Source organism: Schistocerca americana, chromosome 11, assembly GCF_021461395.2.
Source record: "Schistocerca americana isolate TAMUIC-IGC-003095 chromosome 11, iqSchAmer2.1, whole genome shotgun sequence".
NCBI lineage: Eukaryota > Metazoa > Arthropoda > Insecta > Orthoptera > Acrididae > Schistocerca > Schistocerca americana.
In genome coordinates, this window is record NC_060129.1 from 138,054,806 (window position 1) to 138,126,894 (window position 72,089).

Below are 72,089 nucleotides of genomic sequence, written 5' to 3' on the forward strand. Positions count from 1 at the left end.
GCAGCATGTTACAGGTGTGGATCGCTTCCCACAAAGAACTCTTTCTTTGGCTCGAGTTCCATTGTTGACATTCGAATCTCCGACATTTCTGTGCTGTTCTCTCGTGTTCTGGCGTGCGCCGAGGCGCACTTGTATGGAAATCGGTGCCTTAAACTCATCGCTGTGATCCTACAGCGTACTGTACGATGCTCTTCAACTCCTTCCACTGACACCCACGCTGTTTGTGCTGCAGAGGAAATTTTGGTGCTGACTGCTCAGGTAGTCTGAAGCCTGTTTCTTATCGCTCTTGCTAGGCAGAACGACCTTCCCACCTTTCTTTGTATTCCTGTTTATGGTCGTATTCAGTGACTCTCTAACGGTCTTGGGGTCACTGATTTCCTGTTCTACCCTAACACATTCGAGAAGTTCGGGTCTCTTTGTTACCGGCAGGTGTAAGATGTTATCTTCACCAGTCGGTTCTCATATTAATGGCTCGAGGTAGTTTTTGGGTAAAGCACTTTGATCAATTTATTATGATTCTCTGGGCCTACCACCATTCTTAGCCACGTCAGTCTCCCTGTATAGATGGCAGGATAAAGTTTCCACCTAAAACTGTAACATGGACAGCAAATTCACGCGAAATATTCTCCAGGTTTCCCTCAAACTGTTCCCCCATTGTTGCTGCTGAGTCTATAGAAGCGTCCGATCACCATGTTTGATCCAGCTTTAACGCTTGTCTTCACACAAATTATTTTACATTCGGGATCTCCTCTGATCTCTCTAACGTAATCCTACTTTTCACTGCTTTAAACACCAGCGGTCGACCTCTCTTTACGACCTACGTTTCGACCGGAATTAAGAATCTCGTTGCTACTGACTTCGCGTTTCACCCAGCTTTCCGTCCCTACTGCTGTGTGACCATTGTTACTGCTTTTAAGCGAGATTAGTTCTGAGAACTTTCCGTAGACGCTCCTGCAGTTAACTAATACCATGTTGAGACAGTGAGAACAATTCAAGGCCAAGTTCTCCAGATTATAGCGTGCTGCATGCGTCACGGCGCTGGATCGGTTGTAATAAACACGTCACGAGTTGAGTGGATTCTGGGAGCAGTGGCCGCCCAACGTCGGTCTGTCGCCAAAGGACGAAAAACCAGACAGAGCTCTTAACAGACGAGTAGTCCAAAGATATTTCTCGCACCGTCCCTGAGGACTAACCTGCCACAGCCTTTTACTTAACGAATATTCTAGAGTCCTCCGTTCCGAATCATTCACACCTGGAAAGCATGTCAACAGAAACGGCAGAATTTCAGCTCCGTTCTCGATTGCTTCCTCAGTTACAGTAAGCCTAGCGTGAGAATGAACCTTGTGCACTACAGTTGTGAAGCAGCTTTTTGGAAGAGGAGGACAATGCAATTTCATAATCTCAATACAGTTCAACAGAACTGTACAAAAATTAAATTTTGATCTGAAGTACGTGAAGGATGCGCTCGGCACTTCTGCTAATCGTAATTGGAACTGATACTTTGAGATCAAACATATCAAAGCTGTTTACTCTTGTGGACGTGAAGTTTTTCAGTCGATTTCCAACATTTTGATGAGACTACAACACATTCGCGACTGGAACAGGACAGGGCTGAAAGAGCTGTCGTACGTAGAGTATCCTCCGTCATACACCAGAATGAATCTGTGAAGGTATCACATTTCAGACGTTTCAGATTGGTAAATTGTTTCAGAAAGATGTTACCTTGTGAATTTTCAAGCAGTTTTGACACAAAGTCAGATGCGTTAAATTTTAAGTTGATTTGCCCTATAAATACAGGAGCAGTTCTGGTACAGGCATTGCTTGCAAGTGTAAAGATAAAGATCGACAGTATTCAGGGCCAACATTTTAATCTGAGTAATTTGTTTTGTAGTCAAGTGGGATATACAAATTACATTGAAAACGGATTGCTCTCTCGCAGGCGAATTGTTTCACGTACTGGCTGGCCTGGGTTTCGCATCGTGTAGCGTGTCCTTTACATACTTCCGTTCAAAATATAATTTTTATACAGTTCTACTGCACTGTACTGAGATTTACGTATTTCGATATCAAAATAAATTTCAACAATTTCTCAGATACCAGCAACACACTTAAAACGACGAGTTTAAATAAATACGAACTCGTTTCAAAAGATATGACGTTACTTTCGTCACCAGATGTATGCGGTGAATGCCGTTGTGTTTGGTGGTGGGAAGAACGCAGATGGAGTTCTGGGCTGTTTCCCCTCTGCTGAAGCGTGCCGTACCGTTGCAGTGCGCCGTAATACCAGAGAACAACAGACGAAGACCGTTAAAGGAGCGTTCCGAATTTTCGGCAGTCGCCGTTCTTCTGCGCGCTCTATCGCCGTCACCGCTCGTCACAAAATCGCACCTGATTGGTGCGTTTTGTAGAAGAGTTTGGCTACTGTAATTTTGTGCTGGGTTTTCAACTCCGAGAAACATGTAATCTTGAAACGGACGAAAATCTGAGAAAGTGAAAATTTTGAGGCTTTCTGGATCTTTCGTTGTGAAGCCGTTGTGAAACAAGGCAGCAACCACGAAATTATTATTTAGTAGGCCAAAACACGTCATTAAAAGATCTTCCGCAGTTTCGTTATGGGACAACAACCAGTTGACTGGGCTACATTCAGTTGCAGAGGTGAAAACAGATATACAGACACATACAACGCTGTATTTTAAGAATCTGCCAAAGGAAAGACGTCTAAAACTAAACTCTGTAATATTTGTAGTTATTTAGCTCCATTACTTTGTAGATTTTTTCATTTTCTTCTATAGCAGTTCGCTCAACACCGATTATGTTAATTATTTTTCCACTTCAGCTCTAAGACATTTTTTTGCACGATTAGATATCCGTTGCGTCATTTGAATTACATTTTCGAAATTACTGTTGAACCTTTCTTGACCTGATTGTTCTGTAGTCTTTTAGAGATTGTCGCCACCTGTAAGAACTGTTCTATAACTGGAGATGCGAGAAAAACAAAATATTTTTCCTAATATCAGCCTTTACTGTGCAGCTGTAAGTAAACATATACAGGGCTGATAATATTTCGTAATTATTTTCTTATGTAGGGTGTGGGTCGTCCAGCACTGCATTCAGACTCGGTTCTGGAGACATATTGTGCTGGAACAGCTGGAGGCTGTCAACCATAGACGTTTCAGTAAAAATACGAAACGCAGAAATTACCCCAAAACTAATAACCTACCAGCAAACATTTCAAATATGGAACGATATAAACAACCATCATGCCATGGTGGACCACGTATTTTGCGTAATAGCACATCACTGTAGTTATCAACGCAACATGCAAAATCAAAACACATTCTCCGGTTGGCGGATGGTGAGTCGTTTTATGTATTTTATTATGTAAACGTGTCGCACCAGTGAGTGTGCTAACATGTGTGGTTGTGAGAAATTTATGAAAGGGTGTATTGTTGATGTGGCCTAATGAAGCATACTTATACTTGGAATCTTTTTTCTCATTTGTCAGTCGTTAACTTTAGTTTTTCTTTTTTCATTCTTTAGCTTTATGAATGTGTTTGCTTACTTGTGTTGCACATCACGAGTTGTGTGCTGCAGAAACACAAATATGAAACGTGATAAGATACCGCCTTGCATTGCATATAGCTAGCAGGTACGGTAAATGGAATTTGGTTTTTGACAGTTCTATCATTATCTTAATAGTAAATAGGTTGCACGGGTAAGCCAGCGAATTTAATTACCATCAAAGTTCATTCCCACTGTCAGCTAGAGTAATTGTCAGGATATATCTGAGAAAGTACATCATTTCAGAGGTTTCAAATCGGTAAATGATTTGCGACAGGTGTTACCTAGTGAGTTTTTAAACGGTTTTAACACAAAGTTGGATGCGTAAAATTGTGTGTTCATTTGCTCTGTAATTACCATAAAACTGCTGGTTCAGTGATTTTTGCACGGCTAAAGATAAACATTAACAACATTCAGTGGCAACATTTTAACCTGAGTCATTTGTTTTGCAGTCACATAGCACTTGGAAGTTTCATTGAAAACGCCATGCTCTCTGGCAGGCGAATTGTTTGACGTGCTGGTCAGCCTGGATTTCGCATCGTGTAGCGTGTGCTTCACATACTTCTGCTCAAAATTTAATTTTAAAACAGTTCTGCTGCCCTGCTCTGAGATTAACCTATTTACATATCAAAATAAATTTTACCAATTTCTCAGATACCAACCAGACATTTACATACACGAGTTTAAACAGAGCACTTTTCAGACTATTTGGCGTCCGGTTATTGAGCGATATGAGCAGTGAATACTGGCGTGTTTGACGATGCGAGGAAATGGGACGGAGTTCTGGGCTGTTTCCCCTCTGCTGTAGCGTGCTGTACCGTTCCAGTGAGCCGCAGTAGCCGGCAACACCAGGTGGAGGGCGTCAGGCGCGTCCCGAACTTTCGGCGAGATGCGTAACATGGCTCTCTGTTACCTCCATAAAGAGCGTTTAATATCGCGGCGGTGTGTAAGATTGTGTCTGATATGGAAGTCATAGTTGCACACACAGCAACGAAACGTCAGCTTGCATGTGCCACATGAGGGGAAGACGCGGCAAAAGGAAGCACTCGAGTTAACCGATACTTCCCCATGACGTTTCTCCTCTGTCTCCAGTACAAGTGGTGTTTCTAAGAAACTCATTTAAAATGAAAGTGGCAGCTATGGAAAGTTTTAAAAAGAAAATATCGGCAACGAGAGGGTCTGCGTGGGTAGCTGCCATGCATCCATTTGCCGAGAATTGGCCAGTATTGCAATGGGCGGTTGAAATTGCTAATAACTTGGACTGCGGGAGCAACACATTGAACTAAGGAGCATTCATAAGTATTTGAAATTATTACGTGCAATAAACATACGTATAGTTGTACTTCAAACCGGAGAAACGTATGTTTCAAGTAGTATTAATAAGAGTCTCGCGGAAGAATTAAATCAGCTGAGAAATGTTGGGATACTATTTACGCAGGAAGTTGCCAAGTAGCAGAAAATATTGGAATATCACATGAACTGAATGTAATGATTGATGACGGAGAGAAACGGCAAGGCAGAAGAAAACGCTTTGTTGATGAAGCAGCAGGGGAAGATTTAAACCAAAGCTCGAGGAACAGTTTTCAGCTAAATGTTTGCCACGTTATTACACAGCTGTAGGGGACTTGACTGTACCGTGTGCAGCCACATGCAACACGGAGACATTCCGTTTCCCGTGGAACTACGTAAGCGAAATCGATTCTCCGGTCCAAGAGCTTGTAGGAAACTACGAATCTTCCTACAGTGTAGACGTGAACAACGAAGGTCTCAGAGAAATTTTACTGTTCAAAAGATTCGTGAAGGCAATGTTGTGTCCGAGCATTTCTTCTGCGCCTTGTCAGTACTCTTTGTGAGTGAAGTTTGAGTGACGGCCTCACGGACTGTTCTGCCGTTTGCCTGCTGGCGCCTCACAAGCAGAGAGGCCGCTGACAGTTGTGGCAGGAGCCACGGACTGGCGGGCAGCGGCGAGCTGCGTCAGCTGCGGCCGCAGGGAGTGAAGTGAGGTGACAGCAGCTGAGTTGACAGGCGTACACTCTCCACTACACTTATCTACTCGATGTACGAGTCAAAGTAAGTGTAATTTTATTACCTGTAGCTCCTCGACTTGCGTCACCGTCTCAGCTGTGCCGTTGTAACCGATGAGTGTGGAGACTCGTGTGCGTCGTTGCGAAATTGCTTTCGTGTGCTGAAACTCGGGCTCAGTGTTCTGTCTCGAATACAACTAGAATTACTTTGCTTGTTGCAATCTTTTACCTCAAGTAGAGACAACAGTACCAGATAGAGAGGATTTGCTTCACATTTTGTGTGCATGTCATGTTGTGGTCTGATTGTGTTTAGCTAAATGTAGACTGACTGTATGGTTCCAGATGATCGTCGCATTATGTAGTGTGAATACTGTTACTAATATCTCATTGTTATTAAACACAACAGGTACGGTAGAGTAGAATGTTTGCTGAATATGGAGAAGTAAATTGAGTCTGATATCAGGAGCGAAAATTCTGGTGATAGAACTGATATAGCTTTAATCTCGGTGTGTTGCAAATTAGAATAGTCTGATGTAGCACCTTGTAGACTGGTGTGAAATACTTTTCAGCGATCAGATATTATAGAGCAGTCAACTTTTGACTTTTGCCATGTTTAGTCTGGAAGTGTACTCGAGACATTTTTATTGAGAGAAGGATTGTCCGTTGTTACCTGAATTATTTTGCTGTTATGTGGTGTTGTCTGGGTTTTGCTACAACGTTCCTTAGAGTATGTGTGTGCTGTATGTTACTTGAGGATGGCTGAAATTAGTTAATCACAATAGGATTGAGTTTTTTCGATCTTTATTTAAAAAATTATGAATATTGCTCTCGTACAAATTCTTTCAGTTCCTGTTTTTTTGCACACAAATCGCTGGACTGTCTGCCTCATGACAGCATGTCCATCAGATGCCTGTAGCCCGGCTGCGTGGCGAGGTCCAGCGGTGTCTCCCCACCACTACCTGTGGCCCCCCTGTCGGCCCCCGCGTCGAGCAACGCAGCAACCACTTCTGCCTGGCGATAGGCTGCCGCACAGTGCAGCGGCGTCCACCCATCCTTATCCCTGGCGTCCACCGCCGCCCCCGCCTCCAGCAGCAGCCTCACCACCTCGACGTCTCCCCTGGACGCTGCCCAGTGCAGGGCGGTCCACCCCCACTGCCCGCCCCTCGCCCCCACGTCGGCCCCTGCGGCGATCAGCGCCCTCAGCTCCCCCACTGCCCCCTGCTCAGCCGCCTGGACCAGCCTTCTGTCCCTCTCCTCTGCAGAGAGGCTCCTGCACAAAACACACAAACTGCCACTCTCTGCTGCAAACACACAGCACACAGAAAGGGGAAAACAGCCACACGAGGAAACAAGTGTTGAGAATACCAATCTGTCCTGAGACAAACCTACCTTATTCTCCCTCCCACAGTACAAAACAGTGCGCAATTGTGTGTATGTACTAAATTACAGTACATCTGTTCTATCCCCCTCATAAGAAATAGCATTATACAACCTCTGAAAGAATTTCATTACCACATTTTGTTACACTCATTCCTGCAAGTCAGCTCCTTTGCTCTCGGGACGCTACACCTAACCAGTCGCTCACCTCCACTACAGAAGAGGCTTCTTGCAGCTGATACTGGTCTCTGTCTGCAGCTTCAATGCCAGACGTCACACACAAGAAGAATTCCGTCTCCTCGTTTTCAAACAGACACTTACCTGGTACGCAGGCAAAAAAATTTCACTGCAGTTACCGGCAGTTTTCTTCATTCAGCCTCACCAGACACAAACTTTGACACACAGACAACAATTCATTTAAAACATGTGGGAGATAACAAACACTAAATCGGCAACAACACCCCCATAAAAAAACTGTGTGTGTGTGTGTGTGTGTGTGTGTGTGTGTGTGTGTGTGTGTGTGTGTGTGACATTTTATGGCCTCATAGCATACGCACATGTATTTAACATGTGCTATCATGCTCATAATCATCTGAACGATCTCAGTTGTCGTCCATCTTGATGTTTTTGCAGCGTAAGGACTGTTCCATAAAGTTCCTGGCGTGCAGCCGCATAAATTCAGTGGTTCGGTCCTCGGGTTTAAAAGGACGGACCCAGTGCGGCAGCGTCAGTCACCTCGGCTCACTCTGGAGATGGCGGGACGGTGTTCGGCCGAAATATTAGGAGAAGAGGCTGAATTTATGCGGCTGCACGCCAGAAACTTGATGGAAAGATCTGAATTGTGTTTCGCCTGATTTGTAATCAGTCCTCATAACATTGTTCCTCTGCTCTGTTTTCGGTACAGTCTTTGCCTGTACAAAATGTTCAGTGCATGAGGCCACAAGAGAGAACTGCTCTGTGCGACCATCAGTTTAGATGCAAATTAATAATTCCATAATGCAAATACCAGAAAACGTGTTATTCGAGATTACACAACCATTACGCTTGCATATTCAAATTTATTGTAATAAATGAAACCTCAGAAAGCATCCTCCTCCTTTAAATGACACGACGAAAGTTTTCTCACTGCGCTACTATCTGGGAATGCAATCTAGCAAGTAAAGATGAAATATCTCAAGTTTGGTTTCAGTCACAAGTAACAAAGAGTGTCCAAGTTGAAACTTGAAATGATCTGCCATAAAGTTTTGTGTTTCCCGGAGATTCGAACGCAGCACTTAATAGGATGGTTCACTAAGCACAATGAAACGCCAGAAATCGTCATTTTTAACCAGCAATGAGATGACAAAGTAAAACCAGGAGACGAAAGTGTTGTGTTATGCGCGTTATGCGCACTCAAACCCAGTACCTATCGACACTGACCTCTAGTCACGCGTAGACGTTCTACACTGATTTACTTCATTAGCAGTGAAATGTGCGCATTTTTATATTGTAAATACAATTATGAAAATTTTCTGCTGACTAGCAGTCGAACCCTGGACACACAGTTGTTCACTACATACAAAGATACCTCGACTGTACTATTCTCTTTCACCAGTAGCTAGGAGTGGCATGTTTGAAAGTGACACGAAAGGGACGAAAAGCTGCCCGTCTGACTTGGGACTCGAAACCAGTACCACCATTATTGTTAACAAAGCCCAGAATAATTTCTCACATGTATTTTGCTGTGCTCATGTTGCAACTTAAAGTGACATGCCAGGATTCGAACCCAGAGATGTGTCTTTTGTGAGCGTCTTTACGACTTTGCAGACAACCAGAGACAATGAAGCAGTGGAAATGCACCTTCTGAAAGTCATCAAACGTGGCGAAAAGGGAGATCTGAGTTCGAATTCCAGTCCATCGTCAATATTTTCACATCTCAGACTCGAATACAGTAAGAGTCAAGTGCGCTGCGGCCTTGTACAGCAATTGGCTCATTGATTTAAAAAGATATCGCTTAAGAAAGGTGACTGGTGACAGAGTTTCGACCCGGCGTGACTTCCGCCTCTGTCAGGGCCCAACCTGTAGCGACTCTCCTCCAGGCTACCAGAGGTGGGAGAGATGCTGCTTATGCTTGTTAAAAATGATTGCCGGATGTGAGAAACGAACCCAGACCTTCAGCATATGTAGCAAGAATCATTTCAACTTTTTCTTAACTAGCAACTATGACCACGAATTAAAATTCATGCGAGTTGCGGTATTCGAATCCAGTACATGCAGACTAGAAACTCGCGCCCTTAACCCCTTTTCTTTCATTTAATTTTTTAACCATTCCGAGGTCTGGCCACGAGGCCTCCCCCATACCTGTCACCGAGTCGCTGCGCTATTTTCGCGCATACTTTTTTTTTTTCTATTTTTAATTTTTTTTATTTTTAGCGCTTCATCTAAAAGACCATGTTTGCACACAAACTAACTCAGCTGAGAGCGACGCCTTCCAAGCTGTGTGTTAACGATGGTCTGCTTTCCGATTTATTTGTCAACATCTTGTAACTCGCTCGTTTGGAAAGTTGGTCTTCTGCCATCCCTGAGCACTGCACGCGCTGGAAGCTCCGTGCTGCGATTCCTGATACAGCGGGTGACGATGAATGTAACGCAGAACAGCAGAAATCAGTGCAGTGGCTTCTGGTTAAAAGGAGTTTCAACATACGGAACGAAGTGAAATAAAGTGTACTAAAAAGTAGCATGTGTTCTGTCGTGAGGACCAGCTTTTCCTCCGAGATTCCTTTCACAAAATAGAGTGCTTCTGACCTATGTATTTCAAATTAGATTTCTGTTTCCTTAAAAATAAATAAGGCAGTAAGAAACACCGTTTAACACAAAAGAGCTTAAGGACGATACATTATGATGTTCTTGCGTTCACGCCTTTTTCTATTCACTTTGCACACTGTACCACGTAACTGTATGCACTGAAACATGTTGCGAAGTTCCTCTCGCAGTTTTCCGCCTCAGCGACGCACACGCCGCCCCGTGGCCCGCTTGTGCCCGGCGTGCGTGCGGCGACCCACCCAGCGCCCGCCCGTCTCGTTTCCCTCTGCTGGCAGGTGGTACGTTGTTTGTCCTCTTAGCCAGTTTACAGCATTCCTTTATTCACACGGCACGTCGCTACGATTCAAAAAAATTGGAAGGCGAGGTATTGTGGCTAACAATTATGTAATAACTCACCAGATGTCCTTCACTTGAGCGCGTACAAACCTCGCCTGCTATCAGGTCGTAATTCTCACGTGCTGCCGACCACCCAGGTGGACTGCCTTAAGTTTCACTTTGGTTGCTACTTCCCTGTATACTGCCATCTACCGAGTACTTTTCACACTTGTTGGTAGGTGAGGGGTGCCGATGTTTGTCGAAAAGGCCGTCCAGCTGTAGTGCGGCTACTTTTGTACAGTCACGTTTCCGCTTTTGCTTCTCATTAATTCGACGCACATGTTCTTGACTTTTACCATATTGGACGGCCAACTCTGGTTTGAGTATAACTGAGTTGGAATCAAAATTGTTCAAAATGATGAAAGCCATAGGCGACGTGCCGTACATCTGTGGGTGGATTCGAAACAGTGGGAGTAATTTCGTCTGGTAAGTGCGCTGTGAGGGTCGTGTGTGTCTTCTTCCGCATGTCTTGTGTGGAACACACGAATATAGTTTCTCACTTTCTCCCAAACTCGGCGATATTTAATCTTCTCCTCCTCCCCCCCCCCCCCCCCCCCCCCCGTTTCCGCCTGAGATGGTCAACGTATCAAACTTTATCTTAAAAATATTACCACGAGTTACAAAATGACCCTAAGCTGACAGAAATCTTGCTGCTGTTTCACCTGGTATGGGTAAAACATGTGCCACACAGTTGACTTTAGAGACCATCTACATATGTGCAAAGTGTGGCCTTTGGATGTCGTCAACTCTTCTCGCCCTATGTTCTTTGACTGCAACTGGCACGCTGGCAAGCACTTAGACTAGCTGCAGTACGATTTACGTTAGACCTGTAGTCCAGAGCCAGAACTTGGACTGAGGTCTCCCGTGTTTTGCAGAGATATTCCACGTGTGATTTAATGTTGCTCGGCTTCGCAGCTGATGCAAGTTGGTATTTGCTGGTGACCTGCAATGCCTTCTGCGACTCGCTCTGGCCGGAGATCACGAGACCCACGTCACCTGTGTACGGCCTACACACGATATTCTGGCTACATCTGTGTGTCTGCATGCGTGCAGCCCTCGTTGCTGTTTCCGCAGAGCATCTAGCAGGGCCTCGGCGGCAGTGGCGAACGAGGCCGTCCACACAGGACCACCTCTCGTCGCACACAACTCTTGAGTGCAAGCTGCCTTGTTAGCTGACCACTCATGATTTGCAAACTGCTGTTCTTCAACATTATACCAATGACCTTGACAAAATATTGCAGAAAATACAGTACGATCATTGTTTCAAGAAGGCACTGGTGACTCACCCTATCAAAAGCATTCCCGAAATCGAGCGACATTACGGCGCATTCGAGCATGTGAGGATGTGCCGCAGCTACGATGTTGCTATATTCACGGACAGTTTGAATACTTTATCTGCCTCTACCCACCGTAGTTCGATACGGGCCAGTCACCTCATGCATTATCACTTTCACTCTCCAGGCAAGAACGCGCACCATTAATTTTGTAATCACCATTCAGGGCAGTAACTGATCTCAAGAGTCCCTTTAGTCAGCCATAGTGCCAGCAGTGCTAGTGTTTTGAATGCAGTCCTTAGACAGGTAGTGCTTTTTTCATTGTTTTCTACAAGAAGTGTCTAGTAACCACAGTTCAGTCAACAGACAGCCGCCTTTACTGAATTAGCAGTCTAGTTAAAAGTTGATTAACTCTCTACAGCAAATTGATTTCTTAGGACGGATAGGATGTGTGACTGCTGTGTACGGACGCAGGGGGAGCTGGCCACTGTTCGCGAACAGCTGAGCGTGTTGATGGCCGCGGTGAGCCGTCTTCAGGCTGCTGCCTCGGAGTGTAGCGGCAGTGAGGAGTCTGGTGCGTCGCACGGTACACCCCAGGTGTTACACATGCGTCACCCACTGTCCCTGCTGTCGAGACATCCTCGCGGGTATCGGGCGCGGCTGGGCCACCCTCTCCCCAAGGGGAGCGGTGGGTTCAGCGGCGTTTGCGGCGCACGAGGCGGAGGGTCAATGTGGAGGCTGGCCGTGTGGCATCACCCGCTCTGCCTGTGAGTGGACATGTGGCTGCTCCTTCAGCAAGATCCGAGCAGGCACACGGGGGGAGGGGTTTATTAGTTATTGGGAGCTCCAACGTTAGGCGGGTGATGGAGCCCCTTAGGGAAATAGCGGAAAGGTCGGGGAAGAAGGCCAGTGTTCACTCTGTCTGCTTGCCGGGGGGTCTCATCCGAGATGTGGAGGAGGCCCTGCCGGCGGCGATAGAGAGCACTGGGTGCACCCGACTGCAAATTGTAGCTCGTGTCAGCACCAATGACTCCTGACGTCTGGGTTCAGAGGTCATCCTCAGTTCGTACAAGCGGTTTCATGATAGTAAGTGAAAAAGAAATCACAAGTTTTATTTATACAGGTAATAAATAAATTCCCTTCTGAATGTGAAATGTAACTAATGGACTAAAAAATATCTATGACTTAACTTTTACACTCTTAAAATAATTAAGTAGTTCCTATGTTACTAGCCAAACAGAAAGGTCTTTACCATAAAATTAAGATGAGACCCTACGTGTAAAAATTGAACTGAAAAAACACTATTGTTCCCAGAGTGAGATTTCCACTCTGCAGCAGAGTGTGCGCTGATATGAAACTTCCTGGCAGATCAAAACTGTGTGCCAGACCAAGACTCAAACTCAGGGCCTTTGCCTTTCGTGGGCAAGTGTTCTTTATGTTATAATAATCAGGACATGATACACTCATCATAGAGATGACAGATTTGTTCTTTTCCGTAAGCCCATAGTGTCTTAACTGAGAAACATATTTCATGAGTAGACGCTGCAAACTGAATATTTATTTATTAAACCACAAACAATTAAAAGGGACCTGTTATTATAAATGTTAACACATTTGCTGCAATCTGACCGAAAAACGTTTTACATGTACAATACATCTTGCAGGAAAAGCTATAAACGCATTTGGCATTGAGAGAGAATTATTACAAAAATAAACATGCACTTATATTAAAATCAGCTTCACAGTGAAGTCTACCATTTCAGTCAAAGTCGCACTTATAACAATCATCCATCTTTGGCGAATATTTTACAAAAATGTCAAAGCTTCTTGAGTTCCATTACAGCTCTGTTAAAATTACCTTTTCATTTCCAATAACATACGGTGTATATAAAAAAATTGGTTTGTACATTAAACCATTATTTAAACAATTTTACTTCAGCGGGCTGCACGAAGATGTTACACTGTTTCAAGCAGCAGTTCATAACTTCAAGAATCCTACATCTCAGTAGATTTTTAGCTCTATTTGCCGTTCAACAATTAAACCGCTAATGACCAATAAACTGAATCGGTCGGATTGAGTATTGATCTGTTAACTCATTTATGATAAAATTACAAATGATTCCAAATCAAGAATATCACATTAATAATAAATTGTACTGAGCATTAATTTTGAGATTACAGTTTTGTAGTTTGAAATATGAATTTCATTTCCCTTCCCTCATAAAATAAGTCCTGTCAACATGCAGTATATATCTTTGACCTAAGGGTATACAACTTTGTTTAAATATTTCCCTTTAAATTTTATTACACTTTCAACATAGCGTATTAACTTAAAATAACAAACATCTGTTATCCTGACAAAAGTCAGTGGCATATGACCAGTCAGTTTATACAGAATATACATTGTGTATTTATTGTTAAAAAGTACTTTTTTAGGACGCATCATTAACTGAACTCATAATTTAAACTAAGTTCATACTCAGTGGCTCAAGTAAATGAAGAAAAAGTAAGCATTGTGAAATTATTTCAAACACAATCAATGGAGATGGATTAAGGAAAACATTTCCATAATACAGAATTATCCTCATTATACACTTTATCACTTTGTGCTTTTGACTGTGTAGCAAGTGCAGAATGATATCCCTTCGCCATCCAAGACACCCATTTTCATATCTGGTTACAGGTGGTCCCAGAAGTCTGATGCGTAATGAACTACAAACAGTGCTGATGTAGAGTGAAGATCTCAGTGGTGTCATAATTAAGTTCATTGCAGAAATGCCACGTTCACACTCTGCAATCGACACTGCAATGCTGTTTATTATTGATACAAAATTTTTTAACATTGGTGGCTGTACAAGAACAGTTGGCATTTCCTCGCTTAGTACTGGTTTCAGACCCCGTTTGTACTCCCTGAAGTCCTTCATTATTTCAGAGGGCTATTAATCTTAAATCTTTCACACATTCGAAAAATCTCATTTTCTCCGTAAGTGATCGATATGTTTTTAGGCCAGAATTTCAGGTGAATGGCCTTCATGTAATTCATAACATCATCGTAGCTTTATTTGCCAAGCTGCAATAAAACTGTTTATCAGGAATCTTAGAAATATTTGTTCTTTGAGAAAGTTTAACACATTGAAAGTTCATATTTTCCAGTGCAATGTTAGCTACATTTGCATGTTGTCCCATTGCATCAACCAGACTTTCAAACAGTTTTAATAAAAGTGTAATGTCGTTGTGAGCTTGAACAAGGTTAACACTTGATCTTTGAAGCTGTAGGGATAGATCGGCCAACTCTTCTAAGGCATCAGACATTACAGCTAGGTTGGAGACGAAAGATGTAAATGACAATGTATTACAAAGCCCTTTGTAAGAAGACCATTGTTTTGAGTCTCGTTTCGTGTCCTCTGATACTTCAAAAAAATTTCTGTACAGAGCCCTGCAATCTTCCCACACAGCTTTTACTGCCAATAAACTGGAGGCTACCCAACGAGTGTCAAACACATGACCAATTTTTAAATTTCTTGCTCCAAACCTTTAGCAGCAACTGCCAACTCACTGCTGTTTTTTGGAGAGCAGCTGAAGATATTTGTAACTTTATCCATGAATATTTTAAAATGATTAATTCCCAGCACTTCTTCTATCGTGTTGTGCACGGTGAGTTCTGAACGATGATTCAAACAATGCCAGATGAATAAGTTTGGAAACATCAGCTTTGCAAGGGCAGACTTTTTCCTAACACGACAGAAGCTCTATCGCAAGTCAAAGCGATTAAATGGTCTTTCAAAAACTCACAGCCTAGTCCTAGTGATTCTAACTGCTTTAAAAGTTCTTTCAAGATATCAGATGCTGTTGTGTCATTTAGCTCAAAAAATGCCAAAGAAATTGTCATGGCGTTTTCCCTTTTAACAATGTTCTGAACTACACAATCGAAGCTTTTTTGTGTGAAAGGGAAGTGGCTTTATCCAAAAGAAGTGAAAATTTGGAGTCACTTTTTATTAAATTATTTATTAGATCTGATGTCATCTGGTCAGAAATATGAATCACTATATTAGATCAAGCAACATTTGAATATAGTATTTGGCCCATATCCAAACCATTTTTAATTTGGAGATCAATTTCTGTCTCAAACTCATAAAACGGTCTATTTAACTTTGCTTGCTTATAAGGTGTCCACAAACACGCTCAGTAACAACTTTTTGTTCCTTTACGTAGTGTAGATACACTTCTACAAACTAGGCCTTTTTTTAATAATTAACCACGGGTTTTTAGCTTTATAATCTGTACATTGTTCGACAGACCGACAATCTGGCTTTTCATCATCATTACAATTATCAATACTGTCTATAGATGTTTTGTCTGTATCCATATCCACCAACTTATAGAAATTTTCATTTTGCTATGATGACATAGGAGAAGGATCGTCTGATTTTTTGTTTGCATCTTCTTCTCCAGCCACAGCCGATGTCATGGATTCTACATCTAATCTGTAGTTTTCATTGCTCTCACAAACTTTTTGTCTTTTAGATTTAAAGAAGTCACTAATTTTTGTAGATATATACGTAACTATTAAACTCTCGTGTCCAATCACAGTCTCGCTGTGTAAATAAACACTACCAACAAACGGAAACAATGCTGTCGGTTCTGAGCAGAACAACAACTCAACTGCAAGCGATTGACCTACATAGAGTGACTGAGTAATATCGTTGAACTTTAATTCCTAAAGTGCCTGTTGGATTGTCTGTTGGCTTCTCTGTGAGGCAGCGATGGCTAACAAGGTAAACTGATTCAAATTGAAAAAGCCGTACACACGACCTGTCTGAATCGTGGACTACAAAGACTGAATTCACAAACAGACATACAGATAGGCGATTGTAACGTGAGAACCACTTATGGGATTTACATGTTTCTTTCTTTAACTCACAGACATATTCATTTACTATTAGTATATATTTCGCTACTTTAGGTAGCACAAGAAATAATCTGTGGCTATAGTTGTAAGTCAAGTCGCAAAAAAGTGGGCTGCCTTCGTGCTCTTACAGTACGCTACATAAACTATTAGAGCAAAATCATTTGATTTTTTAATGAATTGTAGACCTTAAAAAGAACCACGAAAAGTCAGCAAGAGCATATGTTTGTCTTTCACAGTTGAGTCATACTCACACTTTTTCTGCTTTGTGGGTGCTGAAACAGGTAATTTCAGAAGACAAAAATCGTCATTATTCTTCAACCTTAATCTTTTATTTAGGTACATCTTTTTGAGCTCTACAGTTTGGCACTACGTAAGATGATGTAATTCTTATGGACTACGTAATGTATTTCAAGAGAGCATGCTGGCGGAAAACATTTTTACTTCATATAGCTCATGACATTTAAATGGCTGAACAGACTTTCAGAAATATATGTAAGAACCGTCCTGATTAAACCAGCTGTCAAGTAAAAAAACGGCTTTAAAATTGGAACTTTCGTTTGAGAACTATGTTGGGGCAGATAGACAGACGGACAGCCTTATGGGTCATACATATACATGTCCGTTCTGCATTGGGAGTTCAAATTTGCCCCCTGTGGGAGCTCCTCTCTACTGTATAGTGTCAACCATGTTCTAACAAGGGTGCGGGCAGATAAAGACAAAGGTCAAGAGTGCCGTGGACAAAGGGACGTATCGGCTCGAAAGACTGCCAACTTTTAGTCATGTTTGTTCCATACGCACATTTGATTTTTAGCTGTGACATAAATTGCAACATGGAATGAAATGATTTCATGAAAGCAAATTATAAAGACATTTACATTCAAACACAGCTTACATTACTTATTTCTCATTGACACACATGAGACGTTGCCTTGCTACTTCATCGCTGAGGTTGTTGGCAGTTGTAAACAAAAGGCGATATGTACCAATCACAACTTTGGAATGATACTCCACTTATCTTACACACACACACACACACACACACACACACACACACACTCACACACAGTACCTCCTGCCTATCACACATCACATTGGCGACCCATTGTCACGTTCACTTGTTCTGGTGCAGCGGAAAATTATAGTTACGTTTTGATTTAATACTATTTCAAATCTCCAGTGCTGTACTGTAAAAAAGGGAAAAAAGAGAGAATTAGAAGAAAGGGAGTTTGTGGGAGGTGCAAGAACGTGTTTTGACCGAAATTAAGCCCGGATTCAAGGTACGTGTTGTTGTGAGGCATATGCTACTGTTTGCTATCTCATTGGCCATTTGTTTGACTTTCAAATTAGTACTACATTTATCTGCAAGGCTACGTTACTCTGTTGTAATGTGAACAGATATAAAGAAAGAGTTTTGTGTGTGTGTGTGTGTGTGTGTGTGTGTGTGTGTGTGTGTGTGTCAAGGAAAGTTAGGTTAGCCTTAGCACTGCCTTCTGCTTCATTACATTGTTTGACAAGAATTCCTAATTAGCCTGGTGACTAATTTTAATACATAACTAATATTTAATTAATAAGACTTCCTTTTGTGCTGGAGAACATCTGTTCCTCACTCAAATGTTTAGTGTTGGTTATACTCCGCTGGGGTGTTTCGGAAACGAATCCCAGTCTGTTTGTTCTGTTCCCATTGGGTTATCTCACAGTCACAACTTTCTCAAAAATTCCTCTGAGAGGTTTAATGTAATCACTGACTGCCATTTATGTTGGTCAGTGTTACCGTTACAAGCACTCCCTTTGGAGGAGCCCTCCTGCACCATTCCACCACATGTGGATGGCTGACTTGTTGCAAGGCTATGCCCTGTTTTCTGTGACATTTGTGCGGTTGCTTCGGTATCTCAGCATTTTCAGCTCTTAAGGAGGGAGGCAGAGCTTTAGCTGGTAAAGACATTTCCAGCTGGAGTACATCACAACCAGATACACACTCTGGAATCAGGTATTGAATTGTAAGGTGTATCCGGGAACAGATGTGCACTCAGAGCACAATTGAGTTATGATAATGACTGAGCCAGATCACTGGTCGATCATCAGCAATCGGCTTATCTTTGGTGCGTCCCCGGGCATGAGCATCTTTGCATTTTCGGTTGGGGCGCACGGGACGGCAAGAGGCAGTCGGTTTGGGGCAGCCGGTGAGACTGGCGGAGTTGTGGCTCGGGCGTAAGCACATGTGTGATGTCTGTTACGCTGGGGCTGTTTGTGAATAGTGAAACTCCTGCAGCGGTTACTGGTCGCCTGGAAGGCAGTTCGTATAAATTGTGCCAAGCCTCACAGTGAGGGAGGAGTCCGGAGTTGGTGTTGGCCTATATGTTTGTACAAATTGAGGTGCCTGTGTGAGAAGCACGGTGTGGGGCTGTTGGTTGCTTCGTCCTTCTGGGAGCCACCGCAAGCAGATGTTCGGTCGGAATGTGTACAGTTTGTGGTGAGCAAGTGTGAACAAGTTCTCGTGGGATGTGCTCCTGGCCTGACTCTTGGCCTATGTTATTTGTGGGCGCCGACCCCTTGTCTGTTACTGCTTTCGGGTGTCCTGTAAGATTTCACAGCAAAACTGTGATTTTGGGGCATTCTGTGTTTCTGGCTCAGCCTCTGCCTAGAAAGGGGAAAGATTTGGAATTCCTTAATGCTGTAGTTTAAACATATAAAAAAATTGTATGTTATTCCTGTTTAGTGCCAGACACATTCAAATTTAGTTTACCTGGTTATTGGCTTAACTCTCACTTCACGCACTGAATCAGCTGATTTTGAAATTGTTTTTTTTTTTTATTCCTGTTTAATGTTAGACAGACTCAAATGTAACTTCATTTATGTATTTGAAATAAAGGTGTTGGATTGACCTTAATGAATTATGTGCAATTGAAGTAAGGGATCCAGTCCTTCATTAGTGCTTAACAGTGGCGTGTGGTACGGGTTGTGACCCCCGTGCTCTGACCAGTTCGTGAACTACATTTTAAGAGAATTGTTATGAGAATTCAGTGTGTAAATAATAGGATACTGACGTACACAGGAATGGAATGGGAATTTTAACTTCTTTGAGGCTCTAGACAATGCAATAATAAATGGCAATCATGTGAGTATTCACATTTGTCTGCGCAATCCACGAGACAGGAGTCATAACAACAGACTGCCAGAGAAACACCATCCAGGCACTACAGAAGCAACCAAGCGCCTATACGTGCAATAGCTGAACAGCTCATGAATAGAACTTATTGAAAAAATAACAACAACATGCAGAAGAATGGAAGACAAAGGTGACAATCTGTTTGAGAAAACTGAATTTGGAGTAAAGGATCGAGGGATAGTGGAAGGGATGTTCAAGAAACATCAAGAGATCTTTATTGGATTTGCAGATCTTTACATGACATTTGACAGCATGAAACAGTGAAAGTGCATGATATTTTTTTGAAAGGTACATATAAGATATATTGAACAGCAGGTAACATAGAATATGTACAATAATCAACAAGAATTGGTATTCTGAATTAAAGATGGTTAAAGATAAGGATGCAGGAAATCTCCACAAATGTTCAGATGAACACTGAAGAATCATTGGTGGTACTGAAGAAACTTATAGCAATTTAATTAAAACTGAAGGTGAAAAGGATTTCATTGATAAAATTCACTGGTGATATTTCTGTGTTCACTGAAAGTGAGACAATCACCAGAGTTGGTGAATGTAATAAACAGTTGAATGAGTGCCAAATCAGGATTAATGAATGGAAGAAAGAGGAAAGTATTGGGGTGTGGCAGAAGTAACATTGGTGGAAAAGTTTACAGAATTAAGGACCACACAGTAGACCACTTGTAGGGACTAGTAGACCACTTGTAGGGACTCTGGTACACGTGATGCTAATTTACACTGAGGGTCAAAGCAAGGTTGTTATAAGGAGTAATGTAGCATGGAAAAACAGGAGATTCCTCGCAAAACAAAGTGACTAATATCAAAGATAGGCCTTAATTTGTGTTAGACATACCAGAATGTGTGCTTGGAGCACAGTACTGCATAAAAATTAATCATGGATTATGGAAAAAACAAGAGGGGAATCTGAGCATTCTAAATGCGGTGCTATTGAAGGGTGTTTAAACTAGGTGAACTCATAACAGAAGAACTATGGAACATCTCTACAGAATAGGCGAGGATAGTGTGATATGTGGAAAACTGTGTTAAGTACAAGGGTCAGCAGAGTAAGTTATATTTGAAGGCATCAGGGAATAACCGCTGTGGAACTAGAGGTGGTTGCTGAGGTTAAAAACTGTAGGGAAAGACAGAGATAGGAATGCTTGTAATTGTGGACTCTGGGAGCTCATGGCACTGAAAATCTGCTGCTCAGACAGACAGACACACTGTCAACAGAAGGCAGAGTTTCCCCTTTGCATGTCTGTGGTTACCGAGACTGGCTGTTACAGCAGAGTACAGTTGGGCAACCAAGGTGGTCCACACCCTGGCAAGCTCAGGCTCTGCTGACGTTTGCTTCTGTTTGGTGATTTCCGGGTATATTTCTTGTTACTGACAGAAACTTTATAGCAAATTATTGGGTTCTTTCTCCTCTCTCATTCCTGACAAGCACCAAAAATGGTCTCATAAATGTCTGTGTATGAGTCTGACCTCTACTAGACCATTACAATACATCTAAAGTAATAGACATTTATCTCACCTGACAGTGTTAGACATTCAGTGCACTCATACTCTCCCCATCACTAAATTTTCTGGGCATGACATTGTCTGAATTATTGAAACTTCCTGGCAGACTAAAACTGTGTGCCGGACTGAGACTCGAACTCGGGGCCTTTGCCTTTTGCGGGCAAGTGCTCTACCAACTGAGCTACCCAAGCACGACTCTCATTCTGGAAACATCCCCCAGGCTGTGGCTAAGCTGTGTCTCTGCAATATCCTTTCTTTCAGGAGTGCTAGTTCTGCATGGTTTGCAGGAGAGCTTCTGTAAAGTTTGGAGGGTAGGAGCCGAGGTACTGGCAAAAGTAAAGCTGTGAGGATGGGGCTTGACTCGTGCTCGGGTAGCTCAGTTGGTAGAGCACTTGCCCACGAAAGGCAAAGGTCCCGAGTTCGAGTCTCGGTCCAGCAGACAGTTTTAATTTGCCAGGAAGTTTCATATCAGCGCACACTCCGCTGCAGAGTGAAAATCTCAGTCTGAATTATTGTTGGCATTGGTTTGCTGGTCTTGATGAATAAGACACTGAACTGTTGACAATAACTATTTTTCCTACCAACCTATTCTTAACTAACCTCTCTCCCATGATACTATGATCTAGTCGTGGGGATACCACATCTGATTGTATGTTTTGATTTTATTCCCAGTTCACTTTGCTGACCCTCATTAAATCTAGACTGAGCATTTACACTTTGCTTTTCAGTATTTATATCTTATCTACCATATAATGGTGTGTGTGTGTTTGTGTGTGTGCGTGTGCGTGTGCGTGTGCGAGTGTGGGTGGAGGGAACTCACCGCATTTGAGAAACAGTGGCCTCATCAGGTGGAGGAGTCGTGGGCCGCGCAGCAGCAGGTGTCTGGCGAGGTGCGCTGGCAGTGGCGGTGGTGGCAGCGGTGGTGGTGGTTCTGGTTGTGGTTGTGGTGCTGGTCCTCAGCTCTGTAACAACTGGTGCACTGCACATACAGAGAGGCAGGGTGTGAGCTGGCTGGGCGTGTCCTCGTAGGGATGTGGAGGTGGCTCACTATGGCCAGCACTGCTGAGGGACCAACCACACAGGGGATAGGGCTCCAGTTAATACAAATGAATTACCAGTAAGCTAATAACAATCAGTCGTACCATCCGAGCTTTCCACAGCAGTCGCTCAACCCCATACAACAGGTAGTTCAAATCTAAGTGCAGCCAGAAGGTACGTACAACGCCCAATACTTGCACAAAACATAATTACAGAATTACTGGACAGGTTACCTCAGGTGCTATCACCATCAAAACTATCTAAACGGCCTGAATTCCACTCCACCTAAATTGTATGATGATGATGAAGTCCCATATTCCTTGATAGAGTGTAGGGGAACAACACATGCACACACATAATGTTACTGTCTTGCAGTTCCTCTGATCTCTTTTCGATATGGACATTTCACTCTACAAAATGATTACTACAAGACCCCACTTGAAGCAACTGATTTGTAACACTGAGTCCACAATCAGACTAATATCACGATAATGTGAATATCGAAACCTGTTATAATTAGATGGCAGCTTGTAAACTCAAGTTTATTGCAATAAATGACTTTTTGGAAACTAAGTTTCAACTTGAAATTGAGTGACAAAAACATTTGTATTAAGACTACCATCCAGGATTCCAATTGAGCACCTATTGTCTCTGTTAACTAAGTACGAAAGATCTTAAATATCATTTCAGCCGCAGGTAAGGATGTGTGTGTGGGTGCATGTTGAAATGACTTGGCATTGTGTTCGATGATTCAAACCTAGCAACTAATGGGATTGTTAACTAAGTGCAATAATACATTACATATCCAAATAGAGCAAAATGAGAATCTGAACTGTCGAGAAAAAGTATTTTGTTCCTTTACTGGGATCTGAATCCACCACCTCTCATTGTTTTCTAACCACAAATACATGTTAAACATCTGCTTAGTTTAGCTGTAGCAGGATGTGCCCATATATGAACTGGAAATAACCTAACGGAACATTCTGTGTGGGGTGGGAATCTATCCCTGCATGCTGCATGCACCATCATTGTTGACTGTACACAAGATGATGATGATTATCGAATTCTTTTTTGCCACTTGCTATGAGGTACATGTTTTAACTTTTCAAGCAATCATTTAAAGTTTTGTGTGACAGACTTGAAATCGACACCAGCTGTCATAGTTGACAAGACATGCAGAGGCGATAAAAATCAAGATTGCTTTTCTCCTCTGGTTTTATGTACATGACACAATGAAAATCTTTGCAGACAACCATGAATACAATGGATGCTAATAACTATGGACATATCTGTGGGAAGAATTTCTTAACACAAAAGAGCTTCATTACACCAGATGTGTACTGTTACATTCTGAGGACTCACATTAGCCTTGGATTTTACGTTTTTTTGTCAGGGCCAAACATTTTTGTTTTATGAAGGTAAAGCCAAATAGTTCAAATGTCCACCCAACCATCCTGTTTTAAGTTTTCCTTTATTTTCTTAAACTAAGCAATGCAAATACTGTGATCTTTCCTTTGAAATGGCACTATCTCCTTTCTAACGTTTGAGAGCTGTAGATTCTACTTTGTTTCTAATAGTCTTGCAGTCGATGGGATGTTTGACACTTAATTACTTCTTTCTTTCTTCTTCAACATTTCCTATTGAATTAAAGTGCCGCATGATGGCTAATTGGTCACATTTCATGACATTTGGCATCAAAACAAACCAACTGAAAATGAGAAAATTATTTCCTGACGTAATTTCTTTGACACACTTACCACATACACGCACAAAATAATACAACAAAACAAACATCTCCAGAATACAAAAGGACTCACAAGCTGAAAACTTACAAACACACTCAACAAACACACACTGACAACACCACACAGAAAAGAACCAGATGGTACACCATGACCTACACACATAAACTAACACACATAAGCAGAGACAAAATAAAAAAATACCACACACACACAGACAGACAGACAGACAGACAGACAGACACACAGACACACACAGACACAGACACACACAGACACACACACACAGACACACACACACACACACACACACACACACACACACACACACACAGACACAGACACACACAGACACACACACACACACACACACACACACACACACACACAGATGACAGATACTTCAATAATTACACTCGAAAGTTTGGCAATAACATTCGATCTTTGGTAAAAATATTTGACAGTCGGCAACAGAAACCGAAACATTGCATTGAAACAATCTTTCAGTTCATAGTGCTGTGGAGTGTGGGAAAAAACTGCAAATTGGAATTCATAAGAAGAACAACACCAAAAATGCAATGGGAGTGTAATATGTAAGAAATTGTCCACACAACCTTTAAGTACAGTTCAAAACATTACTACTTAATAGGAAATACCAACCACCAGAACTGTTTATAACCTATAGGCACAGTGACAAAAATGAAAATTAAATAGCTAACATATGTACATATTCCAGGCCACTGATAACGCCTTGCACAAAATAAACTCGAAACGCGTATGGCACTAAAATTGTGTTTTATTCAGTTGCTGTCAGATGGTCCATAAGTAAAAATTATCAATATACTGTGACGCACAAAATACTTCATGCACCATTTTCGAAGGTTTGAACAACAATCCTCATGACCTTCAAGTGTACAATATTCAATAAGTCACTCCAAGAATACTTTATAGCTACAAATAAAAAATTATGATTGATAAATATACTTATTCCAACCTGCATGACAACACGTCAGACAAAAGTCTATGATATTATGCGTGAATCTACCTGTTTCAGTTAAATTATGGGTGGTCCTTTTAGGCTACATGCATCAATGTAGTATGCTACATGAGGAAAAATTATGGACTTTCTTACGCACTTGCACGGTACATTTTTCGGCCTCCTTTCTCCACATGGAATTTATATGGAGGGATTATCTGTGCTACATAAGCTACATTTACTGAAGACAAGCCTCATCTTTACCAAGATTGATGGTGTTAATAATAACAGAAGAAATTATAATAATGAATGATCTCTTCAAAAAACTATTATATTGGATAAACAAGGCTGCTTAGTAGCTTAATACCACTTCAAAGTAAAAAATAAATTCCTTCTGAAATTATAATAATGGGAAGCCACTTCAAGAATAACAATGGATGCATTCTCAAACAACAGTCACTGCCTATGATTGACTTCCTTATATATCAAATGCATCTCTTCTTTTAGTAAAATTATAAGCCTCTATCACAATAATAAAGAACTAGAAAATAATTAGCGTTCCTTGAAACAATGCCACACTACTGCAGTTATAAATGTGAAAATGATCCCTGGAGAACATTCTGGAAGTTTGATTGATACTTGTCGCTGAGTTTATTTTGTACGATCTAGTGTTGGTGTAACAAACTCTTACAAGATCACAGCAGCTCAGGTGGGAGAAAACACTTCCTGCACAAATTTCTGTAGCCTACAATAATGCCAGTAGTGCAGCTGACAATTATGTGATTTTATTTCAGTGATTACAAAAACAACTCTAAAGTACACATTAGGTAGCTGAGGCAACTAGTGACTATTGATATGGATTAACAAGGAAAAGAATGTTTTGTAAAGGCTGTAATGAACCTCCAGGGAAACGCAACGCTCATCCAGTGAGGAACAAAACAGTGGCACTGCATTGAAAGTAGTTTGGTGGTCTGTTAAAATTGTTCTAGCTTCATTTGCTTAAGCTCTGTCTTCGAGTCACTGATCAGCCAAACACTTAACTAGTATTAACAGATCCTCTTTGCCTCAGGTGACTTCTGTTGAACAACATAAGGTTCCACTTTCCTTCCTAATCTACAATAAAGCTGACACTCCTTCACTACCTGCTGGAGGAGAGTCGGTGTATGTTGGGCCATGACAGAGGCAGACGTCAGGCTAGTGGAAGCTCACCATTAATCTTTCTCGCACCAGAAATTTTATTTCATTCCTGAAAAAATTGTCATGTAAAGTCATGGCAAACTTATTTGAACTTGCAATGTTGAAAATGTTGGTGCTGAACTGGGAATATAACTCGGATATCTCTTTCTGCCATTTTGAACACTTTTCGGACAATACAGTTCCATCGTTTTGTTGGGTTCCCAACATTCCATAGTTATCCAGGTTTCAATGAAAGGGGAAGGTCTGGTTTTAAATACTGGCTGGGTACAAAAATTTTCACTGTGTGATTTCAAGTTGTAGCATTCGCACTGCAAGTAATATGTGGAAAGCAATTATGATTTTTAGCATTTGTGCATGCAACGTCAACAATAACAATTGGTGCCAATTTTGACTCTGCAACAGGCAGAGAACATTTTATCCTATCATTTCAGATTTATAAATTCCACTCCCATTATTTGACAGGTGTGTAGCCAGTGGTGATAGCATATACAGGGTTGAGACTCCCAGTCAGCACAGAACTTTTCCTCGCATAATTTCTAGTTCAGACATGAGCATATCTCACTGGTGGTGAAATAAACCGACATTGTGTATCTATATGTGGCTAGAAAACAACATGATATATGCTGGGTTTGAAACGCAGCAGGGGAATACTTTGTTGTATAATCATTTCAGTTTCATCATCCCTCTAGCGGTGAAAAATTTGGATACATAAAATTATAACATTTTATTGTGCTTCATTCACAATCCCTGCCCAAAACAAAACTTTATGCCCCATCATATCAAGTTTGAAAAAGTGCATATGATGTTACATGTGGTTAAAGTGATAGTTAAGATCTGTAGTGACCGGATTGGAGTCCTGGATCCCAGTCCATTACAAAAGCATGTAGTTTGAAGCTGAATCTTGCTTTTTGAAATGTCATTTATTGTAATTAACTTGAGTTTACAAGCACTGAGGACCACCATCTCTGGTAACGGGCTTTCTGATATTTACATTACTGTGGTATTGGTTTTCATATGGATGATAATAGACAAAGTGCAAGAAAGATATGTGGCTGCATACAAACCAGGTGGAATGCAGTTCAGGAAATTTGGCTGCTTCCGAGCATGGTAACACACGCATATAAATTTGACAGGCACGACACTCGTCTAATTGTGAAACATTTCGTATTGTAATTAATATGATACTTTGATCATCAGACATTGTTCAAAGACTGTTTTAAAAACTGGTCTTTTAAAGGTACAAGTAACGAAATGGTTGACAGCGTGTTTTGAATTGAGCTGGAGAAGGAAATCAGTACAGCGGGCAGTAAGGCACGGTGAAACTCGTGATTTGACAACAGAAAGAGGCTGTGGTTGTGCAACAGTTATGTGTCATAACAGTATTACCACATTCATCTAAATTTCATTCATTAAATACGGTTGACAGGAATTTAAGTATTTTTCAGGTGAGCATCCTCACTTTGCAAGCACACATGAAACCATGGGGTAGTTAAAGTAAGCTGTGTCATTCCCCAGTGACAGAAAAACACACACTAATATGTATGTACATGTGTGTGTGTGTGTGTGTGTGTGTGTGTGTGTGTGTGTGTGTGTGTGTGTGTGTGTGAGTGAGTGGGGTGGGGGTGGGGGGTGATGAGCAATGTTTGTGATTGATGATGTAAGTTGTGCTGTGAACTTGCTACTGAAATAAAATTAAGTTTGTCCTCCACATACAGTAGGTATGAATGGTAAATTCCGTGAGAATCTGATGTCTATCTAGAAGGGCTGGCATGGATACAAGGGGGAGTAGGATGAACATGGGATAGTGAGACATCCTCCCCAAAAAATGGGAAAACACTGTATCACTTCACAGTGTGAAGTGGACACTGTATGAAGTAAATAATTCTGCTTACATGTGGGATTATACATCTTATTTTAATTATTATTAAAATCATAGGCACCTGTGGTGTATAAAATTTGAGTGTGACACTATAATTTTGAGAGGTTGGGGTGGGGGGGGGGGGGTCGAGTGGAATCAGTGAAAGACAGAGGCAGTTCCAGAACCAAACATTGTATATCTGTCTGTAACTGACACCCAATAATGTGGGAAGTATGAGGCAGTGAACTAGGTGAAGATCACGACAAGAATCTATTATACATCATCAAGAGAATTTTTAAAATGTACACAAAGATTACTGTTAGTAAAAAGATGACCGTTAACAAAAAAATTTTCAAACATAAGAGCTTGAGTCATTTCCCACAGCGTGCATAACGAGTTTGGATTAATGTAATTTTTTAAATTTTCAAGAATGTATATAACAATTGTAATATGTTTATTGCTTAAACAATGAATTTTGATGTTAATCATTATAGAATAAAAGAGAAAGACACTGAATGATTTACAACACTGGCTCTATGTTCATTACAATTGGTTCAGGGAATGCACAGTGTCATCTCGAACACAAGATTTCCAATATGTCAAATAGCACATAAAATACTACATAAGTATTAAAATCTAAATGAAAAATAAATGATCATTTATCAGTGTTAGTGGCTATTAGACTTGTATGAACATATGTAACTGTAAGATGGTGCAGAAAAATGGTAACTCTGGTCGCAGAGACACTTTAATGGTCACAGACTATCAGAGGTGGAACAGCAACAACATAGGATGGGACAGATAATGTCATAAGGTGTGCCACAGGAGAATGGAAGCCTGTAGTGTTCACTGGGTGGCTATAGTAAAGCCATAGATCCACTGAAACACACACACACACACACACACACACACACACACACACAGGGGTGGACACCTGTTCATCGAATACACAGTAAAGCACTGTATTCTGTGTGTCACAGAAGGGAACGTATCCAAGCACTGCGTGAGCTTTATGTAATGCTGAGTACAGAGGCGAACAAAATGAGGTGGGAAGACTCAATTTTATGGGACCAGCTGGAACTGCTGGTAGGTCTGGCCTGTGATCCTGCGAGGTGGTCTCAGGCTGCAAGAGGTGTGAGCAGTCAGCCACTGGGGTACCGATGCTTACTTCACCTGGTTTTCTGAACATCTTCCACACAAGCCCTCACAGCAGAGCATTCTTTTATATTATGTGCCTTTAGAGCAATTAACATCTTCCATGTACTGTCTGGATTTGGAGAGAACTAAGAATTATCTTGGAACAGTTACTGGCATATGGCTTGCACGTGGAAAGAAAGTGACAGACAACTACGTAAGAGCCAAAGCTGTAATACTAAGGTGTGGATAGTGATTACTCCGATAGTCTCCTTTACTACACGAAGAAAATTCCACAGGTCAACATCAGCAGTATAAAATTGTAGATAAGTTGCCGCCCTCCTCTAATCATTCTGCAGTACACTACCTTTCTCGAGGTGTCGGCTGTAAGTGACTTACTCGGTCATCATCTTTATGCAGTGTGGCACTATTCAAAGGTGTCTCATTGTCATCAGCCACAGAAGCAATGGACAACTTTAGAGACTACTTTATTGGAACAGGCCTATAGCAACCAGTACAGGCTGCCAGTTGCAAACTACACCCATCACTGCGTCTGAGCCTGTGCTGGGCAATACAGCTTTGTGTCCACAGCAGTCTGGGTCATGCTCTATTCACACAGTGAGTGTACCCTCTGTCATGACAGTTGATGCTAAAACCTAAACAACCACTTTCTGTATATATGTAGTTTAATATAATGCCTACAAACTGACTCTTTGATGACTTTTGCTAGCTAACATACCTGGTAATGAACTCTGTTCAGTTTAGGGGTTCACTGAACTGCTACACGAGGGTAATGATAGCATTGTGAGCTATCGTGAAATGACAGTCTATGATGGTGTATTTTACAGCAGACACACATCTACGAAAATTCAGTGGGAAAAATTACACAGTTAGAAATACACACACCTAGAACCGAGAAACACACTTACCTGGTTTGTGGTGGTGGATTGTACAGCAACCGGCTCACTTCGATCAAGTCTTCCGGCTGCTTCCGCACGGCATCTGCCCACCCCTGAGTGGCCATCACCTCGAAGGGACAGGTCTTAATAAATTCGATGGCGGCTCGCCTGAGGTCACTGCAGGAGTGGCGGACTGCGAGGACGGCTGCGGCCGCCGCGGTCTCCACGGTCAGCTGTGCGGCCACCTGCCGCTCGCACTCCGCCTTCAGCCCCGACGCCCCGTACTTATCTGCTGCGGCCAGCAGCTGGGGGGCCACGCCGGGCAGCTGGGGGGCCCGCTGGGTGTACAGGTAGGAGACCAGCTGCCTCAGCACCGGGCCACTGATGTCGGCAATCCTCACGACGCCAGTGCAGGCCTCGAGGGTGTCGTGGGCGAACATGGCCGCGAACACAGGGCTCCTGTCCGCGAGGACGGCCCTGTGCACCACCAGCCGAGTGTCACCTGCCACGAGTATCACCATGGCGTCGTCCCCGGCGTCCAGGAGTGCACCCAGGTCCACAGCCACCGTCTCTGTGATGTCCTTAACTGCTTCCATTGCGGACGATTCTGAAACATGGCAACACTGAGCAGCCCTTTCAGCATACAGGTGACTGACGATACTACTACGAGTGACAGCCACACCTGTCTCCAGCGACAGTTGATAAATACAGGGTGAGTCACCTAACATTACCGCTGGATATATTTCGTAAACCACATCAAGTACTGACGAATCGATTCCACAGACCGAACGTGAGGAGAGGGGCTAGTGTAATTGGTTACTACAAACCATAAAAAAATGCACGGAAGTATGTTTTGTAACATAAACCTACATTTTTTAAAAATGGAACCCCGTTAGTTTTGTTAGCACATCTGAACATATAAACAAATACGTAATCAGTGCCGTTTGTTGCATTCTAAAATGTTAATTACATTCGGAGATATTGTAACCTAAACTTGACGCTTGAGTACCACTCCTCCGCTGTTCGATCGTGTGTATCGCAGAGCACCGAATTACGTAGGGATCCAAAGGTAACGGTGATGGACCTTAGGTACTGAAGAGACTGGAACAGCACATTACGTCCACATGCTAACACCTTTTTATTGGTCTTTTTCACTGACGCACATGTACATTACCACGAGGGGTGAGGTACACGTATACACGTGGTTTCCGTTTTCAATTGCGGAGTGGAATAGAGTGTGTTCCGACATGTCAGGCCAATAGATGTTCAATGTGTTGGCCATCTTTTGCTGCACACAATTGCAATCTCTGGCGTAATGAATGTCGTAATCGCCACAGTACATCTGTGTGATTTTGCCGCAGGCTGCCACAATACATTGTTTCATATCCTCTGGGGTTGTAGGCACATCACGGTACACATTCTCCTTTAATGTACCCCACAGAAAGAAGTCCAGAGGTTTTTTTTTTTGTTTTTTTTTGTTTGTTTTGGTTTTAGGGCGCAAAACTGCTATGGTCATTAGCAACCGGTCTGTGACTTAGTAAAAAACCGAAATTGAAAACCAGCAGCAATGGGAACGAAAGTCATAAAATTGGAGAAACTAAAAGCAAAAGGAAGGCTTAAAAATCCACTACAGAACGGGGTTGGTTGTCCCCAAAAAAAAGCTTCAAATGACTGACGTCATTTCACTGGCACTAATAAACTTGAGAACGCGGTCGGCTGAGCGCGTGTCATCTGCTAAAATCGACGATATATCAGGCGATAGCTGTAGACGGGAGCGTAGCAGATTAAAATAGGGGCACTCAATTAAAAGGTGTCTTACCGTCCACAGCTGAGAGCAGTGGGGACAGAGTGGGGGAGGATCGCCGCTTAAAAGATGCCGATGGCTAAAAAGACAGTGCCCTATCCGGAGTCTAGTTAAAATTACCTCCTCCCGACGACGCGTTCGGGAGGAAGAGGTCCGAGCACAAGGAAGAGCTTTCACGTCCCGCAATTTATTATGGGTAAGTGTCGACCAATGCGTGTGCCATAAATGAACAACACGACGACATAAAACGCTCCGTAGATCGGCGAAGGGAATCGATTGAATAGCTGGCCGAAGAAGAGAGACTGCAGCCTTGGCTGCAATATCGGCTGCCTCATTTCCGCTGATACCAACGTGTCCCGGGAGCCAGAGGAACGCCACCGAGACGCCCCCCAGGTGGAGCAAGCGCAGACAGTCCTGAATCCGGTGGACCAGAGGGTGCACAGGATAAAGAGCTTGGAGACTGACGAGAGAGCTGAGAGAATCTGAGCAGATAACGTATTGTATCCGCTGATGGCGGCGGATGTAGTGGACAGCCTGAAGAACAGCGTAAAGCTCCGCAGTATAAACCGAACACTGGTCAGGAAGCCGAAAGTGATTTGGGGTGTCGCCAACAATATAGGCACTCCCTACACCTAACGATGTTTTCGAGCCGTCGGTGTAAATAAATGTGGCGTCCGTCATTTGTGCACATAGAGCAGCAAATGCCCGACGATACACAAGTGAAGGGGTACCATCCTTGGGAAATCGACACGGAGCAGGCAGATCCGGGGATGGAGCCAAGGCGGTGCTGTACCCCAAGTTGTCAAGAAGGTTTTAGGAAAGCGGAAGGAAAGAGAATGAAGCATTTTTGTTTTTTTGTTTGTGGTTTTAGGGCGCAAAACTTCTATGGTCATTAGCTCCCAGCCCGTGACGTAGAAAACAGCAAAAAAACGAAATTTAAAATCAGCAGCAATGGAAACAAGGTCAGAAAATTTGAGAAACTAAAGGCAGAAGGAATGCTTAAAAGTCCACTATAGAAAGGGGTTGGTTGTCCCCCAAAAAAAAACTTCAAATGACTGACGTCATTTCACTGTCTCTAATAAACTGTAGAACGCGGTCAGCTGAGCGCGTGTCATCTGCTAAAATCGACGATAGATCAGGCGATAGCTGTAGACGGGAGCGTAACGGATTAAAATAGGGGCTTTCAATTAAAAGGTGTCTGACCGTCCACAGCTGAGAGCAGTGGGGACAGAGTGGGGGAGGATCACCGCTTAAAAGATGTCGATGACTAAAAAGACAGTGCCCTATCCGGAGTCGGGCTAAAATTACCTCCTCCCGACGACGCGTTCGGGAGGAAGAGGTCCAAGCGCAAGGAACGGCTTTCACTTCCCGCAATTTATTGTGGGGAAGTGTTGACCAATGCGCATGCCATAAATGAGTAACTTGGCGACATAAACCGCTCCGTACATCGGTAAACGGAAGAGACTGAAGAGCTGGCCGAGGAAGAGAGACTGCAGCCTTGGCTGCTATATCGGCCGCCTCATTTCCACAGATACCAGCGTGTCCCGGGAGCCAGAGGAACGCCACTGAGACGCCCCCCAGGTGGAGCAAGCGCAGACAGTCCTGAATCCGGTGGACCAGAGGGTGCACAGGGTAAAGAGCTTGGAGACTGAGGAGAGAGCTGAGAGAATCTGAGCAGATAACGTATTGTATCCGCTGATGGCGGCGGATGTAGTGGACAGCCTGAAGAACAGCGTAAAGCTCCGCAGTATAAACCGAACACTGGGTCAGGAAGCCGAAAGTGATTTGGGGTGTCGCCAACAATATAGGCACTCCCTACACCTAACGATGTTTTCGAGCCGTCGGTGTAAATAAATGTGGCGTCCGTCATTTGTGCACATAGAGCAGCAAATGCCCGACGATACACAAGTGAAGGGGTACCATCCTTGGGAAATCGACACGGAGCAGGCAGATCCGGGGATGGAGCCAAGGCGGTGCTGTACCCCAAGTTGTCAAGAAGGTTTTAGGAAAGCGGAAGGAAAGAGAATGAAGCAGTTGACGGAAGCGGACTCCCGGTGGTAGTAGGGAAGAGGGGCGGCCTACATACCCTACATCAAAGGAGGCGTCGAGAAAAAGGCCATGGGCCGGATTAGCAGGCATGGAAGACAGATGGCTAGCATAACGACTCAGAAGGACTGCTCGCCGATTGGACAGCGGAGGTTCAGCAGTCCCAGCATAAAGGCTTTCCACAGGGCTGGTGTAAAAAGCTCCAGACACTAAACGTAATCCACGGTGGTGGATAGAGTCGAGACGCCGAAGAATAGACGGCCGAGCAGAGGGGTAGACTATGCTTCCATAGTCCAATTTCGAGCGCACTAAGGCGCGATAGAGGCGGAGAAGGACCACTCGGTCCGCTCCCCAGGAGGTACCATTCAGGACACGGAGGGTGTTGAGGGATCGCAGACAGCGAGCCGAAAGATAGGAAACGTCGGAGGACCAGCACAGTTTTCTGCCAAACATAAGACCCAAGAATTTAGCGACGTCTGAATACGGAAGATTGACAGGTCCTAGATGTAAGGAGGGTGGGAGAAACTTCTTTCGTCGCCAAAAATTAACACAAACAGTCTTACTGGGAGAAAAACGGAAGCCGGTTTCGATGCTCCAAGAGTGGAGGCGATCGAGACATCCTTGAAGACGTCGTTCAAGAAGGCTGGTCCGTTGAGAGCTGTAGTAGATCGCAGAATCGTCCACAAAGAGGGAGCCCGAGACATCAGGAAGGAGACAATCCATAATTGGATTGATGGCAATGGCAAACAGTACAACGCTCAGCACGGAGCCCTGGGGTACCCCGTTTTCTTGGGAGAAAGTACGGGAGAGAGTAGTGTTCACCCGCACCCTAAATGTGCGCTCTGCCATAAATTCGCGAAGAAAAAGGGGCAGCCGACCTCGAAAGCCCCAAGAGAACAGTGTGCGGAGGATGCCTGTCCTCCAACAGGTATCGTATGCTCTCTCCAGATCAAAAAACTGTTTGGCGTTTCCGGAGAAAATTGTTCATGATGTAAGTGGAGAGAGCAACAAGATGGTCAACTGCAGAACGATGCTTTCGGAATCCGCATTGGGCAGGTGTTAAAAGACTGCGGGATTCCAGCCACCAAGCTAAATAGTAATTCACCATACGCTCCAAAACCTTACAGACACTACTCGTGAGAGAAATGGGGCGATAGCTAGAGGAGAGATGTTAGTCCTTTCCAGGTTTCCGAACAGGAACGACGATAGCGTCCCGCCATCGTCTGGGAAAAGTACTGTCAGTCCAAATTCGATTATAAAGGCGAAGGAGGTAATGCAGACTATGAGTTGATAAATGCAGCAACATTTGGACGTGGATACCATCCGGTCCTGGGGCGGAGGAGCGAGAAGAAGAGAGTGCATGTTGCAGTTCCCGCAAGGAGAAAACAGTATTGTAGCTTTCGCGATTTTGAGAGGAGAAAGCAAAAGGTCGCACTTCCGCTGCACGTTTCTTCGGGAGAAACGCTGGCGGGTAATTTGAAGAGCTCGAAATCTCAGCAAAGTGCTGACCTAACGAGTTAGAAATTGCGACGGGGTCCACTAATGTGTCATGTGCGACAGTGAGCCCAGAGACCGGGGAGAAACTAGGCGCGCCTGAGAACCGTCGAAGGCGACTCCAAACTTCCGAGGAGGGAGTGAAGGTGTTAAATGAGCCAATAAAGAATTTCCAGCTTGCCTTCTTGCTATCGCGGATGACACGACGGCATCGCGCACGGAGCTGCTTATAGCGGATACAGTTGGCCAAAGTAGGATGGTGACGGAAAATGCGAAGAGCACGTCGCCGCTCACGTATTGTGTCACGGCATGCCTCGTTCCACCAAGGAACTGGGGGGCGCCGGGGCAATTCGGAGGTGCGTGGTATTGAACGTTCCGCAGCTGTAAGAATAACGTCGGTAATATGTGTGACCTCATCGTCGACGCTGGGAAAGCGACGGTCATCGAATGTCGCTAGAGACGCAAAAAGTGTCCAATCGGCTTGGGCAAACTTCCAGCGTCGCGAGCGCATATATGGCAGTTGAGGCTGCAGTCTAAGGACACATGGAAAGTGGTCACTCGAGTGTGTGTCATCAAGGGTGAACCATTCGAAGCGCCGAGCTAGCGGAACAGTACCGGCCGCAAAGTCCAAATGAGATAAATTTGTCGTGGAGGCAGACAAAAATGTGGGGACCCCAGTGTTGAGGCAAACTAGATTCGCTTGGTGGAAGACGTCTAGCAATAGTGAGTCACGTGGACAAGGATGTGGAGATCCCCAAAGCGGGTGGTGGGCATTGAAGTCCCCAACCAGCAAATTGGGGGGGTGGAAGCTGACCAAGAAGATGAAGGAGATCAGCTCGTGCCATTGGTGTGGACGATGGAATGTATACAGCACAAAGACAGAACGTGTATCCAGAAAGGGAAAGACGGACGGCGACAGCTTGGATGGAACTGTTTAATGGGATTGGGTGATAATGGAGAGTATCATGGAGAAGAATCATGAGTCCTCCATGGCCTGGAGTGCCTTCAACAGAGGGGAGGTCATATCGGACCGACTGAAAATGAGGGAGAACAAAGCGGTCATGGGGACGCAGCTTTGTTTCCTGAAGACAGAAGATGACCGGCGAGTAGGATCGTAAGAGGATCGACAATTCATCCCGATTGGCTCGAATGCCGCGGATATTCCAGTGGATAATGGACATAGGGTGAACAGAAAATGGAGGAATGTGACCAAGGGTGCTGTCAACTCAACGACTGCTCAGAGCTTGCGACAGACAGCATGGAATGGCATTCAGCCGAAGGCAGAAGATCCTGATCCAGAGGTTGGTCAGGAGCAGCTCCTGCCACCAGCGATCGGCCAGTTGACCGGCCACCAGCAGTGCGCCTCGGCGACACAGAAGACGGCCGAGGGCGATTTCCGCCAGGTGGTGCTGTAGATGGGACACGCCTTGGCGGAGAAGGAGAGGAACTGTTTCTTTGTAGCCTTCTTGGAAGTATGATGTTTAGATGTAGGAGGAACCGATGGTTGGGAAGTTGCGGTACGTAAAAACTCTTCACGAGTATGCTCTTTTTTGGAAGACTTGGTGTCTGACTTTTGGGCTCGAGATTTAGCAGAACCCGATGAAGGGTGAACCGTAGAGTGGGCAGGCGAAAGTGGTGAGGTTGAATGGGTGATCTTTGCGCTGGCCGATCTGACGACCATGGCATAAAGGTGAGGTCGGAAGTCTGCATGGCCGCCTCCTTTGTTGGCCGAGGAGAAGCAAGGACAGTGCTGTATTTTCCTGTCTGATGCATGGTGGGCTGTCGACTGGCAAATAATTTTCGAGCAGCAAAGGTCGACACCTTTTCCTTTACTCTTATTTCCTGGATGAGCTTTTCGGCCTTAAAAACGGGGCAATCTCGAGAGGAAGCAGCGTGGTCACCCATACAGTTGATGCAGCGAGGGGATGGAGGTCGACAAGCACCCTCATGGGCATTCTTGCCACATGTAAAACATTTGGCCGGATTGGAACAGGACTGGCTGGTGTGATTGAACCGCTGACACCGATAGCAACGCGTAGTGTTTGGGACGTAAGGGCGAACGGAAATTATCTCATAGCCTGCTTTGATTTTCAATGGCAGTTGAACTTTGTCAAATGTCAAGAAGACAGTGCGGGTTGGAATGATGTTCGTGTCAATCCTTTTCATAACCCTATGAACAGCCGTTACGCCCTGGTCAGACAGGTAGTGCTGAATTTCTTCATCAGACAATCCATCGAGGGAGCGTGTATAAACGACTCCACGCGAGGAATTTAAAGTACAGTGCAGTTCCACCCGGACAGGGAATGTGCGTAGTAGTGAGGTACGCAGCAATTTTTGTGCCTGGAGGGCACTGACCGTTTCTAACAACAGGGTGTCATTCCGTAATCTGGAACAAGACTTTACAGGACCTGCAAGTCGACACCTTTCTGAATAATGAAAGGGTTGACCGTGGAGAAGTCGTGACCTTCGTCAGACCGAGAAACAACAAGGAACTGTGGCAACGATTGAAGAACTGTCTGTGGCTGAGACAGTGAACTTACGTTTGTGAGCAGACATAATGGAAGGTGAGGAAACCATTGCGGAAGAATCCCCCACGATTACCGGCGTCTCCGATGGCGCGCTCCTCCCTTGTGGGGGCCCTCTCTGAGGGCACTCCCGCCTTAGGTGATTGTTCACACCTCAGGTCACACCTCCCGACAAACGGACAGAGGGACCAATCGACACTTTCGGAAGGTATCAGCTCGGGTAATCACCCCTCCCTGTGCCTGGCCGTTACCAGGGGGTACGTACGTGTCCTACCTGTCTACCCGGGGTGGGGAATTACGCGTTACCCCGTCACCGGCTACGCATGGAAGTGCGTGGGTCGGCTTTCAGACACGCACAGGGAGGAAAAACGAGAAAGGGAAAGGAAAGAAGAGGGGTCTCAAACGCTGCAGCGGAGAAAAGGGCAAAGAGAAGAGGGAAGGAAAAGAGAAGGACAGAGGAAGGATGAAGACTTGCAAGTGTAGAAAGCAAGGAAGTTGTAACAGTTTCGAGCGTCCGTCTCCGGACGTAGGCACAAACCATACTCCCAGAGGGGGAGAAAGGGAAGGAAAGAGCCAGGGGTGAGGGGGGGGGGGCGAAGATGGGGGACGGGGAAGGATGCGGAAAGGGAGGGTATGCAGCCCAGAAAGGAACGAGGGCCACATTAGCTCGAGGTCCCGTGCTCGCTACGCATGTATCCACAAAAGAGTTGTGGAGCCCCCGGGGGGGGAAGTCCAGAGGTGTAAGATCAGGAGAACGGGCTGGCCAATTTATGCGTCCTCCACGTCCTATGAAACGCCCGTCGAACATCCTGTTAAGGGTCAGCCTAGTGTTAATTGCAGAATGTGCAGGTGCACCATCATGCTGATACCACATACGTAGACGCGTTTCCAGTGGGACATTTTCGAAGAACGTTGGCAGATCATTCTGTAGAAAAGCGATGTATGTTGCAGCTGTTTGGACCCCTGCAATGAAGTGAGGACAATGTTTCAAGCGTCAACTTTGGGTTACAATATCTCCGGATGTAATTAACATTTTACAATGGAACAAACGGCACTGATTACGTATTTGTTTATATGTTCAGATGTGCTAACAAAACCAACGTGGTTCCATTTAAAAAAACGTAGGTTTGTGTTAAAAAACATACTTCCGTGCATTTTTGTATGGTTTGTATTAAACAGTTACACTGGCCCCTCTCCTCACGTTCGGTCTGTGGAATCGGTTCGTCAGTATTTGATGTGGTTTACGAAATATATCCAGCGGTAACGTTAGGTAACTCACCCTGTACAGTCGCGCGCGCGAGTTGCTAAATAGCTTCTGGGCTAGGGAAACGTTTAATCCCAGGAAGGAAAGCTTAAGAAAGTTTGCGTTAAAGTGGACGACAAACTTTTCATATTTAAGCCGAGACAGAAGAAATTTTTATGGGCCTGGAAGATAAATTGCCCATGAACTGGCGAAACAAGATTATTGCAGCTCCTAGGGATGACGTTTATAAATTCATTGCTATTTGGAGAGAGTTGACAAGTTGTTCCATGAGGAGGAGCATGCAAATCGTAACATCAGACCACCAAATAATGCAGAACCGCGGCAGAATGTAAACGTTAACAGAATTGGTGTGTACCCCAGAAACAGCGGGAGGTGGCGCTAGCCAACAAATGATAGACGAAATAATGGGGAGCAGGTGCACAATTATCGGCCGTATTCTCCGGTGCGAGAGGATGATGATGCGCCAAGGTGACAGCAAATGGTGGTAAACTTAAGAAATGGTACAGAATCCGTTAAACTAAATGCCGTCTGTGAAAGGGCTACCGTTTACAAGATGGGAAGTAGTAATTTGAACCCGCTAGCGAAACCCTTGGTACGTGTTAAAACTGAACAGACAGGGACTGTGTGTGAGGAGCAGAAGAACAGACGAAACGAGCTATATACACACATCTGTACATTTAACGGAGGTCTAGGAGATTTTTTGGACAGACATAAAATAAGCACTGTATTGCAGACGAAACGGGTGATGAATTAGCGGAGAATGTCCTTAGCAACCAAGTTGAAGTCTAGTCATGTTCTGGGGAAGGAATAAGTACAGAAGCTGCAGAATTACAAGAGATTGGTGATGTCAGTATAGAAGAAATACTATTGTCTATAAATGACATTTGTGAGGCTATAAGGGAGAGGCAGGATAATGGTGACCAAAATGGCAGTCAGCCAACTAATCCTGAAAAAGAGAGAGAGAGAGAGAGAGAGAGAGAGAGAGAGAGAGAGAGAGAGAGAGAGAGAGAGAGATAGAGAGAGAGAGAGAGAGATATTTGGGGGGGAGGGGGAGAAAACTGAGAATGGCGAAACGCTGGAAAAAATTTTTGAGCTGTCACTAGTGGACAGAATAAATAGTATGGGGGAGAAAAGTGATGTGGGTAATTCTGCAAAAATCTGTGTAATTTCTGGAAACAGGGAAGATTTCGATAGAAGAGGTTGTGAACGATTTTTTGGAGCAGGCTTCTGACACCAGCAATGAAGGGAAGGTGTTGAGCCAGCCAGTAACCAGTCTGCAAGTGTGTAACGAAGAAGTGCAGTGTTTGGCAGATAGTGGCAGTGGTTTACGTGCTGTGGGTAAAAAGTTTGTTAGGATCGTTGCCAAACAGAAATGAAGTTGTAATAATGCCAATAACGGGGCTGCAGATAATTGTAGCTACAGGAAAAGTTAAAAACTTGTTAAACAGGAAGTTCTTTTACGAGTAAAAATAAATGGTGTACTCCATGACTTCCTTAGAATCCCTGATCTATGTATAAAAATGCCAATTGGCGTAGATTTCTTTAACCAGTACAAAGGGAGATTAAGTTTTAATGAAAATGTAATTTTTGAAAGTAATAGAAAATGACTTAACATTTAAACTAGTTGCCCATCCAGCGGAAATAGTAATTTTATTTCCTCAAAAATGTGAAGACACGTTTTCACAAACTCACTTTGGACTAAAAAAAGGACAAAAAACAAATGTGCAGGACTGGTCGTGTTTACGTGTGGTAACACCAAGACAAGCTGCATATGTATCTGAAACACTGGAAGGTTTGCAAGGGAGTCAACTGACGGACTGTGAGTACTTTCATCATTTTGGTCTTACGTTTCTACTGTTCTGTAGTGTGAGTCACTCTACAGTCTAGACCTATTGTGAGAATGTGTGTAAGGTTTCCGACCAACAGATAAAATAAAATGTTTATGAACCCCAAAAAAGGCACGCCATAAGATTATGTAAACGCAAACAACAACGTAACACACGAATCAGCTGAATTTTTTCAACGAACCCCGCGGCAGAATCGAAGGACTCAACCATGAGAAAACTCTTCAGTTTCGATTGGGAAGCGTTTGGATTACTGCTAAGATGTTTGAATTCTTGTGGTAGCTTATTTAAAATAGGCGCAGCAGTACACTGCGCTAGAGGCAAGGGAGTGCGATCCTGTAAAATTACTGATTCTTCCTACAGGAAACATTAAGAGCTTTCCACAGATAACTTACTGTAACAGAAAACGAGTACTTCTGAACATTTTCATGTTTGACATCGGTAGCACCTATCATCACAGTGGGTAACGCAAAGTTGTTCAATGCGCTAACAGTTTCGCAAACCGTCGACTTTTACACGCATGTTCGGCACAAACTGTTCTCCTGGTTTTATGACGACCGACTTTCTCTCTCGTGGTATTAATCGTGTTTCGACGTCTGAGCTCCTGGTTCGGTTCTCGCCTGATTGGTTCGTAACTGCAGTCCAGAAAGGACTGCCGCTTCGATCGCGTGGTCTGTACGGCCGGCAGAAACCTTTTTGTTCTAACTTAATCAGATTTTTACGTTTTGCACAAACTGCAACACCGTTACAGGTTTTCACGCTAATTAAGGCCGTGTAAGCATGGTCTCTTCCGAACGTAGTTTTGACCAAAATGCGATGCCGGTAGCTGGAGTCCAGAGTTTTTCTTTATCGTGCCTTCTGCGTTGCTCTGCAGATATTTCCATAGCAAGTTCCATACCGTGACAAATATTTCTTTATACCAAACCCAGAGGTGAAACAGCAACTTTCATAAATGCAGCTTTGAAACTTTTTAATGCAACGAAATATTTTCTTAAAAATTTTCATCCCCTATTCCACTCCCTTAGGGGTTGAATTTCCAGAAACACTCAAACTCTTATTTTTTTATTTTCTGACTGAGAAAGCAAACACTAGTTTTTGTAGTTCTAGCTCCAAAATTACCTTAATAGAGACATTTCTCAAAAATCCTTCATCCCAATTTCACCCCCTTAGGGTTGAAATTTCGCGCAACCTTCTTACACGCACCTCCTGGAGATTTCCAGTTTCGGTTTGGGTTGGGCGATGATGGGTCAGACAGGCAGGACATTCCCTTTTATGCAGAGGGATTATTAATTAATAATCATATAGTAATTTTTGTTCACGAATTGACCTGGTGACCGTTCTCGAGTTATTTTCCGTCTAAGCTTATGGCTGATGCCGTTTATTTATTCCATACTTTTATCTTTCGTTACTGTGTAAAACCAGTCGCACAGTAACAATTCGCTTACTAGTGTATCTGGATTTTTTCGTATTTTCATTATTCCTCGGAACATACGCGTTCCCAAAGTAACTGGGAAAATTAGGCGCACGCCTCATGTAAACATCCTAATTAAACGGAAGTCCAGCTCCGTTGTAACTTGCGTAGTTACAGTTTAGCGCAAGCCGCACCTCGACACATGTTCAGTCATTCTGCGTATATTTCGGGTGACCTAACACAGTTATACAAGCGCTGTGAAGAACTGTAACCGAAATATGTGTGGCATCTGGAGCAGAGAACAAGTTTTTCAAGCATTTCTCAAGAGAACTTTCAGGGATTTACGATCTCTAAAACGTCGCTGCACTGCTGTTACGGTTTTCCGGTAGTGTCAGACGGTGTCAGCCCAGAGGGAGCGGCAGGGCAGCCGGCTGTGCTGGGAGCGGAGTGTGCGCGCAGCGCCGGTCAGCTGGCTCGCCAAAAAGAGTCAGGCATCACGTACCGCTCACGGATCGGATCGGATTTATTTCAGCCACAGACGACACGAAAAGAATTTTCCTCGACATGGACTTTTAGTAACTTCCAATTTGGGTAGAAAATTCGACGTTGGCTACATAGATTTTATTTCTCATTTTATTATTTGTTATTATGCAGGAAAGCTCCCGAACCAGATACGCATGTTGGGTGCAACATTAGACAAGTAAAGGCAGCAGAATGGGCGTTCTGTTCCTACTTGTCTGCGTTATTTGATCCACTGTTCTTTTTTTTACATCATCTTCACTTCACTCCCCTCCCCCACACACACACACACACACACACACACACACACACACAGACACAAAATGCGACATTGTAGTTCATCTCATATCTGCTACACGTTGTCAATATTTCGAAATTCTGCCGTCCGTTACCGCTTTAACACACAGCATGTGACACAGCGTGTCCTACAGAGACTCGCATTCACGATTTGTGCAGCAGTTTCCGCAGTCCATGGTCTCGTGGTTAGCGTCCCAAGTTCGATTCCCGGCTGAGTCGGTGTTTTCCCTCTCTACGGGTCTCGGTGTTTGTTCAGCCACCATGATTGCCGGTCGGTTTCACCGCCGCGCAAACCGACAAATTCGAGTGAAACAGGGTCTTTCTCCTACCGACCGAGCAACCCCAAACGGGATCATCCCCCGGTCAGTTCACTTCATTTTTAGGGTTCCAGGCTAGGCGCAAATTGAGACGCATATAGCGCGTGTGGCGCGACGCAGCGCAGCGCGCGTTTTCCTAACTTCAGGTTCAAATGGGGCCGCGCAAACTGCGACGCGACGCGACGCGACTGGGACGCGACGCGCGCCTGCGCCGGGTCGCGCGGCGTTGTGGTTGCGGCACAGTTTCTGGCGACGAGCGTCACGCGAGCACAGCGGGAGGGGATGAGGGGTGGTGGGGGGGGGGGGGGGGGAAGAGGAAGGCAGACGTGCCGTGTGCTCACCCCGGCATGGTGCGTATGGGCAGTGGAAGTCTTGCCTGTCCGAAAAATACAGCCTTATGGTATACTGAATTTTATTAACACTGAGTAGTGTTTCGTCTTTCGCCGTTCAAGAGCTCCATCTATTTACGTTACTACATAATAGTTTTCAGTTGCAAATATCTCTACAGTTCTTTTGGTTTGTTTCTTCTTTTGTCAAGAGCAATGGACAGTTCAGTAACTGGTGAGCCCTTAGCCACTGGCATTATTATCTTCTGCCTCCGCCATGTTTTCAGATCGTAAGAAGGGATAGACGATTCATCCTGAGGGTAGTGAATAAGGAACTAAGGAATAATTATAAAATCAAGTGATTTAGAAACGAGGCAACAAATTAAAATAAGGGTAGCTACTTGCTGCCTGTAATGCTGACGTATTTCTACGATCTGCTGCAAGAAGTCGAAAAGCCGTTATTTCCACAGGTATGACCGCTTTCTGCTTCTGATAAAACGTCGAAGATATGAAGTACGTAGCTTTCACTGTCGTTACTTGGATATAGGTGTAATAAGATGGTTCAAATGGCTCGGAGCACTATGGGACTTAACTACTGAGGTCATCAGTCCCCTAGAACTTAGAACTACTTAAACCTAACTAACCGAAGGACATCACACACATCCATGCCCGAGGCAGGATTCGAAACTGCGACCGTAGCGGGTGTAATAAGAGACATAGTATGTACCTGTGGACATTACATTTCCACTGCAAGCTAGAAACACTCGAAAAGCAGTCAGAAATAACAATGTTTCAATTGGCTCGCCAAGACGAGAAACAGCATTTCAATTGTTGCATGCACATTATTCAGCATTAATAAACTAATTATACAAATGAAAAAAAATAAATAAATAAAAAATGGTCGGTATTATTACGAAAGTAGGAATATCCTAAAAGTGTGGTGCTTAGATATATTTAATTTGTTGAAATGTACTGCTGACAAAGGGAGATCTACTTTCATGACAATGTTCTTGTAACTGCAGCTCACAAGGCAGACATGGCCAGCGTCTGCATTCCTGTCGCGCGTATTATCCTCCGCTGCTGACAATCCACTGACAGTGTGTTGTGCGACAGATCAATTCTTTCCTTTTCTCAGTAACAACTATTTCATTCGCCATCACACAGTTTGGCCAGAGCAGTAGGTGAGTAACCAGCATCCGGCAGGTGCGTATTATTCCGCCTGAAGGAACGGTCGTCATTATTTTACTACTGCTCAGACAAGAGAAGGAATAAAATCCTTTGCTAAGTTTCCATTCCAGTCGCTCAGTGTCAGACACTATGGGTTACGGGGATTCGACCAAAACTCCAACAGAATTGGCAATTAATTTTTGTGTGAGTTGTTAACCTTTTCTCACTCGAAGAAGCGTCACCATTTATGAGTAACGGCCACATTTCTCTTGTTGACAATTTTAATTGTACTTTGTCAAAACACAGCGTAATTTGCGCAAACTCATCTTACAGCAGCTACTGCGGCAGAATCCTGAAACAGAGTGCCTCAGAAAACAACTAACTGGCAATCACAGAGGTCAATAGCTTACGAAAACCTCAGTGTCGGTTTGTAGTAACATAAGAGAAGAAATTTCATTTTTATTTTCGTACTCGGAAAATAAAATGAGACAGGGTTGTAGCCTATCACCGATGTTATTCAATCTGTATATTGATCAAGCAATAAAGAAAACAAAAGAAAAGTTCGGAGTAGGTATTAAAATCCATGGAGAGGAAATAAAAACTTTGAGGTTCACCGATGACATTGTAATTCTGTCAGAGACAGCAAAGGACTTGGAAGAGCAGTTGAACGGAATCGACAGTGTCTTGAAAGGAGGATATAAGATGAACATCAACAAAAGCGAAACGAGGATAATGGAATGTAGTCGAATTACCGACGATGCCACTCGATGCCACTCGCGAGCGGCACAGCCAAGGCGGATGGGAGCAGTCAGTGGTACCAAAGTACCATCTGCCACACACTGCCACGCGGCTTGCCGGCACGTACATACAGACTTAGGTGTTAGACTTGCAAGTTTGCTGAAAGTCCTACAGCGGCATGAGGTACAATACAGAGGTCTCACAAGTCACATCCAGTATAAACCCCACCCCACGCCCGATTCTGTCAAGACTACAACTCGCACTTATACTACACGTGTAATCTATTACTTTACAAATGCGCCACTGTCTCGAATATTTGACGTTATGCATGGAAGCGAGAGAAACTTTTGAGAAGGTTTGAGATAATGTTCAAACTTTGTTGCAAGTTGCCAAGTGCTGTCATTCCCAGACAATGGATGAACGTATCGTGGGTTATTTGGGCTCCACGAGATGCGATGGCAATCTCCGTATCTGCCTCGTTCAGCGTAATACTTGTCTCGCTGTAAGAGGGCTTTAAACACAAGTTTGTACCTCTTAGCGAGCAGTTTACGATAGAACTTTTAAATTCGCCGGATAACAGCGTGAAATACTGAGAATAAAATTTTTGTTGCCTCCAGAAGTCGTTTGAGGCGCCTTAGTTAACGCCATAGGTTCACCTACGTAACTATTTGTAAGAGGCTTGTACAGACGACGTGGGCCATTTCTAGTTTGATGTAGGCTTGTCGATATAAACGAATTTTATTTAGTCAAGACGGAGTCCGAAGTATCCTACTTACTTCACCAGAGTACTTTCAGTCACAGTTTCACTTCTAAATATGGAATAAAATTTCCAGAGTGAAATTTTCGCTCTGCAGCAGAGTGTGCACTGATATAGAACTTCTTGGAAGATTGAAACTGGATGTCCGACCGAGGCTCGAACTCCCGACCTTTGCCTTTCGCGAGCTAGTGCTCTACTACCTTTTTTTTTCCATTTTGTTCGTTGTTGATCGTTGTGTTTGGTCGTTGCGGACGTCACATGACATCCGGTCAGGTTCGTTTGTTGATCCTTGGACTCAGTTTTTTTTATTGCAAAGGCCAAACAGCCCTCTGACCGAACACGCTGAGCTACCGTGCCGGCTTATCTGAGCTACCGAAGCACAACTCAAAACACCGCCTCATAGGTCTACTTCCGCAGCAGAGCACTTGCCCGCGAAAGGCAAATGACCCGAGTTCTCGACTCTCGGCCCGGCACACAGTTTTAACTTGCCAGGAAGATTCGTGCAATAAAATTTGTTTCGCGAGAGGCCGTGTCTGAGGGAACAAGTAATTTTCTTTCATTTCTATTCTGTCACTTAGTAGCAAGCTGAGTTTATTGTACCTAAATGAGTTGTGAAATGCATATTGCTGCCTTTTCAGATCACTAAAACGAAAAAATTTGTTTGTTTTGAGATTAAACTGAGTACATACTGTCAATTCTAACAGCTGTCTGTACTTTGCGGCTCTTTATACTGAATTCAACTATTAGTACCGGCAATAGTTGCAACATTTTTTGCAAACAAATCTTGCACTCTTCAGACAGCACGGGGAGATTGCGCGTCGTCCCCACCTGCTGCTGCGCCCACACGCACACTCGCCCGCCCTGCCGTGGGAAAGCGACTGAGCGCCGCCTCGCTGTCCCACAGCCGGCGGGCCGGGGCAGCGGCATTCAGGTCACGTGACCCCCTCCGCCGCCAGCAACGAAAGCCGCAAGCCACGACCTTGGCGCTTCGTGCAGCGTTTCATTGCTTTTTCCGAGAAGCGAGCACACGCAACGCTTACTGCGACAGAACGCTGCCTAACGAATAAACAACTCCGTCGCTCGCTTCTCCCTACGTCATCGCCTGTATTTTCCGTAGTTATTTTGATTTCAGTCTTAACCGAGAAGCTCATAGGTCACAAGTACATAACGTAATTAATTCGCATGATCTGGCCATTCATCTTATAGCGTTTCAGTTGACTACCTGCTGCCCTGGTGTCCATGCAAGAGCTTAAAATTTTCTGTCTGCTCCTATGTACTGCGCCAAGTACGACGGTCGAAATATTTATTTTGCAGCAGCAGTTTTTCCAGTAAGCGGTAGTAATTTTTAACAGTTCGTAATAAGAGGGTGTCATGTGTGCTGTGACTGGCTGAGGCAGAACACACTGAGCTGTCGCCGTATTCGGTTTTATACTATCGGCGCTTTGGTGCCACATTTGCTCACTTTGTATTGAAACTTATGTCTAAAGCAAAAAAGTCCACCGAACACTCGATGTACCTGCGCAATTTCTTACAATACAGCGGTGCAAAATAACGGAATACCAAAACGTCATCCCCGTAAGCTGCAGTTACTTTATGGTCAAATACCAAGTTTAATTTCCGCCGCTTCAGTGTAACCACAGCAAGGCCAACACTGTGGATCACCGCACAAAACTGTTGACGTCATAGTAGTTTTGTATAGTCCTGCCTGACAAATTTCGTTCCACAAAAGCCACTTTCATAAACTTTTGCATCAACTGGAAACACTGTACTATTCGTCATGTGAAGAGTGGGTATTGCATCTCATAATGCGAGAAAAGACGCTACCACACCAATTACTACACTTTTTTCAAGACCTTCCCAGTGACCTCTGCTCGTGTTGAGACAGTATTTGACTGCCGTGTCCTCTACTGAGTCCTGACTACTGGACTGGCGTAAGGGCTCGTGGGTTCTCTCCCAGCAGTTGCTTTCCTGCTCAGAAATCCGCGCCCCGCCGTGGTGTGTCAGAACGTGGCGGCATCTGCTGGACCGCGGCCACACAGGACGGGCCTGGGAATTATTTTTGCATTTTTCATTATTATTCACTATCGTTGTTGGTTCGAGTATTTAGCTTTGCTGCCACTCGTTCTCGGCCGACGATAAACTGCTACAAAGATAATAAACATCAAATAAAAATTTGATTAATAAAAAGATAAAAAATCAGCTCCTTATTCTCATGTCAAGTAGACAGACTTTCACCCCAATTAATTCTGAGACGACAGGTAAGACTGCGTACTTCCGCAGGTGATGTACATCGAAGATACCCCTAAAATATAGATACGCTTCTCGTCCAATTTCGCATCAAGAACTTACTTACATTTTACCATGCAATATGCAACAAAGTTTTCCAGATGAATCATTCGTATAATTTATGCCACACAACATTTTCACCGTGTACATGATTACGGCGCGATTCACTCTTAAGAGCCTGGCAGAAGGTTCATCGAATTACCCTGCGACTAATTCTTTCCCGTTATACTTTCCCAAGAGCGCGCGAGAAAAATGCACACTTTAAGACGTTCCACGACCTCTTTAATTCTCTTGTTTTATTACGATGGTCTTTTCACTCTATGCAGCGAAATATTCTGGTACTGGCAGGGCAAAACTGGTGACTGAAATTTCGTAAAAAGATCTCGCCCCGACGAAATGGCCTTTCACTTATTGTCATCGCAACTCGCGTGTCACATCCGTGGCACTTTCTCCCCTACTTAGTAATAAAACAAAACAAACTGTCCTCCTTTGGACTTTTTCGATGTTCTCAGTCAATCGCATCTGGTAAGCATCCCTTCTCCACAGCAAACATTCCGAAGGAGGAGACGTCAAGGGATCACCAATTTAGTAGCGTGGTGTCGGCCGTCTCTCCAGTAGCTCTATTGTATCTAAGTGTTCTGCCCATAAAATGCGCTCTGTGGTTCGCCTTCACAACAACATTTTCTGTGTGTTCTTTCCAATTTAAGTTGTCCGTAATGGTAATTTCAATCGGTTTTGCATATAGCTTAACACGTCATTATGTAGGATCAGTTGCAAGTATTCGTACAAATAAGTTACCGTCTCCAAATCATTTTGCATTTCGTTTCGATGTTCTGCTGACCTTACCAGACGGTAAATGTCATTTTATACAGTCTAAAATGGCTGCTCACATTATCTAGTAAAGCAATTACGTACGTCAGGAACGGCAGAGGACCTTCAACACTTCCTCGGAGCACCATAGATGCACCTTCTGTTTTACTCGATGACTTTCCTCGAATGACTACGAACTGCGACCTTTCTGCGAGGAAATGACGAATCCAGTCGCACAACTGGGAAGGCACTCCCTGGACACGCCGTTTCAAATGGTTCAAATGCCTCTAAGCACTATGGGACTTAACATCGGAGGTCATCAGTGCTCTAGACTTAGAACTACTTAAACCTAACTAACCTAAGTACATCACACACATCCGTGCCTGATGCAAGATTCGAACCTGCGACCGTAGCAGCAACGCGGTTCTGGACTGAAGTGCCTAGAACCGATCGGCCACAGAGGCCGGCGACACGCAGTTCGATTACAAGTTGCATGTGAGGCCCGCTGTCATGAGCCTTCTCGAAATTCATAAATATGGAATAGATTTGAGATCCTCTGTCGACAACGCTCTTATTTGGTGTGAAAAAAGAGCTAGTTGTGCTTTACAAGAAATTTATTCTGAACAAATCGCTTTCTTTGAGGTAACTCATTTTCGAACAGGGTATATATTCCGAAATTATTCTGCAGATTGATTCCAGTGATGTGAGGCTGTCTTTCATCGCATTACTCCCATTTCCTATCTTGAGTATTGGTGTGACCCGTGCGACTTTCCTGTCTTTAGCTACGCATGTTTCTTCGTGTGAGTGGTTGTACGGGGTCCATCAGACGAGCCTTGATGCTGACTATTTACTTTACCAAAGTAGAATGTTCAACAAGTAGAAGATTAATCACCTCTAAAGTATCACTGCACTGTTATGTTCGACAACAACGTCTGAAGCAAGAGATCAAACTGGTAACTGTATCTTTCAGCATCACTCAGTACGGCTGTAAATACACATACAGAGGCAGGCAGGTTATGTGGGGGGTCAGCATGAAAATATCACCAGCGGCTGTCTTGAGCCCCAGTGGGGAGAGTTCAGCAGTACTGTGCGACACGCTTCCGGCACGGGTGCGCCGGCCAGAGTGGTGAGGGAGGAGGGCCGACACCCGCCGTGGCTCCGCACCAGCGTTAGGAGGCAAACACAGCTCCACTGCAAAACTACGCGCGGCCAAAACCCCACAGCAGAACTAAATTACAGTAAGGAGAGCCTTATGTGCGGCATTCAACGAATTTAGAAGTCAAATCCTGTCTACCAACTTGACAGGATGTACTGGTACCAGGAAGTTTTAGTCCCACTTTAAGTGAATAAATAGGTCGAAACCATCTGTCCACCCCAACCCCCCCCCCCCCCCCCCGTTTTTACGCTTCCCTCCACTACTAAATTGGGGATCCCTTGCTGTCTGAGAATGTGTCCTGTCAACTGATGCCTCCTAGTCAGGTTGTGTCACAAATTTCTTTGCGCGGCAATTCTATTCAGTATCTCATTACTTACGTGATCTACACATCAATTCTTGTGCATTCTTCTGTAGCACTGCAATCTAAAATCTTTGTTCCTTTCCTGTCTGAACTTTTTATCGTCGACATTTCACTTCCAGAAAAGGCTACACACTAATACTGTCAGGAAAGACTTCTTAATATTTAAATTTATATTCGAATTTTAAACATTTCTCTTCTTCGGAAACGCTATTCTCGCCCTTACCAGTGTGCACTTTATATCTTCTCTACTTTGTCTACCATCAGTTAAGCATAACTAGCAAAGGTCACCTACTACTTTTAGCGTCTCTTTTCATAATCTAATTTCCTCAGAATCGCCTAATATAATCTGGCTACATTGTATCGCTTTTGTTGATCTTGTATCTTCCTTCCACGACACTGTCCATTACGTTTAACTCCTCTTCCAATTCCTCAGAAAACCTCAAAAACTTGGATTACAGAGAAAAGCCCCAAATACTAAACGTCTTTTCCCAAAACTGTTTCACTGACTAATATTGGTCCGTAGTTCCGCCTTTAATAATCGCACAAACGTCAAAATAGCAGATATCGAAAGATGCGACCATGTGATAGAAAACCAAGTGGAATCGCAAGAGAAAGTGCTACTGCGCTTTTTCTGAGAACTGTCTTGAGCCGCCATTTCGGGAACCCACACACATTGGGAATGTTTTAGACGATGAAACTAGAAAGTGACCTGACGCTATAGATATTGTAACTATAAGGACAGGAATTGATGATCTCTATTTCAACGTAGGGACGATGGTTACTGAAGCTAACACATGCTTCACGAAGCCTACGAGAATATCTATGATGGATATAGTAGATAGGCTGGTATTAGTATCTTAAGACAATGAATAGGCATCATTTAATTTCGATATTATGGACGTGAAAGAATTATGGACAAGGTGTAAAATAATTGGAAATTGCGCTCTGAAGCAGTACGAGCCGAGTGAGTGGATTAAGGGCGGTTTGATCACAAAATTGCGGAAAATCCAAAGCATACAACTTCCATGTCGTAACTCACTTTGCCAAGTACCTGAGAAAATTCTAATCCCACGGCACAGCTGGGGTGTGATCCGAAAGGAGAAAGTAACCTACTTCCAGCCGCTTTACGGTGTGTGGTGGAGGGTACTTTCAGCACCAGGGCCTTTCTGCGCTCCTCCGGCGCGCCGCCTTCTTTGCCGCACATGCCCCCCCCCCCCTCCTTCACCCACTCCCTCCGTCACCCACTACTGCCAGTACTTTTCCGCGTGTTGCCGCACTGCGTCAGCTGCTCGGGGAAGTCCCGGCCTCTGTGCAGCCCGGGCTGGCCGCAGCGGACGCAGATGTCTCCACCGGCGGCAGACCGCTCTCTCCCGGCGGCTGTGTTGTGTGTCTCCCCAGTGTCCAGGCTTGCAGACACAGTGTTTACTCCCGCGCATGTCAACAAAACGCCAGCCACACCCGAGTATTCTGGCTGTTGTGTCGTTTGTGCCCCGAAAGAGGCTTCCAGCGCGGAAGCTTCACTCTTGCCAGCTGAGCTAGCCGCCCATGCCTTAACGACACAGCTTTAAACATGTCCAGATACGCAAGCTTCATCTGTCGTGCGTCACAAAATTAAAATGTCAGCAAGTTTTACAACAGTATACGCTACCCTGCAGCGTTCACGGTTCATTCTGTCCTTTATACGGAAGATATGCAAGCGTCACATCTGACACACTAAAAAAACTTACAAAATTGCAATTTGTGATATTTTTCCGATAGACAATCTGTTTGCGTGTCAGAAACATAACCCCAGTAGAAACGTTACCACCGATCTGTGGTTCATCTAGCTTGGAAAGAGTTTTACATTTATTGTGAAATTTATTCCCATTTCGCGAATCCGAATTGACGTCCGCTATTTGCGAAACATGTAAACGTTTTGCCGGAGCGGGACTCGAACCCGAATCCCGCACAAACTTCCATGTGCGACAAACGGCTCACGTAAATCCAGATTCGTGAAATGCGAATCCATTTCGCTTTATTTACGCAGCTGTAATCGTGAGACGAGAGTGTGTGCATCTCCCAAGGGCAGTGTATGTGATGCAGAGATGGTATTGACACAGCCATTGTAACTATCGAGTTCTATTTGTTTCAGAATATCTAGGCGTTACTGTAGCTCGATTAAGGATCTAGTTGAATACACTGGAATATGCAGTTGGAACTATCGTGCATTGACGGAGACGGAGACTATTGGGTTAAGATTTCCCACAGCAGTCTTGTCAGGGCGCGAACAAGCGGATACGTCTGTGACGTGGCCCACTTGTACTTTGATAGCGATTTGTCTCTACTTCGAAATTACGCTGTCTGCTTCGCGAGCGGTAGTTTCAACTCTCATTTCTTGCACAGAAGGACGCAGATTTCATTTCCATTCCGAGCTCAGTACCAAACTGCACTCGTGAATGACGTCAGCAGGGCAGTGTCGTACACATTGATGTCTTCTGATGTCACTTAAACGATGTGAAAACGGCGTCTTCCTTACAGGTAAAACACAGCACATGTCGATAATTTTGAAATTCGTCTCTGCTTGTACGTATTTAAACTGATGTCTGCATATAAGTACCGAAAAGAGGTATCACGTTTTTGTGAATAAAGTTAACACACTAGAGAGAACAAGACGGGCTGCATGTCGTACAGACAAATGTGCCCGCCGATATGCAGCATGTAACACCATAGCTCTAATGCTCTACTGATTCATTTTGCCTTTTGTTTTATTTAATGTCAGATCGTTGAGTTTCTGTAAATGATGTTTGAATCGATGGCAAAATTGTATAGTCCTTTCTTTGTAAAAACTCTGATGTCATGGTTTGATTCTATGCAATGTAGTGTATCTATCATTTAAATTCTTTGTCTCATTTGGAGGGAGACAAAACTTAATGTATATAATTGTAATTTTGTTTAAATAATTTTTTGTAGAAATGTCAATATATGCTAATGTTCTGTTCTTTTTTTTTTAATGTTTGTTTGCTGTTATGTAAACTGCTGACCTTCACTTAGGGTTCTTAAGTTATTTCATATGTAAAAGGTGTTGTGGTTCCCCTCGGGAACGGAACTTTGTAGCACGCGCTAAACGTGGTGGGCATGGACAGAAAGGTGGAACCAGGAGTCAGTCGGGGCCGAGCTACCAAACTGTCAACTGCTCACGTAAAAGTTGTGTATTGTGCTGGTACCGAGAGAGGCTTTCCGTGGCGCTTTCCAATGCCTCGGATGGGTGGATAAAGAGCTGGAACTATTCTTGAATTGATATCTATCATCTCCACCAAGATATGACAGGGTCCAGCAGTTCTACCTGCAAATCCACCTACCTACATGCAATCGCCACCACATTGCGCAGCCACTGAAAAGGAACCAAGGAATAGTAGAAGTGTGTGGTGAAGGATCAGCTCATTGGATGTTTTAGTGTGGACAAATACAAGGTAACTTATACTCGAACTCTTATACCTACCTTGATTTTTTTATCCTTAGTCACACAACCACTTAGGGTCCTTCCCATGCTAAAGTGATTACCGAGTGTCTTTATTGAAAGAACATTAAAGCTCAGTGTTTTAGCAGAACTGAGTAATATAGTAAATAATGCTTGCTGAAAATAATTTCTCTATTAAAACTGTTTATTAAAATTTTATTGCCTACTTCTAAAGTGAAAGTCCTCAAAACTGAGGCTTATGAAGTTTGCTTAGTAAATGATGACAGTGCAGTCTGTTGAAAATCAACCAAAGGCGAGCTGTTGTCTTATAACCACATCGAGTTGTGTTCTACTGCAGTAAGAGTTGAGAACTAATACTATTGAAGGTTACATGTTCATACTTGTTAAGGCCTTGTTTCTTCAGTGTATTGAAATTGTGTTTAGTATGCTCTGCTACAGTGGTCATGATTAAGGGCCCCTCTCCACTCAAAGTAGTTTCTACTATTCTTGCTATTCAAGTGAAATTCTGTACAATATTGGGTTCCTCTTGTGTATCAAAAGTGACCATTAATGGTGTAACAGGAGCAACAGTTTGTCAATTGTGCTCATGCTAGATAACGATTCATAGAAAGACCACTATCTATGAAAACAATTTCTTTATTCAAAAGACAGTGAGGAGTAATCTGTTGGTTAATTCCATTTAATTTTCATTTTAAGTAGAAAGGTGCTTAGTAGCGAGAGACTTAATCTACGCAGAGTAACTAAATTTACTGTGGACCATATCCATATTTCATGTCAGACAAGACTTCGTTTGAAAAGTAATATTAACTCTGTGTCGAATTTACGATTCTACAGTGAATATTAGTAGTAACGATATTGAGAGGACTAAGTCTTCAAGGTAATAGTGTGTTTTGTTATGTGTTATATTTATGCAAATAGTTTGTTCTGATTTGGTAGCTCCAGCCCTAACGTGAACATGCTATATTCAGGTGCCAGAGTTCATTGCACTCGCGTGTGGCAAAGTATATGTTGTGTTGGTCCGTTACAGTTACTCACACCTATTTTGTCGAACAAGAATGTCAATCATTCTCTTGCCTAATTAGGCTGGCGACCGTTTTCTTTATTCTTTGAACAGTGTAGATCGGTAAGATATTGTTTGTTACTGTTTAAATATTTACGTAATTTTGTGTTTGACTTCCGATAAACCACCTCCGTAAGGTACAACATGGTCAACATAACAAAATTCCTGTCAGAAGGTAACACTGCTCCGTTGCTTTATACTATAATTGCTTGAATAAAAATAATTTCATTATACGAACTGCCTCCAGTTTTGAGGTTATGGTATAACAGTAGCTGTATTTGACAGAAGTGTTATACGTGGCTTTTCTGGGACAGGACTATTTGCTCTTTTGGGGCATAGCACGTAATATACCAAATTTGGTATCTGATTGCACACGCTACGTACAACCGGTTGCAGTGTTACAAGCAGCCTGTGTCGGCAGCTTCGGCAGCATTTGGTCTGGACTGGGGATACGCCACGACGCTGCAGAAACAGTCTGTGTGCGCCTCGCGCCGCCCTGTACGACCGAAGGTGTACCACGTGTGGAGCAGCCGCCAACGGCACTCTTAAACCTGAACTCCAGAAAGTAAGTTGCTTATATACGAATGCACCTGAAAAAGAGATGAGATAATGTTTTCCTAACAGAATATATGAATCAAAATCAACTGACAAAGTACTGGCGCATTTGTGGACGTCACGGACACACGCGCTCTGAGAATAGAGATTGGCCAATGGCGAGTGTCTCAGAAACAGCCATTCAGCAGCGATCCGGTAATATTCTCGCTCGCCACCCTGTCGTGACACGGGAATATTACTATCCGTGAGTTCAGCAGCGCAATTCGCCTGGAAGGGCTGAAGAAACTGACACTCGCCACCCCACTGCCAGCCCGACTGCCGTCCCTCCACTCCTGAGGGCGTGGAGCGGCTCCCACTCCCTCCCTCCCTCCCACCCTCCCAACCGCAGCACGTCTCTGCGCTAAGCGTCCCGGGCAGTTTCCCCGTCGGCGCTACGCGAAACGGCGTTTTACCGCGGGGGAAAATGCGGGGGGGGGGGGGGGGGGGGGGGGGGAGCTGTTAGGGCGTAGGCGGGAGCGCGCGCATTTCCCGCCGCGGGTAAATCGTTCGCACGAAGCGCTGTTCCACAGGACACTTTCTCCCGGCAGAAAACGCGCGGATTTTCGGTGGCAGAACCGCTCGACCGCGGCTGCTCGCGCACCGACTGTCAGCCTGCTGTGTGGAGCGGGGCAGGGTGGACGAGGACGTGCTTTGGCTGTCGCTGAAACTGCCCGGGACGCTTAGCGCAGAGACGTGCTGTGGGTGGGAGGGTGGGAGGGAGGGAGGGAGTGGGAGCCGCTCCACGCCCTCAGGTTCTGAAACTATACGGCTGCTCGAGCAAGAAGAGGAGGAGGACACCAAAATTTTCGACGAAGAAATGGCTGCAAAGAAGAGAGGAGAGTCTCTCACCTATAAATGTTGCTAGTTTTAGAGTGTGGTGATTTCGACAATTACCTAAGAATGGATGGAGAAACTTACCAGCACTTGCTCCCCCTTCGTGAGCCCTTTACTACAAAGACAGGAGACACAGATGGGGAGAGCTGCGGCACCGCATGAGAAATCACACCAACATTAAGGTACTTAGCTACTGGCCCTACATACCGTCATCTGCAGCACAGTGTTGCTATTTCACAACTGGGTCTCTCGAAAATTATGCCAGATACTTGTGCCGCAATTTTCTATGCTTTGATAAATGAACACATGGAGGTAGGTTGTAAATTAAAAAAAAAAAAAAGTTGACGTTATATGTAGCTGTGTTTTTCCTTCCTATGTTACAGTTCCCAAGGTCTCAGGAGGGATGGATTTACAATGCAAAAGAGTTCCGAAATGTCTCGATCATATCGATGGCGAACACGTGCACGTTTATCCTCCCTCCTCCTGGAGAGTGGTAACTACAATGGCTACTGTAACATGGTGCTGCTTGTAACAGTAAACGCAAATTACGAGTTCACTGTGGAGGCTTTGGAACCAATGACGGGATACCTGATGGTGGCGTTGTGCGAAACACAGTATTTTGCAACAAACCGAAGAAAAGTTAAGAGTACCGTATGAATCTTGTGTCATAGGTCACAAACTGCCGTATGTTTTTGCAGGAGAGATGCCTTCTGCGTAAGGCACGATTTTATTGATCCCTATAGTCTCAAGGTACTAAATCCTGAGAAGGTGGTTTGCTATTATCCCCAATCCCGTTGTCGAAGAACTGTGGAGAACGTGTTTCCGACTCTCTCTTCCACATTCCAGTCCTTTAAAAAGTGATACAGAAAATATGCAGAATGCGGCGCCTGGCTGCTGTGTACTCTGTAACTACTTACGACGAAGATGCGGCCAGCTCTACGCACCACCAAGCACGTTTTACGCACAAAACCCGGAGGACGGTGCTTCTGCTGAAGTAGAGGTACCATGTTCTGAATATTGCCACTAATGGATGCGGGGAGCAGACTGGGCAGTCGCTGGGTTTATCTACCTGTTTGCGAAGCTGTAATTTCGTATTTAATACTTCTGTTACTCTCACTTGCGTATTACGACGATATGCAGTTTAACTTATACACGACATTTCTGAACTCTTCAAAACGGGTCATTTTCATTACTTTTTGTCTTGCGTAAGCCTCAAGATATGTAATGTCAGCGGCTGCCCATGTTTCCAAAACAGTGACTGACCATCAACGGATAAGCCTTAGAGGGCTAAAAAAAATGAAATTTGCTATAGATTTCTCTCGAACATATGTAGCAAATATGTGCGCAAATGTCCCTTCAGGAAAACTAATAACATAGTAGTCTACCCCTAGTCTTGCCGTTATTGCACTGGAAATGACAAAATTCTACCGTCGTCGTATGCTGGACGTACAAATGTACACTGCTCTTTAATCGTGTCATTTGAACCTCAAGTAAAGAAGTTTGTAAGTGACAGCGTCACAGTCGCCCATTCTTTCATAACAAAGGATGCTATTAATGCCGAAGCACGATTGCGGCAAATTTTTGGCACAAAAAGCCACACAGAACTCGAGGCGTTTCGGAGAGATCCCTTGTGCTTTGCTTTGTCAGCACGCCTTGGACTTCTCGCGCAAATTTTAACACAAGAACAGCCAAACAAAGCACTGCAGCGTTGCATAGTACAAAAAAAAAAGTGTTGTATCTGATAGCTTCCCTTTCATCAGCTAATCTCAAAGCAGAAGCGTGACGTCACAGATGAAAAGAGAAGCTTGCAATATTTGATTTCACGAAGCAAAACATCACGACAACACTTCGAGAATCCGCCTGCTGCTAATCCAGCCTTCGCCTCAGTCTAACCGACGTGCAGGGGAGCGCAGCAGGTCTCTCACTCAGCACAGCCTTAGTTCCATAAAACTGTGAAAATACCGAAATGAAGAAGGTTGTATACATAGAAGAATCCTGGAGATACTAGAAGGTATCAGATAGATTATATAATGGTAAGACAGAGATTTAGGAACCAGGTTTTAAATTGTAAGACATTTCCTGGAGCAGATGTGGACTCTGACCGCAGGCTATTGGTTATGAACTGTAGATTAAAAACTGAAGAAACTGCAAAAAGGTGGGAATTTAAGGAGATGCGACCTGGATAAACTGACTAAACCAGACGTTGTACAGAGTTTCAGGGAGAGCATAAGGGAACAATTGACAGGAATGGGGGAAAGATATACAGTAGAAGAAGAATGGGTAGCTCTGAGGGATGAGGTAGTGAAAGCAGCAGAGGACCAAGCAGGTAAAAAGACGAGGGTTAGTGGAAATCCTTGGGTAACAGAAGAAATATTGAATTTAATTGATGAAAGGAGAAAATATAAAATGCAGTTAATAAAGCAGGCAAAAAGGAATACAAATGTCTCAAAAATGAGATCGATAGGAAGTGCAAAATGGCTAAGCAGGGATGGCTAGAGGACAAATGTAAGGATTTAGAGGCTTATCTCACGAGGGGTAAGATAGATACTGCCTACAGGACAGTTAAAGAGACCTCTGGAGAAAAGATAACCACTTGTATGAACATCAAGAGCTCAGATGGAAACCCAGTTCTAAGCAAAGAGGGGAAAGCAGAAAGGTGGAAGAAGTATTAGAGGGTCTATACGAACTTAAGGACAATATTCTGTAAATAGAAGAGAATGTAGATGAAGAAATGGGAGATACAATAGTGCGTGAAGAGTTTGACAGAGCACTGAAAGACCTAAGCCAAAACAAGGCCCCGGGAGTAGACAACATTCCATTAGAACTATTGACGGCCTTGGGAGAGCCAGTCCTGACAAAACTCTACAATCTGGTGAGCAAGATGTTCGAGCCAGGCGAAATACCCTCAGACTTCAAGAAGAATATAATAATTCCAATTCCAAAGAAAGCAGCTGTTGACAGATGTGAAAATTACCGAACTATCAGTTTAATAAGTCACAGCTGCAAAATACTAATGCGAATTCTTTACAGACGAATGGAAAAACTGGTAGAAGCAGACCTCGGGGAAGATCAGTTTGGATTCCGTAGAAATGTTGGAACATGTGAGGCAATACTGACCTTACGACTTATTTTAGAAGCTAGATTAAGAAAAGGCAAACCTACGTTTCTCGCATTTGTAGACTTACAGAAAGACTTTGACAATGTTGGCTTGTATACTCTCTTTCAAATTCTAAATGTGGCAGGGGTAAAATACAGGGAGAGGAAGGCTATTTACAATTTATACAGAAATCAGATGGCAGTTATAAGAGTCGAGGGGCCTGAAAGGGAATCAGTGGTTGGGAAGGGAGTGAGACAGGGTTGTAGCCTCTCCCCGATGTTATTCAATCTGTATATTGAGCAAGCAGTAAAGGAAACAAAAGGAAAATTCGGAGTAGGTATTAAAATCCATGGAGAATAAACAAAATCTTTGAGGCTCGCCGATGACGTAGTAAATCTGTCAGAGACAGCAAAGGACTTTGAAGAGCAGTTGAACGGAATGGACAGTGTCTTGAAAGGAGGATATAAGATGAACATCAACAAAAGCAAAACGAGAATAATGGAATGTAGTCAAATTAAGTTGGGTGATGCTGAGGGAATTAGATTAGGAAATGAGACACTTAAAGTAGTAAAGGAGTTTTGCGATTTGGGGAGCAAAATAACTGACGATGGTCGTAGTAGAGAGGAAAGCGTTTCTGAAGAAAAGAAATTTGTTAACATCGAGTATAGATTTAAATGCCAGGAAGTCGTTTCTGAAAGTATTTGTATGGAGTGTAGCCATGTATGGAATTGACACAAGGACCATAAATAGTATGGACAAGAAGAGAACAGAAGCTTTCGAAATGTGGTGCTACAGAAGAATGCTGAAGATTAGATGGGTAGATGACATAACTAATGAGGAGGTATTGAATAGATTTGGGGAGAAGAGTTTGTGGCAGAACTTGACCAGAAGAAGGAATCGGTTGGTAGGACATGTTCTGAGACATCGAGGGATCACCAATTTAGTATTGGAGGGCAGCGTGGAGGGTAAAAATCGTAGAGGGAGACCAAGAGATGAATACACTAAGCAGATTCAGAAGGATGTAGGCTGCAGTAGGTACTGGGAGATGAAGAAGCTTGCACAGGATAGAGTAGCATGGAGAGATGCATCAAACCAGTCTCAGAACCGAAGACCACAACAACAACAAACTGAAATGAACGCAGCACCACAAACATGTCGGCATGACGTCACGGGTTCTGATTCGCAAGTGGATTACAGGACACGCAATGCTGACACACGAAACAGCGCCCAACGACTGGTTGCTTTATAGATGAGTTGACGCGTGTTATATCTTACGTTACGCATGTATGAGAGGAGTTTAGGAACGGTTTGAAATTATTCTTAACGTGTGTTCGAGGTGGATAAGTGCTCTCATTCTGAAACACAGCGTGAATACAGTGTGGCTAGTTGACACTCCTTTTTAAACAAAATAAAATCTCTCGCGCGACTAAATGTTCGACACACCAATCTCCCAGTGCGCGCACATGTTTATGTGGGTGTGTGTATGTGTGTGTGGCGGGGTGACATTAGGGGAATTTATCTCAAGTGTTTGAAATGTTGTCTGAAGTTGGTTCCGGGTCGCTAACTGCCATCATTCTGAAGTACTGGGTGAATGACGACCACGTATTTCAGCACTGTGAGTTACGTCACCTCGAGACACGCCAAGTTTCCAACTGTGATACATCCCATTTTCTTAGCAATCACGGAGACAACAAGAAGAACTGCACCGCAAGATGATTATTTCTACACCAAGCCAGGTATTTCCAACGCAGCTCTTCAACAAATATCAGAACAACCATCAGACTTCATAAAACCATACTCAACATTAAGTTCAATAAACTATGTTTGGCTTATAAAATTGTACCTAACTATATAACAATAAATGTAAACAACATGTCACCAGCAGCACAGCAGACAAAACGTAAGGCAGAAATCATGTGGATAAAGCCAGAAATCTGGTCTTTGTATTCCAAAAAACAGACTCTGAATATTGAATTATACAGATTGCATATAGAACTAGCTAATCACATAACACACCCATCATTTTTTGATGAGCAAATGTACAGGGTTAGAACATACACAGATACCATAATAGGCAGGAAACAGACAATCCAACAAAATAAACTCACAAAAATGTTAAATCACACAAACACCCACCATTCCCACTACCGATACAACAAACACACCTTTCACAAAGGAGTGATTAATCTAACAGACATAAAATTATCTGAACAAGAAAGCAGCCTACTTGAAAAGGGTTCCAAACATAACATTAACACAGTGGTGTCACACAGGACAGTAGAAAATATCATAACAGAAACTGAAAACATCATGAAGCAACAAGAAAGACTAAACACACCTGAATTCAATGCAAACCTTACAAGAGTAAATAAGAAACATAATCAAAGAGAACAAAACCACCATAAAAGAAAACACTAGGACTCCTGAAGAAAAAACCTACAGAAAACTACAGAATATATTAACACAAGAAAATGCCATCAGCACAAAATCTGACAAAGGTAATTCAATAGTAGTCATACAAACAGGAATACATTCACAAAACATTAGAATTCATCCAAAGCAACAACATCACAGAATTAACCAGTGACCCAACAAACCGATACCAAAGTGAGTTACAGAAAACCCTGAGAAACATAGAAACAATTTTCACAGAAACACAGATTAAAAAAATGATACAGTAAAATCCCAAGGCCCCCACCCTAAAATCATTGCCTTAAGTTCACAAACCCGGAATACCCATATGTCTTAATAAACTTCACCAAAGCCACAAAATACCACTTCGCCAAACACACTCTGCTGCAGACAATATACAAATACACTGACAACAGAAGTCTTAGACAAAGTAAGAAATGGAAACATACCAAACACAGCATCATCGGTTTCATTTGATATAATTTCAATGTACACACACATCCCAACAGAAGAAACCATCAACATAATAGAAAGAAACCTCCAACTACAAGGAAACATACCCACAACAAACATACAAGAAATATTAGCCATACTCCGGCTCATCACAGAACAGAACTACTTCACATTCAACAACAGATTTTACTCTCGACGAGATGGACTACCCATGGGATCCCCAATCAGTGGCCTCCTAGCTGACATTTTCCTCAATCAGATAGAAAAACAAATCTTTGACAAAATAGTAATACCAAAACAGTACAAAATAATATTTTGGTGCAGATACATAGATGACATAATTTGCTTAATAGATGAACCACTGTCTCACATAAAAGAACTTCATGATAAACTCCATCCACCCACAAATACAATTCACCATAGAAACACAAACAGATGAATAACTTAATTTCTAAGATCTCATTATACACAAGAGAAACAACAAACATGAATTCACAATCTACAGAAAACCCACACCCACCAGCACCATTACTCACAAACAATCCAATCAAATGGCTCTGAGCACTATGGGACTTAACTGCTACGGTCATCAGTCCCCTAGAACTTAGAACTACGTAAACCTAACTAACCTAAGGACAGCACACAACACCCAGCCATCACGAGGCAGAGAAAATCTCTGACCCCGCCGGGAATCGAACCCGGGAAGCCGGGCGTGGGAAGCGAGAACGCTACCGCACGACCACGAGATGCGGGCCAATCCAATCACCCCATATCTCACAAAGAAGCCAGCTTCAGATATTTACTTCACAGGCTGAACGAAATACCCACGAACAAGCGTGACTACACACAAGAACTAAACACGATACAGCAAATTGCACAGGTGAATGGATATGACGCAAAGAGAGTAGACAAAATAAACGAGAAAATACAAAAACAAACAGCACATAACCATCAAAGACACACACATACAAAGACACCTCATCACACAACAAATTAGCAGACAGTAAGCAACAAATGGCACATACTAACTTACAACAACAAGGTCACACACAGGGTGGGTAATATACTAAAGAAACAAGGACTCAACATAGCATACAGAACCAACTACACAATACAGAGCAGATTCGGAAGAAATACCACCAACACGGCCAATTTAGTTGCAACTGCTGTCAATCTGTATATGTGGGCCAAACATGCAGGACCTTCAGAACCAGATATAATGAACACCTCAGAGCACTGAAAAGCAATAGCACACACTCAACATTTGCAGACCACCTGGTAGCACACAACCACCACCCAACAACTGACCTTCACATCCTAAAAACTAGCAGCAGCCTATACCAAAAATTAGCTACAGAAGAAAACTACCACATCCAAAAATCAATATCCCAAGGAAGTAAAGTACTCAATGAATACACATCACTGTGCAACAAAACCCTCTTCGCTACAATAGAAGAACTATACAAGTAACACACACACACACACACACACACACACACCACTAACGCCAAATGCAATTGAAGCTCGCGCGCCTCACCCAGCAGAACACGCCACGAAACAAATGAACGCCACACAGCCACAACAACACGTAATGGCAGCGAAAACTCCGCCCATGTTTTGACCAACTGCATTGCCGCGCGAACAAAGGCACAGAAGTAAGCCTATTTACTTCGCCAACAATACAGGGAAACGTACCACAACTTCAAGACTAAGTTACGGAAAGAAAACGCGATACAGTCTTATTTCCGTTCGTAAATGCATAACAAACAAAAAATCGTAACACAACACACACACACAAATGTAATACTTACTAATGTAAATCCACCCGATGATGGAGGTTTAAACCTTCGAAACGCGTCGTGGAAATAAATAAAACGGTGACTGGTAACAGTGAACTTGTTGTTTCATTTAATGTCAGTAACAGTCACGGTAAAGCCTAACCTAAAAATGTTCGCATTTAAAATAAATTACGTTTTGCTGTTTGCAGATGACAAGTTGTATATTGTGTAGCAGAATAGCTACCAAAATAAGTGGACAATAATATCATGTAACGCATGTTACTCATGATTACACCCACTTTTCGCCAATTAAGTTATAAATGCAACTTTTACATAATGTTGTAAACGACACAAATGTTAATATGTCAAGAACAAATTTACAGTTAAAAACAGACATAGAACCCACTGACGACAGCACAAAAGTGCTGAAACATGTATGTGTGAAACAAAGAAAAAAGGTGTCTTGCATAAGGCGGAACTTCTCATCCCATTTTCTTAGCAAGCACGGAGACAACAAGAAGAGCTGCACCACAAGATGATTATGTGATTCTTTTCTTACTGCGTGGCAGATTATACCTCTTAATCAGTACATTACAACATTTTACATGTTTAAAGCCGGCCGAAGTAACCGAAATACGGAAGCTATAATTAACGAGTTCCCGTTATCGGCTTTCGTAACTGGGGCGCCATTATTCTCCAGTTTACGATTAAAACTTTTCACGGTTCTATAACGTAATGCTTTGATTGAGCGACAGACAATTCATTTCCTAAGATTTCACAGGAATTCTTAGCCTAACCGCGTTTGAACATTCTTTGGCGTTTTGGTACACTCCAAACCTAATTTAAGGCCTGCTATGAAATTGTCTATCACGTGCGGTTCTTTAATCGCAGGTGCGATATTGAATTTCAGCCCTTTGGACAGTAACTGGGTCTTAGCTGTTGGAAAGATTATATACGTTTTACTAATAACACGTTCACATAACGTGGGTTTAAAACTTTATTATTCGAACATCCTTGTTGGTTACCTCTGATAACACCCTTACACAAATTTGACGCTTTTTCGCATGACTTGCAGCGTGTTTCTTCTTTCTGTTTACCAATGAAATCATTGGCCAGTGCCCAAAAATCATCTATTCGATAATTTTAAGACTTCGAATAGTGCATCAATATTTCAAGATACAAGTAAGCTTTCTCGTTTAACCAATCTTTCTTTGTATACAATTCCGCAGTTCTGTTATTGAGGATCTGAGCTATGAATTTCTTTTTGAAAGTAGGCGATTTTTAATAATTTTCCTACGTAATTGCGAGTACTAGCATGGCCATTTCATTTATTAACACGTCTAAACAGAATAACGTGACCCCGAAGCTTGTCAGCGGATATTCCATGCCGCAAAACACAATCTTTCTTTCCGTTGAACGGACAGCACGGCTCTTATCAGAGACCCATCTGAGAAGAAATTCTCATGTTCTAGATCAAAATGCGAGTAGATTTTTGTTTTGTAGAACATCTTCACACACACACACCCCCCCTGGCGCCCCCCACCTCCACAGAGACAAAACGCGACGTTGTTAAGGCGGTAATGGACGGAAGAATTTCGGAACACTGACTGCTTCTAGCAGGAAAGAGAGGTGGTGAGCCCCATACAGCGTATCCCAGACCCAGTCGTGTTCACGGTCCGTGCAGCAGTGTCCGCAGTCCGTGGTTAGAGTCCCAGGTTCGATTCCCGGCCGAGTCGCTAATTACCTTCTCCCGGTGTTTGCGCCGCCCCCGTAACTTCGGGTCATCTCCACCGCCGAGCAGATCGGCCAAGTTGAAGGAAACGTTCTTCTGCCTGAAAACTTCCTGTGGCGTAAACATTTTTTACGCCCCCAATGTTTTCCGGCTCAGCGTGAAACATCACTTTGAAACGATATGAAGCACACAAAATGCACCGCCATGAATGTACCTTTATACCGTCATGTGCATAACCGTAATACGTTACAGTGCTCCTTTCCAACACAGTTCTCGTGTATCAATCAAATCTAAACCTAAAGCACCACAAAATTAATATCGTGATGGGGCATGCAGTAAAACTAAGTAACCACCTACCGATCCAAACCTGAGACGACTTTGCGGAATGTGGTGGTGGGTACTTTGTTCACCGAAGCCGTTCTTCGCTGCGCCGTGACGTCAGTGTTGCTGCTGCCGCCGTCGCCACCCCCCCCCCCCCCCCCCCCCAGTGTGCTCGCAGCAGCCGGTTTCCACCAGCCTCGCCGCGTGACGTCACCCGCTGACCCTGGACTGGCGACCCGCAGTTATCTGCACTGCGCGGACGCCCGCTTCCTGCCCACAAACCGCTGCTCCGCAGCGCCAGAGCGTCTCCTCGAAGCTTCCAGGCTTGCTGCGAAATGACGACGACGACAACAATCGAGAAACTGCGGCCAATAAAGACGCGCCATTCGTGGGCGGAAGAGGAACCTAAATTTTTCCTGTCTGCTCCCTTGTGCTGCGCCGAGTAAGATGGCCAGAACTTATTTTATGGCGGCTGTTTTTTGCAGTAACCCTTATATATTTGCGCTGGTCACTTTCAACAGTTCCCAGTAAGTGGCTGTTGTCTGCGCTCTGATTCGTTGATGCAGAGGAGACTGACCGGCCGCCGTATTCGGTTTTATACTACCGGAGCACTGGTGCCACATTTAGTGGCTTTGTATTGAAGAAAGAGCAAGGAAAAAATCCCTCGAAATCCCTTAGTTAAATATACGAATTCTTACAATATAACCGCGCAAAATACCGCTATATGACGTCATCCCCGCAAGCTGCAATTACTTTAGGTTCAAATACCAAGTTTAATTTCTGACGCTTCAAACTAAGCACAGTAAGAAACTAACTACAGAGTAAGGTCCGCACTGTGGATCACCACACAAAAACTGTCAAGAGTTGACGCCATCGTTGTTTTGTTTAGTCCTGTCTCAAATATTTCGGTCGAGAAAAGTCAGGCTAATAAATCTTTGCGCGAGTTTATAAAAAACTGCACCGTTCATCATGTAATGAATATATTTTTAAAGCACCTACATGAAAGAGGCTACAAAAATGGTAGTAATTCTCTTTCAGCCAAATTAGAGACTAACAGTCCATAGATATAATTTTCATGTTTTATGTCCATCTAGGTGGTAACGATTATTCGCATATTTTTATGTAAATAAGTAAAAAGAGGAAATAATTTGTACATGCAATAAGTGTAAAGAAATACGCAATACTAATTTCTGTAAGAGAAAAAGAGAAACAGCTGTTTGAAACTCATAGATAAGGAGACAAAAATCCCTGACTTGCCGGTCGTCTTGTTTCCTTGGAGTTGGCAAAATTTACACGACGAAAGAAAGAAGGCATGAAGGTCGGAGGCATATTTTGATAAACAGTAAGGAGAGCGATATTTGCTATCAGCAGATTTGCCCAAGTATTAAGCATTTTAATCGTAAACAAAAAAAAGAGACGGAATTATTCGTGAGTGGTAACGAAAATTCATTGTATCAGCCGTGCAACTCAGAGACAAGCAAAGGTCCTGCAGTGCTTTATAGAGGGCGTTACTTCACACCTACTGTGGCATTTCGTAACTTGTAATCGCAATTTTACGTACGGAAAGGAACGACGGTTCAGTGACACTGTAAGTGAACTAAGGGTAGGCAGGGCGTGAATTACAAGTTAATGAACAGCAACACTGACAGCTCACCATACACTAGGTATTTACGCGTTAAAAAGCACTTGTGTATAAATTTCTCAGCATTATTTTGAAAGAAGAATAAAGCCATTGATGTAGTGGTTTTTCGTACTTGGCTCTCCACATAACGAACTTCTACATCCAATTTTAGAATTGAAACACTTACACTCGACGTATTAACGATACCTGCGTCTTTGTATACGTCAGTTACACGCGGAACTGCATCCGTTACATGTACGTATATAATTAACTTGTGTACCAGAGAGGAGTAATGTGGGTTCAATAGAAGTAGGCATATACTCATCATTTACGTACATTGTCTTTCGCTGCTTACGGAAAGATTCCCGACACTAAGGTACACAGTGTATGTACTGGGATTAAAGTCAGCACGTGAAGTGTAACCAAGCGTGTTCAGAAAGTACCAGATTCTGTGAATTAAATATTAGGCGCTGCAGTGATTAATTGTATGGGCACAGAAGTACTTTGATGGTTAACATTTCGCACGTGTTCTTGGAGGCACATTACGTGTACAGATATTACGTACGTTACTGAAATAATTCGTAAATGCAATGTTGTCAACCAGACTGACTAAGAATTTAAAGAATTCTTGGCCTTGTATAATATGAGCAAGGGGATCGAGATCATGAGTTGGGCTGCTCAGTACCGTACTGGTGTAGAAACTGAAGACGACGGGTAAAAGGCGAAACAGAGGGCTACTACCATCAACGATTCACTCGTTTCCAGAATTCACATTTTTCCGAAGTATTAAGTGTACGAATATGATTGCATGCCATTACGAATTCAGCGCCTTGCCAAAATGCCGACAAGGCAAGACTTTTCATGTGTTGGAACATGCGACGTATTTGACCAAATGTGGCAGCTGCAAGAAACTGTGTAAGGGGGTGGGGGGGTTGAACGAGATTTCTGTACGCAGTCCACACAAGTCAACAGCACGCAGAAGCCACGAACTCTGAACACCGCAGCAAAGTGTGTGGAAGACAGTGCGTCGGCGGTTACACTTCAAACCGTACCGTCTGGATCCCTTACAACGATTAAAAGCGGACTGTTACGGCCGGCGCCTTTAGATTTGCGCCACATTGCAGGGATCAATTGAGGATGGACATTTCGCCCCCACGCTGATATTCAGCGACAAAGCAACTAACACTTTTCTGAAAAAGTTTATCTCCGCAATGTGACAGTGTGCTGTACTGAAAAACCTCACGTAATTTCGGCGCATGAAGGAGATTCGCCGACGGTTAATGTATCCTGTGCAGTGTGACTGGCGAAGCTGAATGGGCCGTTTCAATACTGTGAGACAACTGTGCCGGGTACATCTCACCTCGATATGTTGCAGTTGTGGCTGTTTCGACTACTCATTCCTTCAGGGAGCATCGATGTTTGTTGCTACCTAAACGACGAAATTTCGCATCGCTGGATTGGCCGTAGGCGGTTAACGCAAGTACTGATCAGCTTGCAAAAGCACTTAATGGATGTTTGAAAATCTGGAACTGGTCACGGGTTTGTGTAGTTAAACTGTGTGTGTCGTAATTGCGGTTGTCTCCTATATGTAAGTCATAATCTTTATAATTCTACTACAGCCCTGTTTCTCTTAATGTTTATTTTCGAAAATCTAGCGATTAAAATAGGGTTTCATTGCACTGTGGCTGACTCAAATGAACTTGAAATATTAGCAGAAGGCCACTCGATCACTGACTACACAAAGTAGAGGCCATAGTGGATGTTACCGAGAACTCGCGTCACAGGTATGTATGCACGATGATCTTCAGAGCCATTTTGTTTCTTTTCAGACCACTCGGCCAATGGGCTTGCGAAAATTTTAAAGGGCGCGAAACACAGGAACGTAACAGTGAGTCGCAGTACAAAAAAGAGACAAAAAACACCGTGGACGGGAGAGCGCGGTCTGCGCTCGTCCGGAGGAGAGTGGGGGCTGCCGCTGCCTGCCGTGCCCACGTGTCGGCTGGCCGGCCGGCTGCACAGGTGTGGACCTGACCTGCCCCCACACCGGGGACAAGCGGCGCCCAGCGCCGAACCTGCCGATTCCAACTGTGCGTCACCGAAACGGACATACAACGCTCTTCGAAAGCTAACATGCGTGAAGTACGTGCCACACAAAAATTGCTACTGTAGCATTCCATTTCTTTGTCTCCGCTGAGTGACAACCATACTGTAACCTGACAACCTGTACCAGAACTCTGGCCAAGCAACGTATCACTTTTCCACCACAACACACTTTACAAAAAATAATATAGCAGCCACGCGTTCTGTTGTATCCGTGAGTGTGTGTGGCGTCACGCAGCACACCATTACGCCACGGGTCAATGTCGACGGCCGCTATCAGCAGCTGCGAGCTGCTCCAGTTTAGGCAGCCGCCTGTACTGGAAATACGGGTATTTGCAGAGCCTTGATGCTTTGAGAAAACTGAAACACACGACGGAAGTCTGAGAAAACTGCAGATTTTTTCACTGATTGAACTACTGAATGGTTTATGACCACATGAGCCACCAAGGCGACAGCGAAATTTTCGCGAGCCGTTTTTTTTTCTTCATCTGAGACATTCAAGTACCGGGTGTTCATAAGTAAAATGCAGCTACTGACCCAAGTCCACTGTGGTCCGAGTATGGTAAGGCAGCGAAACACTGTAGACATGCTGAAGCGTTAACGCGAAACCAGTTGGCGCCGGAGGAAATCAATTCCAATACCAGGTGCGAATCTGTCACTGTGCAACACCTCGCGGAAGTCTCCGGTGCTCATACTGAACAAGTTCTGCAAGTGGCGGTTAATAATATCGACATTCTGCCTTTCTCTCTTGTTTGTCCCTTCCTGTGCACGTTCCGTTCCCAATGCATTACATATGGGAACATTTCTTCCAGTGTAAATCGGTTCCGCAAGGGCGCATTAGCATACCAAGTTTCGCCGCCATACAGCAGTTACAGCCGACGATGGGCCTCTGTGAGTGGCTCAACTTCAGATTACAAGCACACAGTGGTACAGCGAATGACGGACATTTGCCACGCTGGACATTTGCCACGCTTGCCCCTTCGCCAGGTAGCTTGACTAGCGATCCCTCAGGTTAGGGACGCAATTCCTCGTACTACCTCTGTCCGCTTTCGAACCGCCGTCTTCACGTCTTACTCGATGCAACCAGTACATAAGCGACCTCCTCCATCGACGTCTTGGGGAAATACAGAGCTTCTTCTCCGAAATCGAAACATTTATAACTTTTGGGAAACGAAACCAATACCGACGATTATGTCAGTATGTAATCATTTGTGCCAAGTATAAATACAGATCCCTCTGTCTGTACGGTAGCTTCCTTTCATGCTTACTTATTGAGATAGAAACAGTCCATCGCCAAGGGAACAACAAGAACGGAAAGATGTAAAAGAGTGCGAATGTACGCTAGTCATTTCTTTTTGATCGCTGCATTTGTGCCTACTTTAATTACTAAAACTGCATGCCCAAAAGACAATAAGGAAAGAAGAAAGGGGTATGTGAACGTTTGAAAAGAAGAACAACATACTCTATATTAATTTACTCTCTAAAATCCGATATCTCTTGCGGCGAAACAGTTAATAAAGTGTAGCGGGACAATGTTGAAAACATGACTGAAAATACGCTACTAAATAGAGATAAGAACTTCTATGATTGACATGTCATCTAAAGTCTACGTACATCTTTAAAATGTTAGAGATAAGGAACTGTGGTAATACAGA

The 72,089-nt window shown here is 43.7% G+C and overlaps 1 protein-coding gene and 1 non-coding gene across 2 annotated transcripts; one reads left to right on the forward strand and one right to left on the reverse strand.

Annotated features, from left to right (window-relative positions):
• Positions 1-6,369: 6,369 nt before the first annotated feature.
• On the reverse strand, positions 6,370-47,223 carry LOC124553603 (BRCA1-associated RING domain protein 1-like). Its single transcript, XM_047127458.1, has 4 exons — positions 47,191-47,223; positions 29,884-30,460; positions 21,830-21,988; positions 6,370-6,855 (listed from the first exon to the last, which is right to left on the reverse strand). The coding sequence occupies exons 2-4, from the start codon at positions 30,447-30,449 to the stop codon at positions 6,471-6,473; spliced, it is 1,110 nt and encodes a 369-aa protein (XP_046983414.1). The 5' UTR covers positions 30,450-30,460; positions 47,191-47,223; the 3' UTR covers positions 6,370-6,470.
• Positions 21,374-21,448, forward strand: Trnas-cga. Its single transcript has one exon. It is a non-coding gene; the product is annotated as a tRNA-Ser (tRNA).
• Positions 47,224-72,089: the final 24,866 nt, after the last annotated feature.

Coding starts and splice junctions, on each gene's coding strand:
- LOC124553603 (XM_047127458.1), bottom strand. CDS start 30,449: ATGGAAGCAGTTAAGGACATCACAGAGACGGTGGCTGTGGACCTGGGT. Junction 21,989..29,883: donor AATCCACCACCACAAACCAG/GTAAGTGTGTTT, acceptor CTGTATGTGCAG/TGCACCAGTTGTTACAGAGC. Junction 6,856..21,829: donor GCCACTGTTTCTCAAATGCG/GTGAGTTCCCTC, acceptor TGTTTTGTGCAG/GAGCCTCTCTGCAGAGGAGA.